This window comes from Glycine soja, chromosome 14 (assembly GCF_004193775.1).
Source record: "Glycine soja cultivar W05 chromosome 14, ASM419377v2, whole genome shotgun sequence".
In the NCBI taxonomy this organism is placed as follows: domain Eukaryota; kingdom Viridiplantae; phylum Streptophyta; class Magnoliopsida; order Fabales; family Fabaceae; genus Glycine; species Glycine soja.
This window is the reverse complement of record NC_041015.1, coordinates 10,579,731-10,651,819: the sequence shown is the minus strand read 5'-3', so window position 1 is coordinate 10,651,819 and position 72,089 is coordinate 10,579,731. Positions and strand designations below refer to the sequence as shown.

General features: G+C 35.9%; 1 protein-coding gene and 2 pseudogenes across 3 annotated transcripts; 1 reads left to right on the top strand and 2 right to left on the bottom strand.

Moving 5' to 3' along the window:
* Window positions 1-30,817: 30,817 nt before the first annotated feature.
* On the top strand, window positions 30,818-33,496 carry LOC114384950 (probable WRKY transcription factor 40). Of its 2 annotated transcripts, XM_028344804.1 has the most exons (5): window positions 30,857-30,910; window positions 31,054-31,123; window positions 31,664-31,936; window positions 32,047-32,163; window positions 32,804-33,496. In XM_028344804.1, the coding sequence occupies exons 2-5, from the start codon at window positions 31,079-31,081 to the stop codon at window positions 33,203-33,205; spliced, it is 837 nt and encodes a 278-aa protein (XP_028200605.1). In that variant the 5' UTR covers window positions 30,857-30,910; window positions 31,054-31,078; the 3' UTR covers window positions 33,206-33,496. The 2 variants fall into 2 exon arrangements, with proteins under 2 accessions (XP_028200604.1, XP_028200605.1); XM_028344803.1 differs by having other exon boundaries at window positions 30,818-31,123.
* A 499-nt stretch (window positions 33,497-33,995) lies between these two features.
* LOC114384949 lies at window positions 33,996-57,595 on the bottom strand (annotated as a pseudogene). Its single transcript, XR_003660816.1, has 18 exons — window positions 57,412-57,595; window positions 56,971-57,304; window positions 55,451-56,150; window positions 54,270-54,491; window positions 51,241-54,173; window positions 51,020-51,143; window positions 50,481-50,552; window positions 49,293-49,391; window positions 49,139-49,180; window positions 43,202-43,282; window positions 43,036-43,086; window positions 42,851-42,932; window positions 42,091-42,185; window positions 37,072-37,143; window positions 36,853-36,969; window positions 36,293-36,361; window positions 36,125-36,191; window positions 33,996-34,823 (listed from the first exon to the last, which is right to left on the bottom strand). The product of XR_003660816.1 is annotated as a formin-like protein 18 (transcript).
* A 5,859-nt stretch (window positions 57,596-63,454) lies between these two features.
* On the bottom strand, window positions 63,455-65,568 carry LOC114383798 (annotated as a pseudogene).
* Window positions 65,569-72,089: the final 6,521 nt, after the last annotated feature.

Below are 72,089 nucleotides of genomic sequence, written 5' to 3'. Positions count from 1 at the left end.
ATGAGGTGTCATTATTTTCTCCTATTTCTTAACCCTTTTTGTCACCATTTTAATTACTGATTAGCCTTAATTGTCAAATTAATTATACAGTTTTATCATTTGGGCCTACTGGACTAATTTTGTGTTTTTAATTTAATTTCAGGAGAATTATAAGCAATTGGGCTTGAATCCAGAATTGGGCTTGGACTTGAAGAGAGCAGAAAAATTTATTTTATCAAATCTTATCTTATCTAGATTTTATCTCTTCTAGATATTATTTCATCCAATCTTATCTTATCTTATCTAGATTTTATTTCATCTAGATTTTATTTTATCAAATCTTATCTTATCTTGTCCAGATTTTATTTTATTTATGGGCTTAGACTTAAAACTGATTTGTAAGCTTTGGGGATGAGAACCTATATAACAGCACCAAAGTTTTAGTTTGAGTTTTTTTTTCCGTTTTGGAGAGGAGAATAATTTTAGGTTTTGCAATTCTAGTTTTTACTGTTCATGCGTACTATTCACGTAGCAATAAAATTTGTCTTCTGATTCAATCTGCAATTTCGTTTTCTACTGATTAATGGAAGGCTAAGTCTCCAGTGTTGTTTTCTCTTGAGGATCAAGCATAACTCTCTTTGAGGTTTTATTATTACTATTGAATTCTGATCAGTTTTTCCTCTTCACCAATTACTCTGTATTTGTTGCTATTAATCCATGCATGCTTAGTGCTTGATTAATTGTCTCTGCGCTTAATTTACGTTCATGGTTAATGATCAGTTTCGTTCATGATTAATTGGTGTATGTGTTGCTTAATCACATAATGACAGCCTTATGCTAAATTTCGCTTAGTAATTTAATTTAGGGTTGGATTAAGTGGTTGAATTGATAAAGGATAAATTCTCGTAACCTAGGATAAGAGACTTGCTTGTGAATCAAGGGGAAACAACACGTTTTAATTCTGTTATTTTCTAATTAAAATTTGCTCGCTGTTTAAATTATAAAAACAAACAACCCCCGCAATTCGTTACTGTTTTATTACTATCTGTTATGAATGTTTGGTTGACCATTGCTCATTGGGAGACGACCTAGGATCACTTCCTAGATATTGGATTTTTAATGTTTATTTGATTCGGGTACAGCCTCGATCAGAGCACCTTTTGTTTTCACCTTTTTTTGGAGGAGCACACATATAATTTACATGAGGGTAAGCAATTTCTCATAGATTACTCTTTAGAGTAACTTTGCCATATACATCAAGCTCTTAAAACTGCTTGGATATGGTTTCCATCTCTTTGGTTATGCTGACTTTGGGCTCAGATAAACCTTGGTCTATAAAATTTAGCCTTTGTCAAAACATATGGATTGTGTCAAGTGGTATGGTACCAACAACATATCTAGCTAGCTCACATGCACATGAAAGATCGCGAGTAGTTCTCATTATACATCCACAATGAGAACTATTTTTGCCAGCATAATGTACACGCTCAAACTCAGCAACAATCTGGTTTAAAGCATACCTTGATACCATGCCAAGTTGTTAAACAAATGGCCTCAATAATTTAAGAGGGGGGTGAATTAAGTTTAAAAAATTTCCCTTAATCAAATTTTTAATTCCCTATCGAAATAGAATATGCAGACTTAATATGAATGAAATAAAGAGCAATTGAATTGATACTTCTTTAAAATAAGAAAAGTAAAAATAAAATGCAATAAATTAAAGAAGTTTAGGGAAGCGAGAAATGCAAACTCAGTTTTTATACTGGTTTGACCACGTCCTGTGCCTACGTCCAGTCCTCAAGTAACCCACTTGAGATTTCCACTAACGTGTAAATTTGTTTTACAATTTCTGAACCTCTCAGGGATACTCTTCCCTTGTGTTCAGAGATCCTTACAAATCAAGAGACCCATTGTCTCTTGAATAACAGTTGTTTGCTTTGAAGTAAGAAGAAGATTTCTCTCTTATAGAGAAGAATGTTACAAGATGAAGATCTTATAAGAATCCTTATTGATTTTGCAAGTGTTTGGCCAAGCTTTCTTTTGAGAGGATAGGACAATTATAGTTCTGAAAAACTCTAAAGAATTTCAAACTCAAGTCACATATTTATAGGCATTTTGTGACCTTTAAAAAACTTGTGAACAGTTGTGACTTTTTAGAGTTATTTTCAAAATTTTCTCACTAGTAATCGATTACACAATTAATTTTGAGGAGTAATGACTCTTTAGATTTTGAATTTCAAATTTTCATGAGTGGTAATTGATTACACAATTTTTGTAATCGATTACCAGAGAGAAAAACATATTTTAAAAAACAGAGTTTTACTTAAAAACTTTTGTAAGATGTTTTGAAGAATTAACCTAAGGCCAAACCTTTGCTATCTCTTTTAAGGAATTCTTTTAACATACAATGGACTAGTTTTTAACTGTTTCTCTTGAATTCTTGATCTTGACTTTGATCAATCTTGAATAGCTTTCATCTTTTTGGCAACATCAAAAGCTTCATACAACACATGCTTCTACAATTTGCCCCTTTTTGATGATGACAAGAATCTGAAAACAAGATAAACGATATACAATTTGTAATGTGTGCACTTGTCCTTACTCCCCCTTAAAATTGGAATTTATGGCCTAGTTTTTAGATAATATCTACCCTTAGTTTCTCTCCCCCTTTGGCAACATCAAAAAGCCAAAAACGACTAGAGAAAAGAACAAATCCAAAAAATATCCAGAGCAAGTAGCTTAACTCATCCACAAACTTAATCAACCACATCATAAGTCAAGCAAATTATAAATATCCAAACCAAAGCAAAAGCCAATCAAAGGCTAAATATCCAAAAAAAAAAAAACAAATCATAAACTAAATATTCAAGGAAAAAGCAATCAAAAGCAGAAATATCCAAAAGTTAACCAAAGTACCAAGTATCTAAAGCCAAAATACAAGGCTAAATAGTAAAAATGTTCAGAAAATGAACGACATAGAACATGAAAAACAACTAAGAATCTGCAGGTGGATCGAAGCAACGCCAGATAAAACTCATATCGTCTTCAAGACGTGTGATATGGGAATCCATCGCATCAAAGTGTTCTCCGAAAAAAGCTCTAAGATCGCAGAGCTCAGTGAGGACTTCAGTTAAGAGAGAAGAAGAGTTATCCCGTTGCGGTGGTGGAGACGGTGTACGCTCATCGGGAGGTGGCAAGTCTTGCTTGAACACCCACTGACCATCCATATCTTTCTGATAACCAAAAGATGTAACAACACTAACACCAATAGCAAAAGAACGTTTAACTTTGACAAAAGGCTCATCATCTAAGGGGACATTGAAATGCTGGAGAAATAAGGTAACAAGATGGGGATATGGAAGAGGTGCATTGGCCCGTAATGCCTTATGCATTCAGTACCGAACAAGATGGGCCCAGTCAATTTGACGACCAGTTTGAAGAGCCCACAACAAGATTAAATCCTCCTCGGAGGCCTGGGCAAGATTAGTGGACCTGGGAAGCAAAATGCGACAAAGAACATGATGCATGATGCGACACTCAAAAGTAAATGACCCAGCAAGCAATCTGCCAGTCATGTCATCATGGTCATTGCAGATCATTTTTCGAGCATCATGACTTGAATAATCATGTTTCCAGTCATCAACAAGAGTGCCCTTAAAAGGAACACCTTGACTGGGCTGCTTAGTTAATGAATAAAATAAGGATTGATCAACAATAATAGGAACTTTATGCACCTCAAAATAAAGGACTCCATCCTGAATTTTCAAATTATTATAAAAAGGCCCTAACTAATTCAGGAAAATAAGGTAATTGCAGAGAGATAAAGTCAACCAGTTCAAAATTTTGAAACACTTGGTAGCAATCAAATGTTTGATCATCAAAGAATTCAATATCTAAGTAATTAGGGTTAAGAATGACGCGATTGTAGAATTATGAATAATACCTCTGGCATTGGTTATCGGAAGATAACAAGGTGGATCACTTGGGAGATGAAAGAGAAGGAGGAATTGGTGCTGGTGGGTCACCGGATGGTTCGTGGTGGCGGTGGCCTGCAGCGGTGGTGGTAGAGGAGGATCCCTTGCGTTTCTTTGACGATTCTGCCATTGGAGCGTGTTTCAGCTAATTCTGATTGGTGGGCTTTGTAGAGAATGGAAAAGAAGAATTTTGGGCTTTGTTTGAAGTAATTTGGCTAAGAAACGAGAAAGTTATGAGGATTTGAAATTTAAAGGAGGTTGGGTGCCGACAAGGAGAAGAGGAGAGTGGGGGTTCTACGAAAGTGCAGCTTTTTATAGGCAGGGATGATCTGTAATCGATTATAGCCTCTTGTAATTGATTACAACCTACTGTTCTATGGTAATCGATTACAGGGAGTGGTAATCGATTACCAGACCCTAAAACATAGCTTTTTCTATTAAAACTAACTATTGTTTACTCCTAAAACACACTCATTGTAACTATTATCAACAACAATCAAAGATCCAAAAATAGACATTGAAAATAAGCATCATAAACTTCTTAACTACATTCATCAAGCACAATCAAAGTACAAAAAAAATCATCAAAACACAAACAAAGACAATCAACGACAATCATTAATCAACAAATATTATGACTATCAAAACACAAACAAAGAAAATCAAAGACAATCACAATCAATAATAAACAATAATCATCAAGCGCAATCTTAATTATCAAGAACAATAAACAAATTAACAATCATAAGGATAGAAAATAATAATCAATCAAATTAACTATTTATCCAAGTCATTGATATCTAAAAGTCTTAATTCTCTTCTAATAGCAAAGAAGGTTTCTTTGGGGAGAGGTTTTGTAAAGATATCAGCTAACTGATTCTTTGTATCAACGAATTCTAAGACATAATCCCCTTTTTAAACATGATCTCTCAAGAAATGATGTCTAATCTCAATATGCTTGGTTCTTGAGTGCTGAACAGGATTTTTAGATAGGTTTATAGCACTCGTGTTATCATATCTAATGAGAATATGATCAAGTATTATTCCATAATCAGAAATTTGTTGTTTCATCCAAAGTATCTGTGCACAACAACTGCCAGCAGAAATGTGTTCTACCTCAGCAAAGGATAAAGCAACATTATTTTGTTTCTTACTATACCATGAAACTAGAGCAGATCCAATAAAATGACATGTTCCACTAGTGCTCTTTCTATCAGTTTTGGAACTGGCAAAATCAAAATTAAAGTATCCTATTAGATTGTAAGTGGAATTTTTAGGATACATAATCCTATATTAATAGTGCCTAATAGATATCTCTTAATTCTTTTAACTGCACTAAGATGTGATTCTTTGGGATTTGCTTGAAATCTAGCACACATACAAATACTAAACATTCTATCAGGTCTGCTAGCAGATAAATAAAGAAGAAATCCGATCATACCTCAACATTTCTTAATGTCTATTGACTGACCGGTTTCATCCTTATCCAAGTAGCAAGCAGTACTCATTGGTGTAGCCATATGTTTAGCATTTTCCATCCCAAATCTGTGAATCAAGTCTTTGCAATACTTTGATTGATTGATAAATATTCCATTCTTGGTTTGCTTGATTTGCAGCCCAAGAAAGAAATTCAACTCACCCATCATTGACATTTCAAATTCACTTTGCATATCTTGAGAGAATTCTTTGCAGAGAGAATCATTAGTGGATCCAAAAATAATATTATCAACATAGATTTGTACTAAAAGTATATCATTTAACTTTCTTTTAATAAAAATAGTAGTATCAAGTTTACCTCTTGAAAAATCCTTTTCTAAAAGGAATTTACTCAGACGTTCATACCAAGCCCTAGGGGCTTGTTTTAAGCCATATAAAGCCTTTTTCAGTTTTAAAACATGATTAGGCTTTTCTGAGTTTTCAAAACCAGGGGGTTGATCTACATATACTTCCTCTTGGATAAAGCCATTCAAAAAGGCACTCTTCACATCCATTTGGTAAAGTCTAAGATCCATTATGGATGCAAAGGCTAATAACATTCTATTGGCTTCTAATCTGACAACTAGAGCATATGTTTCCTCATAATCTATTCATTCTTCCTGATTATACCCTTTGGCTACTAACCTAGCCTTATTTCTAATGATTATCCCATTTTCATCTAATTTTTTTTCTAAATACCCCTTTTATCCCTATAACTGGGTGATTATCAGGCTTCTCAACTAATTCCCAAACTTTATTTCTTTCAAATTGATTCAACTCTTCTTGCATAGCTACGATTCAATGTTCATCAATTATGGTTTCTTTCAAATTTTTAGGTTCAATCAAAGGAAAAAAAAAGCAATATTATTGCAAATATCTTTGAGAGAGTGTCTAGTTGTTACCCCTTTAGATATATCACTGATAATGTTGTCAAGAGGATGGTATCTAGAAGTTCTCCACTCTCTTGGAAGATCAACACTTGTTTTTGTTTCATCAATGTGAAAATCTTCATCATTTCCCTCTCCTTTGCCTTTGTGATCTTCACCATGAATATGCATTTCTTCTAAAGATTCTGAAATATCATCTAGTATATCCTTTCTTGGCAAAATTGTATTAGTTTCATCAAAAGAAACATGGATGGATTCTTCAATAATCATAGTTCTTTTGTTATAAATTCTAAATGCTTTACTGTGTAATGAATACCCAAGGAATATACCTTCATCAAATTTTACATCAAACTTACCTAAGTTATCTTTGTCGTTGTTTAGCACAAAACATTTACATCCAAATACATGAAGATGTGAAGTGTTTGGTTTTCTTTTGTTATATAATTCATATGGAGTTTTCTTCAAGATTGGTCTAATTAAAGCTCTATTCATGATGTAATATGCAGTATTTACAGCTTCAGCCCAGAAATATTTTGGAAGAAATGTATCACTAAGCAAAGTTTTGGCTATTTCTTCTAAAGATCTATTTTTCCTCTCAACAACTCCATTTTGTTGAGGGGTTCTAGGTGCAGAAAAATTATGTTCAATGCCATGTTCATCACAAAATGATTCAAAATCTTTGTTTTTCAAATTCTCCTCTATGATCACTCCTAATAGATGCAATTTTTCAGATTTTTCTTATTTTGAATAATTTTAGCAAGTTTCTTGAAAGCATGAAAAACATGTCTTTTATGAGTGAGAAATAATGTCCATGTAAATCTAGAGTAATCATCAACAATAACAAGAGCATAATAGTTTCCTCCAAAACCCATAGTTCTAGAGGGACCAAAAAGATCCGTATGCAAAAGTTGTAAGGGTTGAGTTGTTGACACAATATTCTTTGATTTGAAAGAAACCCTTACTTGTTTTCCCTTTTGACAGGCATCACACAATCTATCTTTTTCAAATTTAAGTTTTGGTAAACCAATAACTAAATCTTTAGAAATTAGTTTATTCAAATGTTCCATGTTTATATGTGCAATTCTTCTATGCTATAACCAAGGATCTTTATCTTTACTAAGATAACATTGATCATGATTTGATGTTTGATCTAAATTTATCATGTAAACATTACTTGTGTTAGTTTTAATAAAAGATCCTTTTAGGATCCATATCATTTTAATATTATTACTATTTTTCTTAAATAGCATGAGATTTACCATGTCCTTTCTTTCCAAAGTCAAAACAAGTTAAGAAAGAAGAACTATTCTTTTGGGTGGATGCAAAGAAATTTTTATAAAATTTTTGTTGTTTATCAAATTTATATCCTAATCCTGCCTTATCAGGTATCCCACATATCTTTTGCACTTTTGCAATTTGACACCCTAAAGTATTCATCCATTCCTAATGCATATGTAATTATATTTTAGGCTTTTAAATTATATTGTACTAATTTCTTTTCCTCCTTATCCCATTGTTCCTTAGGTTTTTCTATGGTTGTACTTCCTGCTACCATAGTAGGGATGTAAGGTCCAATTTCTATGGCTTCCCAAATATTTAAATCTATAGCCTCTATGAAAATTTGCATGCGGGTTTTCCAATAATGATAACCCACACCATTGAAAATAAGAGGCATATTTATAGAGCTCCCTTCGAGAAATAAAAGGTTTGATGAGACCATATTCTTGAAGTTTCTAAACCTTGTACAAGAATTAAGCTCTGATACCACTTGTTAAACAAGTGGCCTCAATAACTTAAGAGGGGGGGGGGGGGGTGAATTAAGTTTAAAAAATTTCCCTTAATCAAATTTTTAATTCCCTCTTGAAATAGAATATGCAGACTTAATATGAATGAAGTAAAGAATAATTCAATTGATACTTCCTTAAAAATAAGAAAAGTAAAAATAAAATGCAATAAATTGAAGAAGTTTAGGGAAGAGAGAAATGCAAACTCAATTTTTATACTGGTTCGGCCATGCCCTGTGCCTACGTCCAATCCTCAAGTAACCCACTTGAGATTTTTCTAACGTGTAAATTCCTTTTACAATTTCTGAACCACACAGGGATACCCTTCCCTTGTGTCCAAAAATCCTTACAAATCAAGAGACCCACTGTCTCTTGAATAACAATTGTTTGCTTTGAAGTAAGAAGAAGATTTCTCTCTTATAGAGAAGAATGTTCCAAGATGAAGATCTTATAAGAATCCTTATTAATTTTGCAAGTGTTTGGCCAAGGCTTTCTTTTGAGAGGATAAGACAATTATAGTTCTGAAAAACTCTAAAGAATTTTGAACTCAAGTCACATATTTATAGGCCTCTTGTGACCTTTAAAAAACTTGTGAATAGTTGTGACTTTTTAGAGTTATTTTCAAAATTCCTCACTAGTAATCGATTACAGATATGCGGTAATCGATTACACAGTTAATTTTAAGGAGTTATGACTCTTCAGATTTTGAATTTCAAAATTTCGTGACTGGTAATCGATTACACAACTGTTGTAATCGATTACCAGAGAGAAAAACATATTTTCAAAAACAGAGTTTTACTTAAAAACTTTTGTAAGATGTTTTGAAGAATTAACCTAAGGCCAAACCTTTGTTGTCTCTTTTAAGGAATTCTTTTAACATACAATGGACTAATTGTTAATCGTTTCTCTTGAATTCTTGATCTTGACTTTGATCAATCTTAAATAGCTTTCATTTTTTGGGATCATCAAAAGCTTCATACAACATATGCTTCTACACAAGTAATTTCTTGTATAAGGTAACTTTAAAAACATGTCCAACCACATTTGTACTTGTCTCAAAAGATGTTTTAATTTCAGTCTGTTGCAACATGATTAGGTTGTTCATGGCTTCCCAAACACTACATAGGTCTCCAAGGCTATTCTGTAGTAGTCTCTTTAATACCCAATGAACACACTCAACCCTGCATTTGAAATACACAAACAAGTAAACAAAAATAATTATTTTTATCCATTAGACCCTAAACCTTAACACCAAAATATATTTACAATTTTCTTTATAGGGAATCAACCATGTTTGCTTAACATAGTTAACAAACATTGGCCATGGTGAGCAAGCAATTTCAAACTTCATAAGACAGTCATCGAACTATTGCCCAGAAGGACAATCCACCAGACTCCCTAGGCTTCCATGACATAATCCCATGCATTTTTTTTTACCAACAAGGGTTTTACATTTTGCCTTCACATTCTTATTAATGCGAAACCGACACAACAAATTGGTAAACTCGGGGAAAACAATTTTTACTGCATTCATCAATGCTAAATCTTGTTCGATAACAATGACTCCATGGAATGCATCACGTCTCAGAAAAATACCTCGAAACCGTTCTAGAGCCCAAACAACATTGTTTTAACGTTCTTCCTCCAAATAGGAAAAAGCAATTGAAAATGTCATCCTTGTTGGTGTCACGCCAACAATGTCAAGTAACGACAATTTATACCTGTTTGTTTTGTAGGTAATATCTATGAGAAATACCAAATTACAAGCATTAAATAATTTTACTGCATCAGGATGACTCCAAAATATATCACGTACAACATATTCATCCTTCAATCTATGTCAATAAATATACTGATCTTGTTCAAGAAGCTTCATTAGCTGTTACATTTTAGTATTACTGCCTTTATGGAAGAACAATATGCATATCTTACATTGTATACTTGCTTCATTGTTGTATAATTGTTGGCATTGTGCTCTTTCAATGTTAGGAGAAGATTTCTTGGTTTGACCATTGACTTTGTCATATCACCAATAATGATCTTTCATCCTTAGTCAATCGACCAACATATGGATGTCCAACTAATGACTTGGCCAATGCATGATTATGACTCTCACATATTAACTTCGCCATTCATCCTTCACCTCCCACCACTGGTTTTGCTTGCAGCTTAAAGGGACACCCACATTTTCTACTGCCAGTAACTATTTGTACTAAATCTTTCTTCCTAGCCCTATATTTTCCACTCCTTTCACAACCAATTAAAACAAATGAGGTCCTACCTCTAATTCCAGTATTTATGTCTAACCTCATAATCACTGTCACAAAACCAATATCATACACAACAAAGCGAGCCCAATGCAAACATCATCATGGGTAGCAAACACCTACAAAAGGAATAATACATGTCAAAGGACATTCATTTACTTTAAAAAAACAATCATATTAATACCTGATAAGTATTGAAGGCATCAGAACAATCAATATGTTGAAACACACTTGGTTCCTCTCCATTTTCTTCATTCACACCAGATTTCTCTTCATTTTCTTCATTCATATTAACTTCTTCAAACATTATGTTGTCATACTTCCATTGATTTTCGTTCATCTTAACAAAACATTTTAAAAAATCCAATGACAAACATATGACCCCTAACAACACCATACATATACTATCACATAATTTTTTAATTATTTTATTGCATTTAATAATATCATACATTAAAATTGATAAGCATATATATTAAAATTTAGATTTGCAAAAAATAATATATGACACAATTTTATTATTTTTTTTACTTCCATTAAGTAATTAACTTAATAATATTTACACAAAAATTATAAAACTTTAAATACTCATCTGGTACGGGCTACCAAAAAAATATCAACTCTTTTAGGGAGTAACCTTTTAGTCCTTGTAACAAAAAAATATATACATAAATAATTATCTACACGTTAGTTACAAATATTAACTCTTTTTTTTATTACAAATTATGTTACAATAAATTACTTACGAATTACTTGCCAATATTTTTGTTGTTAATTGTAGTTCATAAATTTATAAAGACTAAAAAATCACTTTTAAAATAAAATGACTAAAATAAAATATAACTGTAAATTATTTAAAAATAAATACTACTTTCAAACTATAAAAACTAAAAGTTATAAATTATGAAACTATACGTATTTAAAATATTATAAATAATAAAACTAATTATATTTAAAAAAACAATAAAACAAATTTTAAAAAAATGTTCTCACAGATTGACAGTTTGTAAGAAACATACGGATTGTCAATCCATAAGTTATATACGGATTATGGATTGTTAATCCGTATGTTTTATACAGATTGCAAATCCATATAAAACTAGATCGAAGTTGCCAAAAAAATTAAACGTACCTCCGCCGTTAAAAGCCACACCAACCATAACCACCACTTCTCAATGAACCATTGTAATTAATGCGCGTCGACCAAAGAATGACACAAGAATGAACGAGTTCCTCTCAAAGGAATGAAAGCAAAGAACAAGATGAATGGTGCGTGAAGAATGAAAAGGAAGAAGTAAGCAGGGGGTATGATAACTGATGTGCATAAGTAGATTATGTAATTAAAACATATAAGAATTAGCAATATCTTCCCATTTTTATTGCTTCCTTTTGTGTGAATCATTAGAATTTGGGCGTCCTTTGAGTTTTTATGCAGTAGGTGCCTTAAACTGCTAATTCATACTGTTTTAATGATTTTATTTTGCAAATATACAGGCAAGGGATAGAGAGAGGAGTTGAAGCCTAATGGTTCACACTCAGCACATCAAGCTCACTTAGTGAGTTGTGTCGCATAGCGGGAAAATGGCCGCTCAGCACGAAGAAGCAGCTTAGAGAACCTGCAGTTAGGCAAAAGGGCGCTTAGCTCGCATGGTTCGCTAAGCGCCCATCCACTTACTTGCGCTAAGCATGTTTACTCGCTCAGCGCATAGTCACGGGATTTCAAACTCAAGAAGGTTTTAAGCAGAAAAGGGGGGAAGAGAAGGTTGTTGGTGCAAAGATAAGAAGAAGCCCTAAAGCTTGAGCTGGAGGAAGAAGACAATCATTGGGAGCCCACTCTTTTTCCCCACTTCACCTTCATTCCCTATCCTTTCACCTTTTACACCCTTTTGTATATTTGATCCCTTCATGACTATGGAGGGCTAAACAATCCACTGTTGGGGAGCTTCCCACCAAACTCTCTTGATGTAAAAACTCTTACTATCTATATAATATTACTACTAGTTTCATTGTTCTTCCTGTGTTGATTTCCATGTATAGATGTACTTGGTTTGATCATCCATTTATATTTTATGTCAGGGTTTAAGCATTGGGGAATGTGGTTAATCCTTAGAACTAGGAAGAGCATCTAACATGCGTCATTGCTAGGGATAGTGTGAAGTAGTTTAGTCGAGGTGTACATCTTTATTAGTCATGTAGTTCGCTTAGTTGAGTTCTTGAGGGATTAAGAAATAAACTAGGAGAATTAGGATCTTTCGTGTGAGGAATCACGATTAGAGTAATTTCACATATGTAGGTGATAATTAGAATAGTATGAAATAGAAAAAAAATTACCCTAATTACATCAAGAGAGGTTTCGGTAGGAAGCCCCTGACATAATAAAATCCAACATTCGCTTTTCGTCATCAAGCTCAGTGTTTGTTCCCTTTACTCAGTTCCAGTCTAGAATTGCACCATTGTTTAATTTACAACCAAAATGATTTACTTAGCATTTTCCCAATTCATTCATTAATTTCACACAAATTAATATACACTAGTTGAGTACAAACAAAATCCCTGTGGAAATGATACTTGATCTTACCTTTTTAAAGTACTACTTGGATGAATTGGTGCACTTTCCAATTAGTTAACAAGTTTTTGGCACCGTTGCTGGGGATTTTGTTTTTTTTGTACTTAGTTGCGCATATTTCAGTTTGGAAGCAATTATTCTTTATTCATTCATTTTTCTTTTTGTATATACACATTTCTCCTTCTAAATTTAATACTTTATCCTGGTTAACTACTCTGTAGTAGCTTGCTTCTTGTATGCGAGGTAAAACTCCAAAGGAAGACTTAGGTCCACTGAATTTGGAGATTGAAGGAACCTATAGAAGAAACAACTCAGCTAGAAGAAGAAGAGAGCTACAAGAAGGGTCAGTTGACCAAGGTGACAGAAGGATTCTATCCTCAGAATCATCTTCTTCATTCGCAACCAACTTAGAGGAGCTAGTGTTGTCTACCTTTGAGGAAACTACCATGTCAGAAGACAAACCACTAGGGGTGACCCTTGAGGACTATTCCAGCTCCTCCACACCTCAGTTCTTCACCAGTATTGCTCGGCTAGATGTTCAAGCGGCCAATATTTCATATCCAAACTCTCTGATTCAGCTCATCCAAGGCAACCTCTTCCATGGTTTGCCAAATGAAGACCCCTATGCTCATCTAGCCACTTATATTGAAATATGTAATACGGTGAAGATAGTGGGGGTCCCAGAAGATGCCATAAGACTTAACCTATTCTCTTTCTCGCTAGTCAATGAAGCTAAGAGATGGTTACATTCATTCAAAGGGAATAGTTTGAGGACTTGGGAAGAGGTAGTTGAAAATTTTGTAAATAAATATTTCCCGGAGTCAAAGACAATTGAAGGGAAGATAAAGGTTTCCTCATTTCACCAGTTCCCTAATGAATCTCTGAATGAAGCCTTGGATCGCTTTGGCGAGCTATTCCGAAAGACTCCCACTCATGGGTTTAGTGAGCCCATTCAGCTCAACATTTTCATTGATGGTTTGGACCCCCACTCTAAGCAGTTGCTTGATGCTTTAGTTGGGGGAAAAATTAAATTGAAGACCCCTGCTAAGGCCATGGAACTAATTGAAAATATGGCAGCTAGTGATCATGCCATACTTCGCGATAGAGCCCACACACTTGCAAAGAGGAGTCTCTTGGAGCTTACATCACAAGATGCCTTGTTGGCGCAGAATAAGTTATTGGCCAAGCAAATATAGACCCTCATAGAAACCTTGAATAAACTTCTGCAACAATTGCATGCAGTCCAACCTTCTCCTTCGACAGTCATGCAAGTCACGGGTGTAGTATATGTGGAGGAACTCATGAGTTGGGTGCTTGCATGACTCATGATGACACCTCCAAGGAAGTTAATTATATGGCTAACCCTAACAAGAAAGGTTTCCATCTAGGTGGCTATTCAGGATACCAGCAAGGGGGCAACTTCTCCCATAATCAGAGCCAAGGCTGGAAGGTCCCACCCTAGGAATCAGATCAACAAGGATCAAGGGGGTCCATCTAATTGGCCCCCTAATCAAGGGCCTAACTTGTATGAGAGGACCACCAAGCTGGAGGACACATTGAATCAATTTACAGGTATCCATGTCTAACCATAAAAGCATAGAGTCAGCAATTTAAAATCTAGAGATTCAAGTGGGGCAATTGGCCAAGCAACTAGCTGAAAAATCCACTAGAAATTTTGTGGCAAATATTGAGAAAAACCTAAAAGAGGAGTGTAAAGTAGTAGTCACTAGGAGTCAGGGTAGAGAGAGAGTGGAGAAAAGGGAAGAGTATACTGAGGGAGAGGTAGGAAACAAAGAAGAAAGGGAAGAAGAAAATGAGCAGAGTGAGAAAAAAATGAATAAATAGAAAAATATGATGAGTGAAGAGAAAAATAAAAAGAGAGAAATAGAAAATAAATTAGAGGCAAGAGAGCGAGGAAGTGGTCTGTGAGTCGAAGACCAAAAGCCAATTGGCAAGGGAGAGTAGAAGAGAACCATCCATCATTCCGGTGAAGGAAGCCCCATATCCTCTTGTGCCTTCAAGGAAAGAAAAGGAGCGATACTTTGCTCGATTTCTTGATATTTTCAAGAAATTAGAAATCACAATTCCTTTTGGGGAGGCCCTGCAACAGATGTCTTTGTACACCAAATTCCTGAAGGACCTCCTCACCAAAAAAGGGAAATACATCAATAATGAGCGCATAGTAATGGAAGGAAATTGTAGTGCGGTTATTCAAAGAATTTAGCCCCAAAAATTCAAGGATCTCGGAAGTGTGACCATTCCCTGTTCCATAGGGGCGGTATCAGTGGGAAAGGCTCTTATTGACTTGGGAGCGAGCATCAATCTGATGCCACTCTCGATGTGCAGGCGAATATGAAACTTAAGGATTGCTCCCACAAGGATGACACTTTAACTCGCAGACCGCTCTATCACGAGGCTATATGGTGTAGTTGAACATGTTATAGTCAAAGTCCATCAATTCACATTCCCAGTGGATTTTGTCATTATGGATATTAAGGAGGATTTTGATATTCCGCTGATTCTAGGCCGCCCATTTATGCTGACAGCTAAGTGTGTAGTTGACATGGGCAATGGTAATCTAGAAATAAATGTGGATGATCAAAAGGTGACCTTCAACCTATTCAAAGCAATTAAGCATCCCAGTAACAACAAGGCTTGCTTCAAAGTGGAGACAGTTGAGCAAGAGGCCAATATAGTTGTGCAAAGTCTGACTTTCCACTCTCCATTAGAAAGGGCATTAATAAATGCTATTGATTGTATGACAAAGGAGGAGGAGAAATATCTTAGAGCTTGCTTGGAGGACTTAGATAGACTGAAGGTAATTCCTTCGGGGGAATATGCCTTTAAAGAGCTAAAGAAGGACCCCACAACAGAGAAACTCAAAGTGGACTTGAAGATCCTGCCAACCCACTTGAAATATGTGTTCTTGGAAGAGAATAAAGCAAAGACAGTGGTGATTAGTAATGACTTGTCCTCTGATGAAGAGTTCAGGCTAGTCAAAGTTCTCAAGAAGCACAAGGAAACCATTGGATGGCATATCACAGACCTCAAGGGAATTAGCCCTTCGTATTGCATGCATAAAATTATGATGGAAGCTGATTATAAGACAATGAGACAACCACAAAGAAGGCTTAATCCTTCAATGAAAGAAGACGTGCGCAAAGAAGTCCTTAAACTTTTAGAGGCAAACTTTATCTATTCTATCTCAGACAGTGCCTGGGTTAGCCCAGTGTAGGTAGTCCCAAGAAAGGTGGGATGACTATGGTGGAGAAATGCATCAAAGTGTTCATGGATGATTTTTCAGTGTTTGGTCTATCTTTCGATTGTTGTCTGAACAATTTGTAGCTGGTGTTGCAATGCTGTGAGGAGACAAATTTAGTTCTGAATTGGGAGAAATGTCATTTCATGGTCCATGAGGGAATTGTGTTGGGACATAAGATTTATGTTAGAGGCATTGAAGTGGACAAAGCCGAAATTGAAGTCATTGAAAAGCTGCCCCCACCAGTCAATGTAAAAAGCATCAGGAGTTTCCTTGGAGACACCAGGTTCTACAGGCGTTTCATTAAGGACTTCTCCAAGATTGCAAAACCATTGACTAATTTACTCAATAAGGATGTTTTGTTCAAATTCGATGAAAAGTGTTTGGTAGCATTTCAAACTTTAAAGGACAAATTGGTGTAAGCTCTGGTGATTACAACTCCTGATTGAAGCAAAGAATTTGATCTAATGTGCGACGCAAGTGATTACACAATTGGTGCTATTTTGGGGCAACGAAAAGAGAAATTATTTCACTCCATATATTATGCAAGTAAAGTCCTAAATGGTGCGCAACTGAATTATGCTATCACAGAGAAATAACTGTTTGCTATCATGTATGCACAGGAAAAATTCAGATCCTATTTGGTGGGATCTCGAGTGGTTGTATTCATTGGTCATGCAGCCATAAAATACCTTCTCATAAAGGCAGACTCCAAACCAAGGCTCATTAGATGGATCCTCCTGCTACAAGAGTTCAACCTTGTGATTAAAGATAAGAAAGGGTCAGAGAATTTGGTGGCTGATCACTTATCAAGGTTGATTAATGAAAAAGTGACTCGCGAAGAGCTAGAAATCCGTGATGAATTCCCTGATGAGTCATTACCAGTTGTGAATGAGAGACCATGGTTTAAAGATTTTGCTAATTACAAGGCTGTAGGAATCATCCCTAAGGATTTGAATTGGCAGCAGAGAAAAAAAATTCCTTCATGATGCACACTTTGGGATAATCCTCATTTGTTTAAGATTGGAGCAGACAACCTGTTGAGGAGGTGTGTGACCAGGGAAGAGGCTAGAAGTATATTGTGGCACTGCCATAATTCTCCTTACAGAGGTCATTACAGTGGGGATAAGACAGCTGCAAAGGTCCTATAATCCGGTTTCTTTTGGCCCTCAATTGTTTAAGATGTGCATGATCATGTGTTGCACTGTGACCAATGTCAGCGGATTGGAGGTATATCCCGGAGAAATGAGATGCCCCTTCAGAATATTATCGAAGTGGAAGTTTTTTACTGTTGGGGAATTGACTTCGTCGGTCCCCTTCCATCATCCTATGGAAATGAATATATACTAGTGTTATGGACTATGCCTTTAAATGGGTAGAGGTTGTAGCTACTCCAAAGAATGATGCCAAGACGGTCATCAAGTTTTTGAAAAAGAATATATTTTCCCAGTTTGGGGTTCCACGAGTCTTCATAAGTGACGAAGGTTCCCACTTCTACAATGCCCAATTGCAAAAGGTATTGGGGCATTATAATGTCACTCACAAGGTAGCTTCACCTTATTATCCCCAAACCAATGGTCAGGATAAAGTATCCAACAGGGAATTAAAGAAGATTTTAGAAAAGACCGTGGCATCCTCAAGGAAGGACTGGGCTGCCAAACTAGATAATTCCTTGTGGGCCTTCCGGACCGCTTTCAAGACTCCCATAGGATTGTCTCTTTTCCAGATGGTCTATGGGAAGGCTTGTCATTTGCCAGTAGAGATGGAGCACAAGCCCTACTGGGCACTGAGATTCCTGAATTTTGATGAAGTTCTATCTGGTGAGAATTGGAAACTACAGCTCCTAGAGCTGGAAGAGATGAGGCTTAATGCCTATGAGTCTTCCAAGTTGTATAAACAGAAGATGAAGGCCTACCATGACAAGAAATTGTTGAAGAAGAGTTTTCAACCAGGATAGCAAGTTCTGCTCTTCAATTCCAAACTTAACCTGTTTCCGGGAAAACTCAAGTTCAAATGGTCCAGCCTCTTCACTATCAAAGAGGTAAAGCCTTATGGAGCTGTGGAATTGATGGATTCTTCTTAAAATGATACGGAGAGAAGCTGGGTGGTGAATGGCCAGAGGTTGAAGCTGTACCATGGTGGCAATATCGAGAGATTAACCACCATTCTCAATCTGCAAGACCCTTAATGGGTGTCCTACGTCAGGCTAGTGACGTTAAAGAAGCGCTTATTGGGAGCCAACCCAGCTAAACCTTTTTCTCATTCTCTATTTTTGTTAGTTTTATTCCTTTTAGGTAGTGTGGTGTAAGAATGTAGTAGCCCTTAGAGTAGAGAAGATCAATTTTAGGTAGAATAATAGTTGACATTTGCGAAATATACCAATTAATGTTTGAATGTCAGGGCTAGTGTTGGCTTATGGTACCCAGAGAGCCCTGGAATTGGCTGTATGATGACCGCTGAATTTTGATTGTAGCCATGTTTTGGTCATGTCACGCTAAGTGCACATCTTCGTGTTAAGCACCTCTATTTTGATCTAGAGTGGCACTAAGCGAGACTAGTCTCGCTAAGTGCCCCCTCTCAGCCGCTAAGCGCATCCTATGATGCTAAGTCCAAAACCCATCTGGCTGACCATATTCCATTTTAGGCTTAGCGCCAAACTCAGACCTAAGCATGGATCCCACTCACTAAGCGCAACATTCGCGCTAAGCCTAGAAACTCCTCTGTGTAGAAATTCATTCTAATTGGGCTTAGCGCAACACCTTCGCTAAACCAAAAAACATCTCTGGAAGAAATCAATTGTTAATTAGGCTTAGTGACACCCACACGCTAAGCGCGCAAAGCACGGTCGCTAAGTGCAAGAATGGGCGTTGAGCCACACCATGTCCCTACATCTTCTATCATTCAATTCGCTAAGCACAACTGTATTGGCTAAGCGCGTTGATTAGGGTCCCTAAGCGGGTTGGTGCTTGCTAAGCGAAAGTTACAGACCAATCCCAACTGCAGAACTTGCTGAGCCTAAAACCCTTTGGGGTTGGGTGTTTCACAAATTAGGCTTAATGAAAACATCGCGCTAAGCGCGATAAAAAATATATTTAATTACAATAAATCAGTGGGGGTGGAAACCAAAGGACTTCGTCCTCAGGTCGCTAAGCGAGATGCCTTCACTAAGCGACCCTTTAATGTCATCACTGATGTCAGACTGCGCATTAAGCACATGACCTCGCTAAGCGTGCAATCCATAACTGCAGGCAGTTTCACAAACTGCCCAAAAACCTCCCTTATTCCTCCCACTTCATTTTTTTCCTCACTCATTCTCCTTGCCTTCCTTTTCTCTCTCTCCCACAGCTATTTCCTTCGTGCATCTTCTCTTTCCTTTCCCAACCTTTGTGCATTTTGTGACTGAAAGCATCATTGTAAGCATCATTTCTTTATTTTATTTTTATTTTCTCCTTAGGTTTTGATTCTCTAGGGTCCCACAGTGCATTTAGTCTTTTTGTTGTTTCTAGGCTAATTCATCTTAGGCTCTGGCTTTTGTGCAACCGCCAAGCTTATCTCTATGGCTCAGTCAGTTGGTGCATTTTGAGCCTCACATGGATTTTCTTTTCTAGTTTTTGATGAACTCGATAAGCCTGACTGGTGCGCTTAGCGAGTTCATACCTTTCTTCATATTTTTTGGGTTTTGGATGAACTCGCTAAGCTTGACCCATGCGCTTAGCGAGTTCATGAATTTTCTTCATATTTTTTTGGGTTTTTGGATGAACTCGCTAAGCCTAACTTATGCACTTAGCGAGTTCTTTTATGTGTTCATATTTCCAGAATCTAGGTGTTCTGGGATGGAGCTTAGCGCGCCTGGTCATGCTGAGCTCCGAAGCCTTTTCATGTCCTCAACTTTGGCTTAGCGAACGAGTGGCGCTAAGCCATCAAGGCTTTTTAGCTTCAATACATAGGCTTAGTGCACCTTTCATGCTAAGCCTCTTTGTGTTCGTTTCTACCGGCTGTGTCAGGCTTAGCGCATCTCACGCGCTCATCCAGATTCCCTTTCACTCCCAGGCTTAGCGCTCTTTTGCGCTAAGCCCAAATCTCTCTCTGGTTGCTCCAAGGCTTAGCGCGCCCTCAGCACTAAGCCCAATTTCTTCTATGTTCCTACTTGGGCTTAGCGCACCGTGATCACTCAGCCCAAAAACCCCTTTGTCTTAAATTAGGCTTAGCGCCCCCAAACTTTCAGTGTTTGGCGCTAAGCGCGACCCTTGTGGCTTAGCGCACTCATCCAATTTTTTGCACAGGCGCTAAGTGCGGCCATCACAGCTTAGCGCTTTCTTCTTGTTAGTTGCATCTTTCTCTGATCTTTTTCATGTTCTAATGATATTATCTTGGTTTTGTTTTCTTGTGTGTGTGTTGCAAATGGCATCGAAGAAGAAGCGTGCTTCCTCCTCTCGCCCTCAAGAGTCCTATGACTCTTCCCGGTTTATGTCGGAGGAGGCATAGGACCGGTACCAAACCAACATTCATCTCCGGAACATCCTACTTGAGAGGCACGTCGAGTTAGCATACTCCCACTATGATGAGTTCCTCCACGAGCTGGAGCATCGACAATGGCACCGAAACCTCACCCGCCAGATGGAGAACCGCATAGATATGGCTTTGGTCAAGGAGTTCTACTCCAACCTTTATGACCCTAAGGATCGCTCTCCCAAGAAATGCAAATTGAGGGGGAAGCTGATCAAATTTGATGCCACTACCCTGAACAACTTCTTGGAGACCCTAGTGATTCTGGAGGTAGGGGAGCGCTATCCGGAGTACTCTCATTATTGCCACACCTACCCCGATCACCAAGCCATAGCAGCCAAGTTATGCATTCCAAGGCAAGGATTTATGTTGAATGTTGAGGGAGCCCCATGGAAGCTGCTGAGGAAGGACCTGACTACCTTAGCTCAGACTTGGAGTGTCCTATCTTACTCCAACCTTGCCCCCACCTCTCACACCTCCGACCTTAACGTGAACAGAGCTCAGTTGGTTTATAGACTTGTCATGAAGATGAACATGGATGTCGGTGCCATGATATCTTCTCAGATCTCTCAGATAGCCCAATCCAACTCCTCCAAGTTGGGCTTTTCGGCTCTAATCAGAACTCTGTGTGAGGCTCGCAGGTCTCTCACCTTCGAGTCCCTCAGCCCGACCATTAATATGGCCTACATCCGCAAGAATTGTTGGAACCCCGATGATCCCTCTATCACCTTTCCGGGGTCCCGCAAGGCCAGGGCCAGGGCTCCAACAGAGGCACCCCAGTTGCTCCTCCCCTTCCCAGATCATTGGCATCTTCCAACTCTTCCACTTCCTTAAACCAGCTCGTGCCCATGTTGTAGAGTATTCATCATGGTCTCTGCCTCACAATCTAGAACATGCACCATCTCTCTCAGCAGTAGCCATTCATTTCCCTGCCAAAATTCATGGAGCAGGTAACTTGGCCCGGAGTCCAGCCTTCCATTGTTTGGGGGGGGGGGGGGTAAGGCTCTTGAGGCTTAGGGCCCAGCTGATATAAGTGCTGACATGGCTCAGGACCCAGCAGATGATATTGATGCAGGTGTCGCTGATACTGAGATGGATGCGGATTATGTAACTAATATCACTTTAGCACAGGGAGCTTGGGACCCATGGCCCACCCATGATTGAGTGACGGGACCTAGACTTCATTTATTTCTTTTGCATTACAAAAATTTTATTTCATTATGGTTTTGCAGTAATTTATGGTGCAGAACTTTGTTAGTTTTATAATTTTGATAGCAGTGATGCATGATATATATTTTGATCTAACAGATTCATGGAATTCTTTTTCTAAGGCATATGGTTTGAATCAATTGCATGATATGGGTGAACTGCACTGTGATATCTATTTTTCAGAAATTTTTTTACTTCAAGTGAGTGTGCATTATTTTGATTGATAGAGTGTGAAAATGTTGCGCGTGAGTGAAACGATTAGCTTGCATGACTAGAAATTAGGGAGTGGTAGACTAATTGCTTGTAAACCAGTGAGTTGTGTGAACCTTAACTATGAGAGAACGACTAACTCTAAATTATTGATTTCGCATAAATCTCTTAATGCTGAATAGATGCATGATGTGGAAATGATCAAGGCCATGTTGTGATTTTTTTTCCTTTTTAGCTACTAAGCCAAATATCCTCCCTATATCAGCAAATGAATGAACCCCTTGCATCTCTTTGAGCCTAACATAACTGAATTTATTTCTGAACCCTAACTGAATGAAATGATTGTCTGGCACACCTTGTCTTAGGTTGTAGGAGAGCATTGTGCTAGAAGAGATAGTTGGTTCAAATTTGGGGGAGTGCTTGTAACTATTTATGTACAGGGATTGTAACAACATCACACAGTTAAGGTAAAGTGCAACAAGTGGCACAATGCCATTGTCATTGTAAAAAAAAAAACCACTGAATGAGAAATAGAAACCTGAAGCAATTGTGTCCAATAGAATATTGTGTGATGTTAATAGGGTAATCAAAGAAAAGAGGGACGTAGTAAGGAAATCATGATGGCAGGAAAATAGGGAATACAAGAATGCTTTCCTAAAACCTAAGCTTTGCATCTGCGAAAAACCATGAAGTCTCTCCTAGACCGACCACGTTACAAGCTTAATAAAGCCCTTAGGATCCACATTGTGTATATATGATTGCATGGAATGAGATGGAGTGCAAAATTAGGAATTGATTATTAGTTGTTTAGATGAATTGACACTTGCCTAAAACACTTGTTTGCTTAAGAGAAACACTGGCTTGTGAGGAAAGAAGCGTAGGCAATCTTCCTTGATGCTTGTCATGCTAGCAAACTGATTTCATCTCTTTGGCTCAATTGCACATGCTTTTATCTTGAAATGTGACAAAATTCAAATTTGGGGGAGATATTGATTGATAGATGTGAAATTATCTCAATTACTTTGGTTGATACTTACTAAACAGGTCATTAACCTAACTAAGCATAGTTAGCTTCTTTTTGCTTGAGGATAAGTAAAGCTTTAAATTTGGGGAAGTTTGATAACTGATGTGCATAAGTAGATTATGTAATTAAAACATATAAGAATTAGCAACATCTTCCCATTTTTATTGCATGACTAATAAAGATGTACACCTCCAAGTTTTTATGTAGTAGGTGCCTTAAATTGCTAATTCATACTGTTTTGATGATTTTATTTTGCAGATATACAGGCAAGGGATAGAGAGAGAAGTTGAAGCCTAATGGTTTGTGCTCAGCGCGTCATGCTCGCTTAGCGAGTTGTGTCGCTTAGCAGGAAAATGGCCACTCAGCGCGAAGAAGCAGCTTAGAGAACCTGCAGTCAAGCAAAATGGAGCTTAGCGCGCATGGTTCGCTTACTCACGCTAAGCACATTTACGCGCTCAGTGTGCAGTCGCGTGATTTCAAACTCAAAAAGCTTTTAAGCAAGAAAAAAAGGGGGGAAGAGAAGGTTGTTAGTGCAGAGATAAGAAGAAGCCCTAAAGCTTGAGCTGGAGGAAAAAGACAATCATTAAGAGCTTATTCTTTTTCGCCACTTCACCTTCATTCCCTATCCTTTCACCTTTTACACCCTTTTGTATATTTGAGCCCTTCATGACTATGAAGGGCTAAACAATCCACTGTTGGGGATCTTCCCACCAAACTCTCTTGATGTAAAAACTCTTACTATCTATATAATATTACTACTAGTTTCATTGTTCTTCCTGTGTTGATTTCCATGTATAGATGTACTTGGTTTGATCATCCATTTATATGTTATGTTAAGGTTTAAGCATTGGGAAATGTGGTTAATCCTTAGAACTAGGAAGATCATCTAAAATGCTTCATTGCTAGGGATAGTGTGAAGTAGTTTAGCCAAGGTGTACATCTTTATTAGTCATGCAGTTCGCTTAGTTGAGTTCTTGAGGGATTAAGAAAGAAACTAGGAGAATTAGGCTCTCTCGTGTGAGGAATCACAATTAGAGTAATTTCACAAATGTAGGTGATAATTAGAATAGTATGAAATAGAGAAAAATTACCCTAATTACATCAAGAGAGGTTTCGGTAGGGAGCCCCCGACATAATAAAATCCTGCATTCGCTTTTCATCATCAAGCTCAGTGTTTGTTCCCTTTACTCAGTTCCAGTCTAGAATTGCACCATCATTTAATTTACAACCAAAATGATTTACTTAGCATTTTCCCAATTCATTCATTAATTGCACACAAATTGAATATGCACTAGTTGAGTACAAACAAAATCCCTATGGAAAGGATACTCGGTCTTACCGTTTTAAAGTACTACTTGAACGAATTGGTGCACTTACCAATTAGTTACCAGGGTAGTTGCAGAATTTAAAAAAAAAATTGTTGAGTGCACAAAACAATTCCCATGATTGACCTATGGAAAATCCAGTAAGTAATGTTGTTTTAAACTTTGTAACAAGTGGTTTAAGTGTGATTTTGATGTTTAATAGTCATTGGATATATGATAAATAATTTGGACGGTTGAAGATGTGTTTTTAAACATAATTTATAGATTGAATTGAAAGTTGTAATTTACCACAATGATCTTGAACTTGTACTTAAAAGTTGAAGTTTTATTTTCAAAAATGCAAAAGTTGTTATTGACCATAAAACTGCGATGCATATATTTTATAGCCAATTGCTAATTGCACCTCCAAATTTATTTCTTCACCTCTTACTCAATTATTTTACTTTTACAGCTATATTCTAAAAAAATTATTAAATTTATAACATTATTATTTATAAGCAATATTTTGAATAATTTAATAATTAGTAAGTTCTCTAATATATATATATATATATATATATATATACACACACACACTAAAGTTCAAAATACAATTCATTTATAGATTTTAAATTTTTTTTATAAAATATTAAAATTATTACTAATGAGAAATATAATTAAAATATTGGTTAAAACAATCACTAACAATAAATGAATTTCATATCAATACATGACATGATTTACATATGAATTTTTAATTTTATTATTATTATTATTATTTTAAACTTCTAGAACATCTAATTCAAAGTGTAAAAAAAATTACATTCCTAAAAGGTCTCTTTTGAAATATGTTATTTTATATTCTGGAGAGATCTTTTCGATAAATTACATTTTTAGAAAGATCTTTTCATAATATAAAATTACATTCCGATTCCGAAAAGACCTGTAGGAAGCCAATGGGAGATGCAGAAAACAATTTCCTATTTTGTAATGTAATGTAAGTTGTGTTGCTTATTTATAATTTATTTTTTGGGTAAAATATGATTTTTTACTTTCTTTAAAATTTGGTTTTAGTCCCTGTAATCCATCGATGTAGTATCTATACTTTTAGTAAAGTTTGGTTTAGATAAACAAGTATATTTAGTTCCTAAACTTTAAAAATCATGTGATTTTAATCCCTAAAATCAACCATTTGTATCATAGGAGGGGACTACATCAACATACTTTTTTAAAATGAGTTTAAAATGATCAATTTTTAAGTATAGAGACTAAAAATATATTATTATAATGGATAACATAATATTATAAAAATATAATAAATTACAAATATATTATTACACGTGATATATATATATATATATATATATATATATATATATATATATATATATATATTCTGCAAAATTATATAATGCTGTCCAGCAAATAAAATGGGAGGAATCTTTTCTGCAAAAGTCGTGTAATACTTTTGGTTGTATAAGAAAGAATACATTTATTGGTATAAAAAAAATTTTAAAATAACATATAATAAAAACTATTGCATATAATTTTTTTATGAATAATAAAATGTATTTAATAAATCATTTATAAATATAATTTTGGAAATAAAAATCAATATAATTATTACATAAAAATGAATTCTTTCTGTATGCAGCCTTACCCTTGCATATGCAAAGAGGCTGTTTCCGGATTCGAACCCATGACCAACAAGTCACCAAGGCACAACTTTACCATTGCACCAGGGCTCGCCCTCATTACATAGAAATGAATATTGATGTTAAATTTATAATTATTTTTTATATTATTTATTATCATAAGATGAAATGTAAATACAAAAAAAAAACAGAAGAAACATAAAAAAGAAAAAAAAAACTTTAAAATAATAAAAGAAAGAAAAAACTAAAAAAAAAGTACAGAAGTAGGACAAAAAAGGTAAAATATACTTGGGTCCGGTAAAATTTGAAAAAATTAATTAATTTGGTTCTCATAAAAATTTTCATATTAATATGGTCCTATCAAAATAAAACTTATTTTTTTATGGTCTTCAATGATAACTTCATTAGACAGTTTCCTTACATAGACTTAATTATTTTCTTTTTTTATCTTTTGCACAACACTTAGAACACACCAAAACACATCTTGCTTTATATATATTCCCTCCTAATTGCATCAGAAGGTGCAAAAAAATCATTCAAGAAGTGAGGGAAAATTACAATATTAATTTTTTAAGTTTTCAGCTGCAAAAAATTGTTTAATTCATTTGAAAATTTTAACCATCACAAATTTTTTAATTCATTTATTACATATGTAAGTTTGTTAATCAAATCAAATTAAAAGTTTGATGAAATTACTACTGAGGATCATAAAAAAAATATGTTTTATGTTTATAGGGACCAAATTAATAAAAAAATTATGAGAAACAAATTAATACCTTTTAAATTTTACAGAGACTCCATATATATTTTACCAAAAAAATAGTAAAGGTGTTAAAGAATAGAAGAATTTTTCAGGAAAAAAAAAAACAGAAAGGAAGTAAAAATAAAAATAAATTGTGGGAACATTGTTGACGAAGTTAACCAGTTTTTATAATAATATGGATAATAAGATAACATTTTTTTAAAGCGGGACATAATTGTCATTTACTTTTTTGCAAAGAGGGGTCAAAGTAATCATTTTTTTTTTACATTTAAAATATAAATAAACGGTTAGAAGTATTTTAACTTGCAATACCAAATTATTTTACATTTTTAAACTCCCTTATAGACCATTTGACAACTTTTTCACCGTAGAAGCCATCATTCTCTTTAAAATTATTATGGGTAATAAAGTTTTTTTATATATATATATTTAATGTAAATATATAATTATCTAAGACTCAAATTTGAAATCACTTCGTTAACTTAAAAAAATTTCACATCAAATGATTTTTGCGTTCGTTGATAAATTTAAAAGATTTCTAAATTATAATGGGGATTATGTTATTCAATAATTTATATAAGAAAAAGTCAAGTATAATCATATTTTCCACATTAAAATCATATTTTCACGTAACCCATAAGAAAATGAACAATGATGTTTAGAGTGACTCACATTCACGCCAGATGATGGCGTACGTATTCTAATTGAGATCAATAAATTAGTCACAAAATTCACATCATGAACTTCAAGATTGATCTTGAGTTTAGGGTCAGGGGCCGGGTGTGTACTTAGAAGAGTCAAAATTAAGTTTGTGCTCACATTGTAATATTATATATCCATGAAAAATTATATCGTGTGAGTATACAAACAGTGTAGAATTTTGAATGTGTGAAATCTTATAAACTATACAATTATTATCTCGTAATAATTTTGACACTAATAATAAGTAGATGAAATAGAATAATATTTTTATAAAATTAATTTTATGTTATTACTAGTTAATTATTGATTTTATTATCTATATTAATAATATAAGAGATATTATCATTAATAATATAAGAAATATAAGGAAAAAAAACTAATTAATGTTACATTAAAAAAATTAAAATAACAATTAATTTAAAATATTTTTTTCTTATACAATAATTATAATGGAACGGATAAAATAATATAAAGTGACATTATATTATATATGTCCAATAAATTCATTCTTGGTTGAACGGATAAAATAATATAAAGTGACATTATATTATATATGTCCAATAAATTCATTCTTGGTTGACAATGAAACAAAGAATCAAGTTATTCTCATCTTATTTTCTAAATTTTAAATAAGTCCTGTTCAATTATAAATACAGTGGATGGTGGTGATGATAACAAGGTTGAAGTCAAGATGAGATACGTGCATTGATTGTATTCCACTTTAGTGTAATTACGTTTTATCGTTTATAGCCCGACGCCTCCGTTCGCTTGAAAAAATGGCTTTCAAATTCCAAACTAATGAAATTTTCAGTGTAAACAAAAGACTTTTTCCTTACTCTTATGCGCCGCCATGGAAATATTGAGCCCCACTATAGTAGTGGGGACTCGGAAGTTCTCATCTATATGGATATTATTATTACTGCGCATATAGCAATATCAAAGTGTAAACTCTTCTAGATAATGAAAAATAAACAGAATTTTTGCAGTCCAGCACCAATCAAGAATAACCATTATGATGTGACACAAGTTGTAGTAATTTGGATCATTTAAAAATACCATAGAGATTCAATTTTTAGTTATTGAATAGAGTGACACATGTAAATAGAGGAATCTTTTAATTAGTATTTTATTTTTGAGAGAGATTAGTCTCATGGTTTTGGTTGTAAATACCAATTTCAGATATAAAAAGAAATGGAATTTTTGCTTTAATAGTAATTTGTGCGCCACGCTAAATAATAAAAGTAATATATATTAGATATATAATTTATTAATTAAGAAAATAATTAATTGTATATAATTCAACTCTTTAACCCCATCCATTTAAACATATAATAAAATTGAAGTAAAACAAATAACAAAAATGGAGGAATAGAAGAAGAAAAAAAATACCCTCCCATAGGAAGGGGTTTTACATTAGAAAGGGATTTAGTTTAAACTTTGATGAATGGAAATAGTTTACGGATCGATTTGAGTTGAGTTTGACTAAATTTATTATCTAATTTGATAAAAAATTTGCATGTTGGGTTAAGTTTATGTGTTTATTTTTATAAACCAACCCGATTATGAACAAGTTGGGTTAATCAATTCTAAATATTTAAAAAATAATTTTTATTTTGTAAAAAATGAATTTTTTAGAACAATAATTTATTTTTGTCTAGAGCTCTGTAAGTATGTAATGATTAATACACTCAAAAGAGACTAATTGTGATAATATTTAACTAATAAAATTAACGATTTCAATGTTAATATGCTATTTTTATTTTAGATAGAAATAAAGTATTGTATTAGCATGAGTAAATATAAATAAAATCAAGATAGAGATAAAAATAATTTAAAAAAGAGAAAATATGGGTGATTTAATTTAATAAACTCTGTGAGCTAAAAATTAATGTGTTTTGCATTTAATTATTAATTTATATATGATAAAAAATTTAATTATATAATATGAGTAGGGATAAAAACAGATCAAGTCAAAAGTCTAGACCTAAACCTGACGTAGATCATAATTATTAAGCTTGAATCTGACCTATTTATTTATTATAAGTCTTTTTTAAGTCTTAACCTGACTTTATTTAAAAGCATGTTTATGTGACTTATTCTATATAAGAGCCTATAAACAAACCAATAGGTTCTAACTAGACAAACGAAACTAAATAATAAACTCTTTTTATATATATATATATATATATATATATAATATTTATATAAATATAAATATATAATATATTATATATTTATTATATAAATAGGTTAATCTCTCAAGTTAAATAAGCTTTTTTTAAAAGTCAAGTCTGATCTTTTTAATTAGAAAGATTTTTTAAAAAGTTTAAACATAAGATCTTTATAACAAGAAAGTCAACGCAGGTTATCGACTAAATAAATTAGGCTAGGTTGAAAAAATAGAACTTATTATCCAATATTTATGATCGAATTTTAATTAAATTGAATTAAATTTAATCTACCCGCTTAACAAAATCAATCTAATATAATTGTGACGAGTAATCATGGATAGACTTGCTACCCATGAAGACCCTGGTTCTTCAATAAATTATTAAATTATGTTGCGCAACAAACCATATATGCAATCATTTATTCTTTGCTGAGTTGTCTATCTATCTTCAAGACATTTTTTATCAGGATCTATCTTCTTGACATAAAAAACTATAAAAAAGAAAAAGTTCATAGAAAGGGTATCATGCTTTTGAGGGGAAATGTGCGCGCGTACGTCATGTTCATATTCAGTAGTGGTTGCTTTTGGATTAATTTTGTTCACATTCTAAGCCAATTCTATATAATGACTATGTCACTAGTCTTGAGTCGTCAAATTCATAGACCATGCCACGTACATACTGGAATCTAGATACTATTTTTATACCTTTACATATTAATGTTTATTAAATTGTCGCAAAATTATGAAATTTGCATTGTCATGAAATAATTGAATAAAACAAGGTAAATTGTTGTTATTCATACATATTTGCGTGTATAGTGTGTACTGAATCGCGCTATGAAATATACCTAATAATCAAAGAGTTGTTGGACTTATCTTTGTACCTAGAAACACGTTGGAGACATGATGAAATTAGGGAAACGGAACTTTCTTTCATAACGGAAAGGGTTATGCTTATGTCATGGTGCATGACATCACACTACATTACGTTATAGAAACAAGAAAATATGGCGCAACGTGAAATTGTTCAAAGCAATTATTCTTGTGTTATTATATATTCCATCACTAGATTTTTTTCTAACACATGGGGTTGAATTGAACAATTTACTCAGAACTAAGACTCAGAACTTATCTTTGGCTACCTTTCTTTTCATATATAGGAATTATTAAAGAAAGTAAGGGACCAAAGACTAATAGCCCATATAAATGAATAGATTTTCTTTCATTTAACCCACCATTCTTCTCAACTACCCCTCTTCAATATTCTATTCTAATTTACTTGTTATTGTTTGCATATCATCACCTTTCAATTTTGCAGTAAGATAAATTCTCAGTTGTGATTGATGGTCGTTCAACTCTTCAACACGGCAATCATAATGGATGAAAAGGTAAACTAATTAATCTGGTTAATTAGTTCCTCCTTTTTCTTTGCTTCTAACTCATGTTTTTTATATCACAAACTTGTGTATCAAGGGATCTAAATCAATTAGTTGAACAGAATACATGAGTTGTTATAAATTTTTTATACTTATTTTTAATTCTTACCAATAAAAAAAAAATCTTAAACATGTGTGTTGTATTCTCAGCAAAGAAGAAAGAAGTGGACACACAAACATTATATTAGATTTTTTTTCTTCACTTTTTTGTATTATTTTTAGTTCTTCTAGTTGCTTTTTTTTTTTTGTCTTGAATAAAAAATTACGAATGCTTTTCAATTTACTGAACAGAGAGTAATTTCATTTGCGGCCTATGCCTGTCTCTGACCCAAATGAAATTTTGCACATGGAAGGAATTTTTTGGTGCCCTTAACCTTTCCTTTCAGAAACATATAATGAACATGAACCTCCTCTTGTGAACATTTTTACCTAAGGATGAAAGCATATGTAGCAAATCCTTAAAGCTTACAACACTCTTGATTTGATGATTAGGTGGAAACTCTTAAAGCTGAGTTACAACGAGTGAGAGAGGAGAACAACACTCTAAGACTGATGCTTGAAGTTCTAAACAGCAAGTGCACAAAGCTTGAGATCCATCTTCAAGAGATAAACAAGGCACAACACAAGGGCATGAGTTCAAATCAAATAGGGTCAGTAACAGTACCACCTATGTTTGATACAAACAAGAGACCGAGACTAGAGCTTCCCACAGCAAAAAAGCCATTACAAATCTTTGTCAGAACACACCCCAAGGATGATAGTTTGGTATGTGATGCCCTAATTTAGTTGTATATCAATGAAATGACTTTAATTAATGTTCAAATTTTATCATGAAGTTTCTATATGTTTATACAATTTTTCCTTTGGGAATGTAGATAGTAAAAGATGGCTATCAGTGGAGGAAGTATGGGCAGAAGGTTACCAAAGACAATGCTTCACCAAGAGCTTATTTCAGGTGCTCCATGGCTCCCATGTGCCCAGTCAAAAAGAAGGTATATGGTATAAACATATCCTAAATTCATTTAGTATGTTTTCCGTTAAGCAATAGATATGTAATTTAATAGATGATTAATTTTTGTTGAAGAATCTGACTGATAATCTTTAACCATATTTTTTTTATTCACAAGATTTTAACTCGATATTTTACTTAAGTGAACAGAAGTCAATGTTACTCGAACCAATGACTTGCTTAAGGCATCGGTTTTTTGTGTATATATACAATAGCTGCAATGAAGTTTGAGCACCTTGTGCAGAATACTCAAACCCCTTCACTAGCTAGGATTGCTAATGGGTTAATGGAGGCACAAGTTAACCACACTTGTATGTACAACTTGGACATTTAGAATATTAATTGGGTCATTTGATGTTTGTTAAACATAGTTCCTAGTCAGCAAAGATTGACATACGGTTACTCAATTAGGGAAAAAAAGAATCGGTCAATGAATAGCGTAAGTGTTGTAATTAATTAGTTTAGTTGGGCGTAAAATCCATTTCATTTCTTCATGGTGGTTAACTAATTATATTATATTTCATGTGCATATATGACTTCAAGAAATCTTATCATTGTTTTGCCTTATCATATGGTTAATTTTTTTTATTTGTTCTTTTTGTGTCTTGCCTTAATCATTTCAGGTGCAAAGATGCTTACATGATAAGTCAATCGTTGTTGCAACTTATGATGGAGAGCACAACCATGCGGCCATTCATGAGTCATCTTCATCCACATCTAAAGGCTCATCACCAGTGGTTAATAACTTACCTCTGATGACAAGCATATTAAATGACAAAGAACCCATGAACATTGGCTTGGCTCTTTCAGGGTGGTCTCAAACAGATCATAGGAGACATTGTGAAGATGCCATGCAACAGAATAATAATAATGGTGGTAGCAACATCAGAATTGAAGAATATGTAAGTTCTCTAATAAAAAATCCTGACTTCTCCATGTCATTAGCTGAAGCAGTTGTCCGCACCATCACTGGCCAGCAAAAGCAACAAGATATAAACCTTAATTTGGATCTTCCTGAAGAGTGAAATCAATCATTTTTTCCCCAAAAGCAATAATGCAAGTGTAAAGATGAGTTTTAGTTCAGTGAATTGTAGGCCTATAGCACTAAAAAAGTGAGGAAAGCACGGTTAAGAAACATTTAGTTGTTTTCATTTTCTGTTTCCACTTTAATTACAAAAATATTAGTTTGTTTTTACTTTATTTTCTGTTTCCAATTTAATTACAGAAGTAGTACTTTGTTTTTACTTTATTTTCTGTTTTCCAAAGAGATTGTATAGGAACTAGATAGTAAAAACATCTTTATTGTTCTGTTTTCATTTTCTATTTTCACTATTTCTTACACAATTTTTTAAAACCAAATAGAAAAATGAAAACAAAAAGTGTTTTCCCAAATTAAACAGCCTCTTAATTTTCCATACGTAATGTGAGATTGGAATATAAGTGTAAGTTTTCAAATTTTTCTTAGTATCCTTACCTTTAATTTCATTTGATCATTTTATAAGATAAAATAATATAGCTCAAACGAGATAGGCGTAATTAGTCATTACTCATTAACCTCAATGGTCTGCTTGATATATATGGTGGAAAGAAAGTAGGAGAGAGTAAACTTTTGAAATTTGAATTGAAAGAAAAGTGAAAAGGATAAAATTAAATTTGTTCCTAGAAGTAAACATTTCTTTTTCTTTTCCACTTTCTCTCTAACCATACCAAAAAAACATACATCATTATTCATATTTTCTTTTCTTCTATCCGAACGTACCATAAGTATTCTTCCAAGGGCTATTTGACCGAGGGGGTGGTGGGATTAGATGCACCTTAAAATAAAGGATGACTCAGTAAAATGAATAACATGGATTCTAACCAATAGTTCAATATTTACAAATCATTTGCCTTTATCAGTGCATGTAGAGCATAATGGCCTAAAATGAAAAATCTCAGTATAGGTGCCTCTAAGAACTCTTAAGTTAAAGTAAAACTTAAAAACTACTCTATCTTATGAGTGTGGGGGATATACCACTGGATCAACATTTACACTGCTAACATTAGTGCACAATTTTGGACTGGCAGAGAAAAACTAAATCGAATACTTTGTACACTGAAAGAGTTCACTTCTTACTGAAGTGAACACCATAAAAAACTGCTTTTCCGCTGGACATGGAACCAATTGACAATGAAATGAAGGTTAATTAAAAACTCGTGACTATGTCTTGTATAGATCTCAACATAAAACGAGCTTTGAGAAGGATTACTACTTAACATGAATATAATCCTCGGCCATATGCCATGACCATCAAATTTCTTGCATTAGAGAACTTCAGTTATTGGGCCATCATCGATGCCAATGCAGTCAGGAACAAGATTACTTTGCACTTGTGCAAAGGGTTCTCTTAATCCAACCAGATGGCAACTTTATCACTGTGGAACAACACTTGTTTTGAGGTCTTAAAAGATCTTATCATTTAATATTCCCACTCTTTATGGTGGTCCTTATCATCTGTTCAGACTCCTTTTTAGCAGCAGCTAGCTTCAACTTCTCACTTTCTGCTTCCTTATCTGCTTTCTTTTTTTCTAATTCAATCTGCTTGCAATTTTCTTCAAGCGCTTTTATGAACATTCTCACAAAGTTGAGGAGAGTAGATACAATTAGAGAAAAGAAAAGAATCAAATCCCCAAAAATGTCACTATGGAGTTTAAGGTGAAACAATGATTTTCTTTTTATCATAATCAAATTGTTTCAAATATTTCTGTATTGACAGAAATAGCTTCTGGAAATCTTAGGAAAGCTTTTCACTTGAGTGTTTCTCCTAAAGAAAGAATTCCATTTTGATTCATCAGTGGTTATTTTGGGATATGGGGATCTAGTACTGCAGTATTATGATTTAAACACAACTAAGATTTTGAGAATAAGATTAAAGGCCTGTTTGATTTCCTTCTCACTGTTAAATATCTAATCATATCTTATGTAAATAAGGAAACCTGTATAGCTAATATTTAGGGATCCAGCACATTATTGTATCCTTGATTGTAGCATCATTATGATTATAAATAAATCAGAAGTGTGTGGATCAAACACATAGTTTCTGTAAATCCTTTATGGTATCAGAGCTCCAATGACCAACTGGCAGATCTATTCACTAAATCTCTCAACTCAAGGGAACTCGTGTTGATCATATATTTATCAAGCTTGGTTCATATGACATATATGCTCCAGCTTGAGGGGGAGTCTTAAATATCTAATCATATCTTATGTAAATAAGGAAACCTGTAAAGATAATATTTAGGGATCCTGTGCATTATGTATCCTTGATTGTAGCATTAATATGATTATAAATAAATCAGCAGTGTGTGGATCAAACACAGTTTCTGTAAATCCTTTACTCACTTTTGGTTTTAAAAATTGTTATCTGAAATAATTCATGATACTCAGCTATCAATTTCTCATCCAAAATCAATATTAAGTGAAAATTGTTTTCAAGAAAAGTACTTTAAAACCTAAAACACAAACAACTGAGATGTTTTCTCATCCTCTTTTTTTTATGGTCCTATCTCAATGGTATGGGTCATCTGGAGACATTCTGCATGTGATGAGGCACGAACTTGGTGTGAGTGTCTGTTTTCTTTGTTTTTTGAGAAAACTATAAACCATGAGTGTCTGTTTTCTCTGTTTTTTGAGAAAACTATAAACTGTGAGTGTCTGTTTTCTTTGTTTTTTGAGAAAACTATAAACAGTTGTTCAAAATAGAAATCAAATATAGTGTTTGCATTTTTTTTCCTTTTGTTCTTCCCTTACTCCTCTTTACACCTAAACACAACATAAAGGGAGTCCATAAATATAACAATCACAATGATGTCCATTGAGATCCACAACCAATTCTTAAACATATAGTTCTTGAAAGAGAACATGGGAAAATGATAATGTAGACTAATTAAAAATAGCTAGGTACCTTGTTCAAATGGGACACGTGCTGGATCTTCGCCAAAGTACAAAGCCAATGCATCTGCATTTCTACCCTGGTACATCCAAATTCAGAATATCAGATACATCCCTTGTATCTGCAATTCATCGTTTAAGCAAAAAGCTATCATCAAAAGGAAAGAATTAAAATCCATACCACATTGGCATAAAGTTGAGCCAAAGACCTCACTTCAGCCTCAGCATAAGAAAGAAATTCCATCAGAATCTGAACGGTACCAAGTGGGGAACAAAAAAAATCATTTAAGGTAATGCTAAACATTTGATCACTGTTAAAATTGTATGGAAAAATCTATAAATCAGATGAATTGCACATAACCCTAACAGAACGGTAACTATGTCTACGTGCCTGAGATACTTCACATCACCGTTAATCACTTCATCCTATGTATGATGCTGCATAACTGACCCAGATTTGCATTAATCTGTTGCAATTGTAGCTATGGAGTTCTGTTGTCATAATATTAAGGCCAACATAAATTTAAATATATTTATTGTCATATTCTCATTAAGGAAAGGAGGTGCATTCAGATGCACCCTAGGCTTACAGCATGTTAGTATTCAGAATGCCATGATTTACATCGATGTTTGTAGCATGCATAACCTAGGCCAAGCTTCTAAAATGTATATTGATCCAAATTCATTAGAATTCATAATCAGTTTATTCTGATGGAAGCATTGGCCTGCTATATATCATACCTGGCAGAAGTTCTCCGACACAGGTCCATCATTCTTTGATGCAGTCAATTCCTGAACTACTTTCTCCAGTCCTTTACTAACAGCTTGCATTTCCTCTGCCAAATATTTTAATTGTATCTGTATGAAATCAAGCTTATAACTCAGCTTACACCAAAATTCAAACAGAAAGAACTGAAATCACCTGAGGCTGATATAACAGTAGAATAAAAAAGAAAAAACCTTGGTTGCAGCCTCCAAGCTCCCTAGGTCTTTGTGGAAATCTAGAAGTTCTGGAAGCTTTTCGGCAAGCACCTACAACTCAACAATCATCAAAACAATTACTATCTGGCTTATTTCACAGGACAGTGCAAAGCCAAAAATATACATTCAACAACACAGCTGGACAATTCTCTGGCAGACTTATGGTGTAATAACCAATAAGCACAATGCAGGAAATTCTGTACTCTGTATAAGAACATACATTTGCAGTTGAATCTCTAAGAAAATCATGACAAAATAAGGAAATATGGTGATCATTTCCAAGAGGTAATGAGGAAATAGGAAAACTGACCCTAAGAGAGAATCTAAGATATCCTAAAAGATGAAATATTCTAACTGTCAATATGCATTGCAATTATGTTACAATGTTACAATATATTTGTAGAGTGAACCTATTTTTTCTGTCTCCTTAACTTCATGTTTCTATTTCTTCTTTACTGAAAAGAGTAGAGGAAAAAAGATTCTAGTACACTAGCTTCATAGTTTCTCTTGAAAATATTTACTTAACAATTTCACATGTAGATACCTGTCTTCAAAATGGCCCAAATAGAGCATCATTACAACAGTCAAGCACCACGAGGGAAGGCTTCCAACAATGCAAATTTTAGTCCTTTTCCATATTTTTTCCCAATGTATAAAATCCTTGATGGAAAACAATAGTTTTTGTTTTTTCTTTATCGGCAAATGTTAATTGTTAGTTTGTAACAATAGTTAGTACTTAGTAGTAAGTCAATCTTTATATAGAGAAAGTAAGCCATCTATTTCTCTCACTATCTCAAACCACTGAGTCAAATTCCCAAAGGAAGAAACATAAATACTTCTCAACAAGCCGAGAGGGATGGATATTTCAATATTGGAGAAGGAAATGATATCTTTCTCAATATGAATCAGGACTTTCCGGTGTATTGTATTGTTTTCTTTCTATTTGTTTTCATCCATCCTTGAATACTCTTGATCCTGTTATAATCTGAGTCAACTTATATTTCTTCTTTGAAGAGAAAAGCTCAAGGCATATATAAATCACATTAGGTTATTGCAATTCGGGAATTGTTAAGATCCCTTTTGGTTGGGTATACCACCAAAGTATTCCTTATGGTGAATTGCACAGTCCTCTTACCTCGAACTAGTTAGGTATGGTCTGTTACTCTAGTCCTTGGACCACCTATAGATGTTCATTCTTGCAAACTTCACATTCCAATGTCTAGTTTGGGGCATGAAGGTGACGTTAAGATCCCACATTGGCTGTATTTTATATAAGGCCAAAGTAATCCTAGTAATGACTTAGGGAATCCTTCCCCTTGAGTTAGCATTTGAGGTTCAATTATGTCCATTTAGTTCTCAATTTTAATAAGAAAGGCTAAATGTCACTTTTGGTTCATTATGTTTAGTGTTTTTCATTTTTGTACATTAAGTTTTAAAAGTTTTATTTTGATCCTTTATGTTTTCGAAAGTTTCATTTTAGTATATTAAGTTTTAAAAGTTTCATTTTGATCGTTTATGTTTTTGAAATATTCATTTTGATCATTTCTTTCTTTTTAGGTTAAAAACATTAGTATTCCGTCAATGTTTTAAATTTCGACAGAGCACTAAATATATATAAAATAATTAATTTAAAATAGTGGCGTCTAAAATAATTAATTATTTCAAAATTTAAAGCATTGACTGAGCACTAACGTTTTTAATGAAAAACAAAAGAAATTATCAAAATGAAACTTCCGAAAACATAAAAGAATAAAACTTTTAAAACTTAATATACCAAAGTAGAACTTTTGAAAACATAAAGTATCAAAATGAAACTTTATAAAACTTAATGTACCAAAGTGAAAAAACACTAAAACATAATGGACCAAAAGTGACATTTAGCCAATAAGAAACATCAGTTCACTACCTAAATATACTGGCTACAGACCCTCAATTATTCCATATATACAAATCATGCCTTTCTTTCATGCTTCTTGGGACTTCCTTCTTATAAGCTCTGCTGGAAATGTATTATGCTCCCTCAAGTTTATAGTAATTTTAAGACAGTTAACTTTTATGTCATGAGGAAGATCTTATATTTATATTGATTGCCAACTTGCTAACATCTACAGCCCTATTTTCTCATTCGTATTTTCAAGGACCAAAGGGAAGGTGACATATGGTCCCTATGGTTACTTGTTCCACACATTGCATGGGTACTTGTTCCGATAAAGAATAGTTATTAATGTACCTAGTTAGTCACATATTCATGTATCTAGGAATTCACATGCATGTACATAGGTACTAGAACTTAATTAATATTCTTGTAAATTTCACATTGTATTTACTCCCTAAGTCTATCCGAAGAGAATCTTGACTTATCCATTGCTCTTACGAAAGGTACTCGGTCTACACGTAATCTTTATCCTATTTATAACTTCTTAAGTTATCATCGTCTTTCTTCTTCGTACCATTCTTTTGTTTCCTCTTTATCTTCTATTTCTCTTCCTAAAAATCTTTGTGAAGCACTTGATCATCCGGGATGGTGATAAGCCATGATTGACGAAATGCAGGCTTTGGAGCATAATGGTACTTGGGAGCTGGTTCCTCTTCCCCCAGGCAAGAAACCTGTTGGTTGTCAGTGGGTATATGCTATAAAAGTTAGGACCAATGGACAGATTGATCGCCTCAAAGCTCGATTGGTAGCCAAAGGTTATACCCAGATTTATGGCCTAGATTATGGAGATACTTTCTCCCCTATGGCTAAAATTACTTCTGTTCGGCTCTTTCTTGCCATAGCTGTCATCCGTCATTGGCCATTGTATCAGTTGGATATTAAAAATGCATTCCTACAAGGAGAATTAGAAGAGGAGATTTATATGGAGCAACTACCGGGATTTGTTGCTCAAGGGGAGTCTAGCTTGGTTTGCAAACTTCGAAGGTCTCTTCATGGACTCAAACAATCCCCACGAAATGAAGCAGATGTGTTTACTTGGTGGTCTATGTAGATGTGTTTACTTGGTGGTCTATGTAGATGATATAGTCATCACAGGAAATGACCAAGAAAAAATTTCTCAACTGAAGGAACATTTATTTAGTCATTTTCAGACTAAGGATTTGGGAAAACTTAAATATTTTCTTGGAATTGAAGTTGCTCAGTTAAAAGATGGAATTATCATCTCACAAAGGAACCATGGAAACAAAATAGTGTTCCAAAACCACACGTTTAATGGTAGTAAACTGCTGGATGATGTGGTTCTCTTACTCTGGACGTGGGTCAAATCCATGGAGAAGGATTTTGGTACACACTTCAACCAATGGTCCTCTAACCTAAAGGAAGCATTCACTACTTAGGTGGGGATAGGAGTTTTTGTAATCATGTAACAGCTGCAACTCCAATAGCTTGGTTCTGTGAATACACAAGAATCAGCTATTCACTTACTTTAACATGTATCTTTCTAGTACCTCTGGTACTATTCTATTTTAATAATATCCTATTTTTGCTGAGCAAAAAAAAAATTATCTCACAAAGGAAGTATGTGTTAGACATACTTAAAGAAACTGGTATGTCAGATTGTAGACCAATTGAAGTCCCATGAATCCAAATCAAAAATTGCTACCCAATCAGGGGGAGCCTTATTCTGATCCTAAAAGATATCGGAGATTGGTTGGGAAGCTTATCTACCTCACTATTACAAGGCCAGATATTTCCTTTGCCGTTGGAGTGGTGAGTCAATTCATGCAGTCTCCTCATAATGATCATTGGGATGCAGTAATTCGAATTTTGAGATACATTAAAAGGACCCCAGGACAAGGACTACTCTATGAAGACAAAGGAAGCACTCAAATAGTTGGATTTTGCGATGCAGATTGGGCAGGATCACCCATTGATAGGCATTCCACTTCAGGATATTGTGTGTCTATTGGAGGAAATCTTGTCTCATGGAAGAGTAAGATGCAAAATGCTGTTGCAAGGTCTAGTGCAGAGGCTGAATATAGAGCTATGGCTGTAGCCACTTGTGAGCTCATTTGGATTAAACAACTTGTTCAAGAATTGAAGTTTGGAAATACTCAACAAATGAAGCTATGTTGTGATAATCAGGCAGCCCTACATATAGCTTCTAATCCAGTATTCCATGAGAGAACTAAACATCTTGAGATTGATTGTCATTTTGTCCAGGAGAAAGTCCTTTCTAAGGAAGTTATTACTGAATTCGTTAGTTCTAATGATCAACTAGCAGACATCTTTACAAAATCTCTAAGGGGACCAAGAAATACTCTTGGTTTTAATTTATATGTATTCCCTCCATATTTTGGTTCCTTATCAGACTGTGTTGTCTGCTTTCAGGAACCAATTATATGGACTTTAATTTTGTAATAGTACCTCTGGTACTTTTTATTCAATATATATATATTTATCTTTGCAGACCAAAAAAAAAAAATATGCTCCAGCTTGAGGGGGAGTGTTGGAATTACACACATTGTATGGTTACTTGTTCCACACATTGCATGGGTACTTGTTCCGATAAATAATAGTTACTAATGTACCTAGTTAGTCACATATTCATGTATCTAGGAATTCATATGCATGTACATAGGTACTAGAACTTCATTAATATTCTTGTAAATTTCACATTGTATTTACTCCCTAAGTCTATATAAATATAGATCAGCTGAGTGGGTTAAGCACTCAAGCATTTCACAACCTCTAGTCTCTTCAATACCTTCCATCACTTAAAAATTTAATCAGCAGAAAACAGACAAATTCAATATATTTGTTTGTCAAAATATAGCACATATAAACAGACAAACAATATGCCAAGGAAGTCTTAGAGTAAACTATAAATTACTCTCTCAACCTTATTACATGCTGCATTTCATTGCATCAATATATACTAAGAAATGAAGATGTTTTCATAAAACAGTATCATTTTACTTACAATTTGTACACAAAGGAGGAACTAAACACCCTGTACAGAAACAATTAATATTGAAATTTAAGGACACCAGGTGATTTACCTTACAAAGATAATGCATAAGAGTCATCTTGTTATTTTTGGCTCGTGTATCAGTGAGTTTAAGGAGACTATCCAATCGAAACCCAACAGCTGAACCTACAAAAATCATATAAATTAACAATAAAGCAATCAAGACTACAGTGGTGCTATTTCCAATAAAATTTAATTTATGAAGACCAAGAATAAATGTTACACATAAACTATAGAATGCACAACTGCACATAAATTATATGACTTAGGGTCTGTTGGAATAAGCTTATCCAGAAGCACTTCTAGAAGAAGAAAATGAAATGAATTTCTCCATAAGCTAAAATTAGCATATGCATAAGCTAAAACAAGCATATGCATAAGCTAAAACAAGCATATGCATAAGCTAAAACTAGTAGAAGCTCTCTCATTTTTATTTTTTTTATCGGCAAATGTTAGTTATTAATTGTTAGTTTTTTGTTAGCGGGGGGAATCGAACCCACGACCTTTCCCTACCTCCCTCCCTTCTCCTTTTACCACCAAGCCAACTTAGCTTCTTTAAAAGATTATTTGTAACTTATGCATAAGCTAATTTTAGCTTATGGAAATACTCATTCCATTTTTTCTTCTTATTTTCTTCTCTTAGAACTTAGAAGTGCTCTTGAATAAGCTTACTCAAACAAGCCCTTAAGAGTATCTGAAAAGTCCAAGCTTGATTATAAAATTTTCTACATTATTTTTCCACAAATATGATTTGTGATGGTGAAATGGTGAATACTAAAGCTTTAACTCACCTCTTGCAGTTCCATGGTTCAAAGCATTACCCAGAGAAAGAATGGTCTGCATGATTCTTTTCAATTTGACTGAATTCCTTATCTGATACACATAACTATGGAAGCTGAAGGAAAATGACAGTGACTAAGGAAATAGAGTATTCAAAAGAAAAAAAAAAAGAAAAAAAAAGAAATGCATGGCTTACCTGTTCAGATGCATTATTTACAATATTCAAGTCCCTTTTAAGCTCTGAAACCTACTTGAATATTATTACATGGCAAGGTGCATCAGAACAGCTAAAATTTTAATGGCAGGAAAAACTGAATTATTTAATAACTAAAAACATTGTGTGGTTGTCTTCGTCTTCTGACCTGGGATAAGAATTGCATCTTGAAAGCAAAAACTCTTAGCTTGTTTTCCACTCTTGGCACTTTCATTAATTCTAAGAAGAACTATCACAAAATGCAAAAGCAAATAAGAATGAAATGTAAAAAAAATAAAATAAATAAAAGCAATCTTGAAGATGATTTGCATTGCGAAAACTATATATAGCGAGTTAGATATATTAGAGAGATTGACCTTAAATTTTATTTTTTTTATCAGTAAAGTTATAGTAGAATTGTATATAATATGAAGATCAGTACAGGTGGTACTGTTATATATACAACCTAGCACCATACTCTGCAGAGCTATGGTGACCTAATACTAGTAATACATGAAGAATTAGGTAACCATAGGTCTGATGGCAGGTTAGGCACCCCAACACCAGAAAGCTATATGCTAATCCCCCCCTAAACACAGAACCCTTCCCTAATATTGCTGGACCAGAAGTGGAATGGAGTATGAAATCCTTTTTCCAAATTCTTAAGCCATGTCCAGCAGAGGAAAAAAGCATCCTCCATCAATTTGTAGGCATTAAAGCTGTCATTTGAGAAAATGACTCTGTTTCTATGGTGCCAAATACACCATGTCAAGGATATCCACCAAGTCTGCCAGCGCTGTATCTTAATGTCCTCCAAATTACAGTATGAGTGTTGGAGGAAATGGGCCCTCAGAGTGTATGGGCCCTCAAAGTGTCTGGGAATACACCCACACTGTTTAACCAGGACATGGATTCCCACCATAATGGAAGAATATTGTCATAGTTAAAAAATAGGTGAGATGCATCCTTGCCATGATTCCTGCAAAAAGGGCAGCTGACGTCGTAGATTTCGATATTTCTCCTTCTCAGATAGCACTTTGTTGGTAGTCTGTCTCAGATTAATCTCCAAGCAAAGATTGAGGCCTTACTAGGGATTTTAAGCTTCCATATTATATTAAACACTCCATCCTGATTCTCATTAGGCGACCCCCTATCAAACAACCTATATGCATTCCGCACTGTATATCTTCCGCTTGTCTCTCCCTCCCATCTCCATGTGTCCCGTTGCTGCACTTATGGTACTAGACCCTCTATATCCTCCATAAATTTTGCAGCAGGTCTATTTCGCCTTCCATCAGCAACCTCCTCCACTAAAGACACCACTCTTACCCTGCATCTGATATTGCCCCTATCTGCTGAATGTATTTTTGTTGCTGTTGAGAAATGTGATATAATCTTGGGTATTTCACCATCAGCGGTACCCCATCAACCTTCCACCCATCCTCCCAGAAAAGTACCATTCATCCACACCCAACATTCCATTTGCACCCACTCTTGAACCAGCTTCCTTCCTCTGTCGAATAGCAGATGAAGCTAAGGTCCTGCCACCAAAGGGATTCTCTGTTAGTCCTTCTTGTTCTATCCAAGTTCTTCCATCTACCATATTTTGACTCCAGCACTTGTGCCCACAACTCTCCATGTTGGTGAAACAAATTCCAAGGCCATTTGCTAAGTAGAGCATAGTTAAATTTCACCAAATCCCTTACACCCAAGCCCTCTTTCTCCTTTGGTGAGCAAACTATTCTCCAATTCATCTATGCAATCTTTTTCTAATCCGATTGTCCCCCCCTCCCCCCCCCCCCCCCCAAAAAAAAAAAATAATAATAACCACCACAGCAGCCTTGCCAACCTATTCACCACCTTCTTCGGGCCCTAAAAAAAGAAAAGAAATAAATAGGTATCGAGTTCAGGACTAACTTCATCAAAGTCACCCTTCCCCCAAAAGAAAGATATTTCTATTTCCATTTTGTCAGCTTTCTCTCACACTTCCTGACTATAGGTTCCCATAACTCACTACACCTTGGATTTGCCCTAATGGGGATACCCAAATAGGAAAAGGGCAATTTAAATAAGTGGAAGCACTATGCATCCCTTGCTCAGACATCCCGATCGCCCCAAAACTGCTTTTATCAAAATTTATCTTTAGCCCCAAGACCAACTCAAAACTCCTTAGCATCACCTTGATTGCTCTGACATTTGCCATCGATGTTGACCCAAAGAACACCGTATCATCTGCATATTGTAGTGTACTGATGTCTACGTTGTTTGTGCCTACTTTAAATCCCTCAAACAGGTTTTTCTCTTGCGCTTCTCTCATCAGGCCAGTTAGGCCCTTTGCTACAATGTTGAATAGGAATGGGGCTAGTGGATCCCCTTGTCTAAGTCCTCTTTGAGGGATGAACTCTGCTAATGGACTCCCATTAACCAGTATGGAAATGAAAGCTGATTTCAGGCAACCATCAACCCATGATATCCATTTATTGCAGAAACCCATCCCCCTCATCAGATATAGCAAAAAATCCCAAGATACTAAATCATATGCCTTTTCATAGTTAACTTTGAACACAAGGCAGGTTGTGTTGCATCTTTTTTCTTCTTCAACCACTTTATTTGCAATTACCATGCTGTGTAGCAAATGTCTACTCTCTATGAAAGCGATTTGGTGTTCATCTATAATAGCTAGTCGCACCTTCTTCAACCTGCCAGATAATAACTTAGCCACAATTTTATACATACAGCCTATTAATGAAATAGGTCTATATTCATTGAGATTCTGGGGGTCAGGGACCTTAGGGATCAAAGCCATGAATGATGCATTGCTCCCTTTCAGAAAGATGCCATTGACATAGAATTCATCAAGAAAACAGAGCAAATCTGGTTTGATGACATCCCGGAATTCCTTGATAAACTTGAAATTGAGTCCATCTAGCCCAAGACACTTTGCACTGCCATATTCCCACACAGCAGCTCTCACTTCTTCCTCTTCAAACCGAGCCACTAGGAGAGCTTTTTGATGCTGACCAATGGATCGAAACCTGACCCCATCTAGTATAGGTTTTCCTTCTCAGGCTCCTCAAATCTCCTCTAAAACTGTCTAATTTCCTCTTTAACCCTGTAAGGCTCTTCAGTCCAGCATCCATCAACAAACACTCCTCTAATCATATTGAATCTTTGCTAACAATTTACAATCAAGTGTCAGAACCTAGAGTTACAATCCCCTTTCTTAATCCATCTAGTCCTTGCCTTTTGCCTCAAAATGAATTCATTTGAGTGTGCTGCTACCCACAGTTCCTCCTGCCAAAGCTTTCTTGTTTTTATTTCTTGTGGATGTCAACAGAATTGGGCAGTGGTCTGAGAAATTACGATCCAGGATAAACTGAGTACTACCTTGCCATTTGACAGTCCATTCTACAGATACAAGAAATTTGTCCAATCTGCTTTTGGTTGTCCCATTTGGTCTATACCAGGTGAATTTTCGCCCCACACAAGGCACATCCTCAACCTCCAAATCTGCAATCCATTCATTGAACTCCTTCATAGTTTTCTCATCCTGTACCCTCTGACATACACCTAGTCTTTCTGATGGTCGTCTACTAGTATTAAAATCTCCTACCACACACCATAGACCTCCCAAGTTTGCATTCCTAATCTGTCTAATTTGTTCCCATAGGCTTCTCTTTAAAGCTAGGTCACATGGTGAGTATATATTCACTATCGTCACTTTGGCACCTTCAGCAACCCATATTCCTTCCAAGTAAATGAAGCCACAGCCAATAATCTTCTTCTCTAGTTTGAATATTTGCTCACTCCACATGCACAGAATACCTCCAGCACCATTGCATTCCGGCTGTAGTTCCCATTTAACATCAGAATCACCCCACAAAGCTTGGCATAGAGCCTTGTCCATCACATCTTTTTTAGTCTCTTGTAAGCAAAGCATCTCTACACACTCTCTTTTGACCAATTTCCTGATTGAGGCCCACTTTAACCCCCTCCCCAGCCCCCTTATATTGTATGACATGATCTTCATCAATCACCTTCACTATTTCCCAGCTTCTGAGCCTCTCCCTTATCTCTTTCTTCCATACTGACCAATTTGATTATCATTTTGTTTTCCTGGTTGCTGTATTTTACTCCCATGCTTTTTGCCATGTCCCAATCATTAGAAGCTTCCTTTAACAGTTCACATGCTTTAGGACTGGAAGCTAATTTTAGTGGTGACAAGGCATAGCTTTTGTTTTGTTGATCCTCCCATAACAGCAATTTCTGACCGTTACCTTCTTTGTTCTTGTCAACCATAGCTTCTTCCTACCGCGCCTGGTGAGCACTCTATCTTCCGTCAAACTTAGTTCCATTAGCTTCCCCTTGTTCAGGGCTTGTGTTACAGAGCCTACTATGATTAGGTCCATGTGTCAGTAAGTCCTGGTTATACCCAGGAGTACTGGCATGACACAGTGACCAGTGGATAATTGTGATCCCCAACGCTCCTATTTTGCTCAACTCCAGTTTTGACCTGTAGGCTAGCTATCGCTAGAACTTCACCGTCGGACGACGCCATCTTCGACGATAGAGCCAACCCTAGTTTGCTTTCGTCGGAAAAGATTTCTTCTAAAGACCCGAACATACTCCCCCCACAGTTTTTACACCTACACGGGAAGTAGAACGTCTCCTCTACTATGTTGATCACATAATCACACCCATTAATAGTCGTTGTTACAGTGTGGTTGATTATGGGTTGCCATGGTGTTTTGACGAGCACTCGTGCTCTGTCCAAGCATTGCATGTCTTCAGCATCGTCATCAATGTCTACCACTTCCCCCACCCCTATCGCAATCTTCTTGATGCTTTCCACATCCAATGCATGTAATGGGATTCCCCAACAAAGAACCCAAACAAGCCTGAAGCCAGGTTTCAAGTTTGGGTTCCATTTCTCCAGCGAATGGAACATTGACAACCCATTTTCAGCCTCTTCTTTATACATTTCTTCTGCTCTCGTATCAGTGAGGCCCCTAAGTAACACCATGTCACCGCCAAGGTACCTTGGCTTGATATCTTCATCTCCATCCCACATAATTTCGTCTTCTAGCCTATCGAATGCTGCCAGATTCCTCGGTACCTACCCAGGCAGTGCTGAACCATGTCCTCTGCTCCATGGGTATCGCTACCTGGACTAACGAGTGGGAGATCGTTCTCAGCATCTGCGCATGTGTCGGTATCCACCTCTTGGTCGTAGTATTGTTGTCTGTTGCTACAATTTTAGCGTATGAGCTAGGGGCAGTCTATTGTTGGTGGTGTTGTTCCTGATGTCCACCATACAGTGCCATTAGTTCTTTCCCTTCCCTGCCCTTGTCGTTGACTCAGTTAGCTAGGTTCTCCTTGAGTAGTCCCTTCCTGTGCTGATGATCGTTGTTGGTATACTCTGTCGACTTCCACTCCCTTACATGTTTCGGGAGATTCGCATGTAGTTTCAGTCCTCCGATGATCAAAGAATCCAGTTGTCTCTCTAGTTTTTTGACGTCATCAACCCTTTGAAACGAACAACACCGTATCTCCTACATTTTTGTTCTTGTTGTTTGCAATGAACACCTCCCTAACATCGCCCCACTTCTTGAACCCAATCCATAAGTCCTTTTCCTTCATGTCTTTCGAGAAACATGTGAAGTAGAACGAACAAACATCTGAGGCGTTCCTCTAGTTTCTACTCCTCCCTGCCTCTCTTTGTGCCACCACTGTATCAGCATCGTGATGGCAGTACCCGTTTCTGGCGTAGCCGAGCTGGAACCTCTCTCTCACCCACTCTCTGTTTCACTCACTCACCCACCCTCTGTTTCTCTCTCTACCTTTCTCTCTCATCATGACATTTTTGAGCTTGACCTTAAATGATATCTCTATTTGCAAAATTAACACTGGTCATAAATGTATGCACAGGTTTACATAAAAAATAAAATAAAATACAAAAAAGAGAGAGAGATTGGTGGGTCTAGTTATATTGTTCACTACTGATTAAACTTTTATTGTTCCATTAATGCTAGACAAGTCATCCTAACACAAGTTGCTTAAGTGGGAAAAATGAGTTAAAAGCAACAAATGGTAAAACTCCACTTACCTGTTCACACTTTCCCAAGTTGTCCTTATCCCCATTATAGTTCTGCACACAAAGTACGGCTGTAGCTTAAATAAACATAGATTGTAGCAAAGTTGCTGATGTTCCCCTTATGACATAAAGTTCTGGTAAAAGAAACAAGAAAAGGGCATGATACCTTCAGCGTTTCCATCTCTTCTTTGGTTGGAGAGAATTTTATGAGGTTCTCAACTTGATCAACATCCAATACTGAATCATCCAATGCAAGCACAGCACACTGAAAGACAACGATTGGCACGAGAGAATACATGTATAAATTGGCATGTTTCTCTGTGATTGGAGGCATTCCTATCCGACTAATTGAATGGTTTAAAATTTGGGATTTTCAATTAAAACTTCAAACAAAATAAGGGCATTCAGTAGTCAAGAAAAAAATTATGTGACAAATAACATTACAAGGAGGATTAAATGACAACTACTAAATTAACTTTTTTAAGGCAAAGGGAGTGTAAGATGACCATGATAGGTATTTTTTTCAAGGAAGAAATGACACATCTTAAACCTTTTGCAGGTTTAAAGTGTTAAAATATGACCAATTATTGAATTCAAAGTTGAATATAATAATAAAATAATAACAATATAAGCAAGTTCTTAATTAAAGCTAGATTATATAGCTTACGCTACCTTCAAAATGTCATAAATTCATTATTGGTTGTTAATATAATCACCAGCTATTCAGGTATAACCCAACCACGTGATATCTGCTCAGGCGAACAATATCGAATACCTAATGGCCAGAATACTTTAGAAATACATTTTGTTTTCTCAATTAGGTGAACTGAAAGTGTAAATTGAGTTTGGTTTAGAAGGTTCTACAACACTAAATTGAATAAATCAGGTTTGTTTAAATTGCCTATGAAGATTTGGAGGAAGAAAGAACAAAACATTTTAGAGTGTCATAATATACTATTTTACAGTGGAACCAAAGGCCTAACATTCCTCATACCACCTAAGGAAGTCAGTGAAAATGGCTGGTGGTGGTTGCGGAGGATCATGGCATGTGCAATGTGATTAGAAAAGGCTAGAGAAAAAGGAGGCGGTGCAATTTGTGCGGCATTAGCCAAGTGAGAAGGTTGACTATGAAAAGCTGTAACTAGTAGAATTAACTTAGAGTATACACTCACATGATAAGTCAAAAAGTACCCATTTGAAACAATAAATTCTTCCAGATCACTTATTCCTTAAGCAGTTATGATTTACAAAGGTTTAAAATAATGATTGAGAATGAATGTTCTCTTGGACATAAATTCAAATCAAAAGTTCATAGCAATTGTGTTAATAAATATCATAATGAATAGTATCTCACCATCAGATCAGGCAAAGGGATTTTGACTTTTGTGAGCATGATCTCACAGTTATACGCCCGCCTGAGCTCAATCTGCAATGTAACACGAATCTTTTCTCAAGAACTCAAATTCTATAAAAAGTCTTGACTCTTGAGTCTTGACAAGAATTATATGAAGAACTTAAGCCTTCATGAATGGCATAAGACACAGCCAGGAGACTAAACAAAACCTACACAGATAGATCACAACCAATTCACACAGATAAATGTTCCTATAATGAAAAACATTACACATACATGTGCACGGTCAAGAGAAAATGGTGGAATTGAAGCACTTATATAAAAATTTCAATTTCTAATAATTTTGTTTTTAAATTTTAGACCTAATAATTTAATGATTTCAAAAGTATGAGAATAGATAAAGGGCTTTTTTGGGACCTTTCGGGATGATAAATGAAGATGAAAAGCTACTTCTCTGTTGTCTTTACTAACAGCGGACACTAGTTAATATCTGACCTAATTAGGCTGGACAGGTATTAACTATTAATGAAAAGGCATACCAATTGAACTTTGTCAACTTTTTGCGAGGAGCGGCGATTCAATTTTCCTCCTTTTCCATCATTAGAATTTGGTGCAGCTGCAGAGAACAAACTCTCAAGTTCTGACATGTCAAACTCTGGAGCCCTAAGACCAAAAAGGTTTTAAAATAAGAAAAAACAGTAAACACAATTCATATAAGTTCAGATTTTTATAACTAAAGTTAGAAAGACTTAATACATACCTACAAAATTCATCTAGTTTCTGTGTCTCAGCCCATAAGCTTCCTTGCATGGCCCTCGTTAATTTTAACCAATGGTAAGGTTTCAGATTGCTCCTTTTAGTCTGAGATTGACCTTTTGGATTAGCTCGCAACAGGCTGCCACGTCCCTTTGCACTAAACGGAGCAGAAGGTGGTCCAGGAACTGCAGATTTTGACAACCCATTGGCAGAAAGGGGAGGTGGGGGAGGTGGAACATTTGCAGAGTTCTTAGACAAAGAATTTTGGGATGCGGAAGCTGGAGGAGGGGGGGGGGGTGGTGCTAATGGTGATGGAGTAGAACCAGAATGACTAGGAGGTGGAGGTGGGGGAGGAGGGCCAGGTGTAGCAACAGACTTGCTCATACTCGATGAAGAAGAAAGAGGGTGAGAGGCTGAATAAGGAAACCCAGGCAGTGGAGGAGGAGGAGGAGGTATCAAGGATGACGAAGCCTGATTGGTTGAAGGTGGAGGGGTAGGTGGAGGCGGTGGTGGAGGAGGACCTTTAAATGCATCTTTGGCAGTGGAAAGTGATGTTCCAGGAAGGGAAGGGGGTGGAGGATGAGATAAGGATGAGCTCTTTGTGGCAGATGATGGAGAAGAAAGAGATGTGGTTGGAGGAGCAGGCATTGAAAGGGATGGAGGAGGACTAACCAATGATTTCTTACCTTCATCTAGCATTGTATTTTCAGGGTACTGTGTAACATTAGATTGCATCAATTTTGAAGTATGCTCGCTCTGAGGAGGAGGAGGTGGTGGTGGTGGTGGTGGAAGAGCAGTGACAGCTGCAGGAGCAAAGGATCCAAAAGTCTTTTCCATGGCAGTAAGAGCATCAACTGAAGTTTTTAATGGTAAAGATGGAAGCAATGGTGGTGATGATGTTGGAGGAACAATGGTAGAACTAGGCTCTAAAGAATTTTGCACCTTGGAGTCAGAAGGAGGCAAAGTAGAAGGCAGAGGAGATACTGTCACTGCATGAGTGACTTCTTTGATATCCATTGGTGCATGATCCTGCAACACAGATGTTATTCCAAGAGCTGATGGTGCACTATGATACCTTGAGATAGCTACAGGTGAACCTTGCAAGGAGTTAAAATAAGAAGCTGAAGCAGATCGAACAGCTGGACGCACCCATGGTGAAATTATTTTAGATTGAGTGGGAAGCTGAAGTGCAACCTGCAATTCTTGAGGTTCAATCTTTTTTCTAATTAGGTTTGCATCAATGGGCGGCTCAAGTAAGGGATCATATTGTTTCCTCTGAACTGTGGATTTGACACTCTTGACATCATTTTCAGGCAATACCATTTGTTCTAATTGTCCCATCTTTTTCGTTGAATTTTCATCAGTCGATGGTTGAATTAAGGGAAAAGATTGCTTACCCTGAGCAATAGATGGAGGACAGTTGGTATCATCTTCCAACAATGACTTTGATTCTAATGATTCAGTATCCTTTTCCTTTGACTCTAATGATCCCATCTTCTGTTTCATTGAATTTTCATCTTTTGATGGTTCAATTAAGGGCATAGACTGCTCCCCATGAGCCATAGATGTAGGAACCTTGGCATTGTTTTCCACCAATGCCTTTGATTCTAATGATACAATTGGTATTTCAGTAAAACTACAATCTGTTGAGAGTCCAAATGAGGGAATAAGTTGTTTCCCCTGACTCATGGATGCAAGAGTCTTGATGTTATCTTCTGGCGATGCCTTTAATTCTAGAGGATCTTTGTACTTTTCCATAGGAGCATTACTAGAAGATTCAGATGAGGACATAGAACGTTTCCCTTCAACTTCAGAAGTAGGACTTCTTGTATCAATTTCTGGAAGTGGCTTTGGCTCAAATTTTAATCTGCTACCATTTTCCAACAATGCCTCTGAGTTTAGTGATTCAATTGCTTTCTCCTTTGACCCTAACAAACCAGTCTTCTTTTCCAATGAATCTGAATCAGTGGATGGTTCAATTAAGGGAACAGATTGTTTCCCCTGGGCTACAGATGTAGGACACATGGTGTCATTTTCCAAAAGATTCTTTGATGCTAATGACTCAATATCCTTCTCCTTGGATTCTAATGATCCACTCTCCTTTTTTATTAAATTTGCATCCATTGATGTCTCAATTAAGGGGATAGATTGATTCTCGTGAGCCATACATGCAGTAAACTTGGTATCATTTTCCAATGATTGTTTTGTTTCTAATGATTCAACCTCCTTTTTAAAAGAATCTGAATCTGTTGAGGGCCCAAATGAGGGAATAGGTTGGTTCCCCTGACCCAAACACTCAAAACTCTCAAAGTTATTTCCTGACAATGCCTTTGATTGTAATGGTTCTGTCTTATTTTCCGTAGGAACATCCACTGATGATCCCAAGGGGGAGGTGGAAACTTTCTCCTGAACTGTTGAAGTCAGATTCTTTGAATCATTGTGTGCCTTTTCGGTAGAATCTGAATCTGTTGAGAGCCCAAATGAGGCAATAGGTTGGTTCCCCTGACCTAAACATTCAAGACTCTCAATGTTATTTCCTGGCAATGCCTTTGATTGTAATGGTTCTGTCTTATTATCCATAGGAACATCCACTGATGATCCCATGGAGGACATAGAAAGTTTCTCCTGAACTGTTGAAGTCAGATTCTTTGAATCACTGTGTTTCTCCGAATCAAGTTTAAATTTTCCAGATGACTCCTTTCGCAAGCCACTTGTTGAAGCAGAAACCCCACTGTCCAATCTTTCAAGAAGGATATTTGATGCTGTGATCTGTTGGAGCACACTTGCTACCTCTGCCTTTGAATCTAGCCAGTCCACATTGCTGAAAATTTCCTTGACCTTAGCAAATGCTTCAACAGGTAGGCCTTCTTTTTCCTCAACATGAGGCAGATCAATTGAAATAACAGAAGACGAAGCTTCCATATCTGAGAAAAGAACCTTCAACCAGAAATACAATATATACCTGATAAACATCAAGTTGGTTTTATAGCTAATCATTTATTAAAAACAGGAGAGAAAAAGAGAGATTAGTACCTCCACTCTAAAGTTTTTAGGAAAGTAGTCTTTAGCATTCCATAATATGTCAAGCTCATCACGGTTAAGCATCAAAATATTTGATCTTATGAATGCTGTATTAAACATCACCCGAAACATCATTTCTTCATGCTCTAAATCACTGTTCAGATGAATACACTCAAAAACGACATCACCTTGAACATGACAATGGATGTCAATCTTAACTAGTTCACAATCAGCCTGTAACCAAAATAAATAAAGGGACATGGGGAAAACAATAAATCCTTATTTAAGAACCCTGTGTAAGTAGAATTTAAATAGAGGTAAATGAAGAAATAATGATACTTCATTTTGATTTTAACTCAGTTCATCAGTGTCAACTGATCAAATCCTTTGTAGTATAAAGTTAAAACAAAATATCCAAATTGTAATTACATTTAACATAAATTTATGTTGAGTTTTACAAACTGTATTTATACAAATCATAACACCCCTAGATCAATTAATGCAAATTTTGCTTACTTTGAGAGCAAAATTTATTTTAACCCATACAATGAAATGATATGATAAATCATCATTGCAAAATAATTGGCATACTCTCAGTTCTAGTTTAGATTGGCAACCCATGGACAATAATATCTCCATACAGGTATTCTCCTTTAAAGCTCTACAGGTTTTCTTCCATTCTGTTCATGAGCAAAGATGGTCCATTTCCTGCTCAAACCATCCCTTCTCAGATCGCATCAAAGCCACCAGCCCCACCACCATTTTGCAACACAAACCCCTCCCCAATTTGCATAGACATAAAACATTTAGAAAGATCCTGCTTAAAATGAATTAACATAGTTCCAATTTTATTTAAATAATTTTGGTAATCACTGACTTCATCTAGCATGGTAACTTTGAATAAAAATTGCCATATTTTAAGAAGAAAAAGAAAAGAAGTGATGTTCAGTTGGATTACCATTGTCTTTATATATGTTGTCTTCCTGTCTGTATGTATACAGTAATTCAATAAAGGAATTCCACAGCATTGCTTATGATTGAAAATGATATAATTTAACATAATCATATAATGGAAGGAACGTGTCAACATAAATAGTAAGAACAAAACAAAGAACAGTAGGTTCATTATCTTGAATCATGGCCTAGCTTGAATTGTAAAAAAGCATATTGAAGTAAAAGGACTTAGGTACCACCTGCTTGTAATAGCGGACAAGTTTGCTCCTTTTTGGAGTTGAAAAGAGAACTTTGGGAGTTCGATCTGCAGGAATAAAAGGGTCCTGTCCATACATCCTAAATATAGGACGGCAGCCACCCTCTCCACCCATATTAGGAATGAGTCTTATAATTACACAGTCCAAAGTAAGTGCCCTATCAAGAGGAGGCCATTCTGAACCAACATTTCTTCTTGATATGTACTGAAGATACCTCAATTGTGAAGGTAAAGGATTCAACGGTGACATCAACTGCAAAAGTTCCCAAGGAGCTTGCTTGTATATCATGTCTAGTGTTTTCTGCTCCCCTGTAAACAACTTTCTATAAATCAAGAGCGCAGCCAGCATAAATGCTAATAATGGCCAACCACCTCGTTCACAGTGCATCAAGACAACATTTTGTTGCCAAGTTGAAGCCAGTTTTCACCTGATCTCAAGAAATGGTGGATCATCTCCATGGTAAGTAATGGGCAACCTTCATACTGTTGAGGATAGTCTATCACAGTCATATCATAGTCACACAAAATGTTTGAAATCTGGCTTTGGCTATCTCCCTCCCGCATGTTGAACACCATAAATGAAGCATCGGGGAAGTGACCACGAAGTTGCCCAATTATTCCTCCTATATACACTCTATATTCATCTTCTTCCATAACATCCGTGGTAAAGCAGTAATCAAAGACTAAACATGAAACAACAAAATAATCACAATCAGACATATGTAGGACATAAAAATTCTTTATGGTGAAGAAATGTACCAAATACCAAGTAATATGACATGCCAATACATATAAGCATAGTAGCAAGTATCTAAAATCAAAAGGCCAAAATTCTGAGAGATTATAAAATCATCAAGCAAGTATAGTGCAAGCTTTCAGTCACCAGTCCCCAACAATCATCAATGGACAATATGTCACCATTTATAAATACTGACTGCACAAAGAAAACAAAAATAGCAGAGTATTTCATGTCAACTCTATCCAGGTTCTTACCATTACCCCCATTCCTCCCACAAATAATATGTATGCCTAGGCGATAAAACATCAATTCAGCCAAGTCACAAACAAGATGTCAACAGCCTATTGAGCATACTGCGAAATGAAATTGTAGAATAGTTATTGTTCACTCTAAATCTGCAATATAAGCCCCATACATACCACAACCCACTAACACAAAATGCATAAAAATGAAATATTTGCACTCAACAGAAGCCAATGTTTTCACATTATACTATTCCCATTGTTAACTTTAAATATTCAAAGCAAGCCTTACAGCACAACCCCCCGCTAACACAAAAATGCATAAATATGAAATATTTGCATTCAACAGAAGCCAACATTGTTCACACTTTGAATCTGCAAAGCAAGCCTTACATACCACAACCCCCCACCAAGACAATATGCATAAGGATGATGAAATATTTGCACTGAGAAGAAAGCCAACACTCTTCAGTTCCACCAGAACCAATGTGTTTACAGAAAATGAGCCAGCAGAAAGCGTACCATAAACCCTTTCAGTGATTTCAAGAAGCCCATCTGGGGGCTTCTTATAGAAGAACTTGCGGAACAATGCCATTGTGTAGAAGATCCAAGAGGATCACTCTGACATGTAGGACTCCTATAACTGCCCTAATTCAACCCACATTGCATCCAAGCTCAAATTTTTAAGATCCCCCCACCAAACAGAAACAAATTGCAATCGTAATCATGAAGATGGTATTGGTGTTGGCATTGAAGGGAGTGTGTGTATTCAGGAATCAAAGGCATGAATTTTTGCTGGGTCTTTAAGAAACACTTTTTTCTGGGAAATGTCATTGTCTTCACATGCACACTATATCTATCAAATGGAAAGAGAAAGAAAGAAAAAAGGGAAACTTAGCTTTCAATCAAAAAAGACAAAGTAATCATGGGAGGGGAATAGAAAGTGGGTGGTAAGAATCTAACCTCACAATTCAAAGTTGCATATTATATATATCATATTCAAAGGGAAGAAAGAGTTCGACAATAGATACGGTTAGTTGTTGTTAGAATAAGAACTTTAGAAGAACAATTTGGATCCGAGGTTTCTCTCTCTAACGCAATCTGTGTCCCTGTGTCCGTATCTTAAACATTTTGTTTTGTGAGAATGAACACATGGGTATGTTGGTGAAGAGTGCTGTTAGGTGCACCTAACAAAATTTATAAATGGCAAAAATGTCTTTAGCTTTTTTTTTTTTTTCTTGTGCTTCACATAGTTGCCATTTTTGTTTGTTGTTTTTGTGGTTTATGTGCGACATTGTCTCGGGTTCGTTGGTTCGTTGTGAACGGTTAGGTGCGGTGAAAGTGAAGGTGCGTTGCGGTAGTCGGTGGCGGCAAACGAGATACGCAAAAAGTGGTGACTGTGTCGCGAACGTACAGATTACTTACGGATCAACTTGATCCGTAACAGTGACACACCAACTTACGGATCAAGTTGATTCGTAAGAAGAGTAACTATTTTTAAAATGTGATGTTTTCTGAATTTAGTTTCCATTTTTTTAAAATTATTAATTTGTTTGTATGGTCATTTTTTGTTTGAGTTGGTTAGATGTACGAAGATGAGTGGATGTATGAAATAATGTCTGAACAAGCGGATATGAATTATGAAAATGAAGAAGCATGTGGTGCGAATGAACCACATGTTGATTGTTCCGATGCGTTCAATACTTCTCAGGTTATAATGTTAATGTTTGTCACAGATTTAATAAAATGAATACTGGTAGAAAACTTAAATTATGTGGATTGTTTTGTAGGTGTTTGAGTGCCGAGATGATGTTTTGCGGTGGGCTCGATCCGTTGCTCATGAAAACGGATTTGTGGCGGTGATTTTAAGGTCGGATACAAACCCAGGTAGTAGAGGAAGGACTACGTTTGTGTTGATTGGCTGTGAAAGGAGTGACAAGTATAGGTGTGGGAAAAAAGAATATATCAGAAGAGACACTAGGACTAGGAAATGTAGGTGTCCCTTCAAGCTTCGTTGCAAGCCAGTGGTTGAAGGAGAAGGTTGGATGGTGAAGTTGATTTGGGGAGTGCATAATCATGAATTGGCCAAGTCATTAGTTGGACATCCATGTGTGGGGCGATTGACTAAAGCTGAAAAAACACTTATTGTTGATATGACGAAGTCCATGGTGAAGCCAAGAAACATTCTGCTAACTCTGAAGGAACACAATGTCAATAGTTGTATGACCATTAAATAGATATACAATGCAAGAAGTGATTTCCGTTCTTCCATAAGAGGAAGCGATCTTGAAATGCAACATCTGATGAAGCTTCTTGAACGTGATCAGTATATTCATTGGCACGGAATAAAGGATGAAGACGTGGTTCGTGATATCTTTTGGTGTCACCATGATGCAGTAAAGTTAGTCCATGCATGTCATTTGGTGTTTTTGATAAACAGGACCTACAAAACAAACTGGTGCAGACTCCCACTGCTCGATTTTGTTGGGGTGACACCGACTGGGATGACATTCTCTGCCGGTTTTGCATATGTGGAGGGTGAACACGTTAATAATTTGGTCTGGGCTTTACAACACTTCTGAGGCCTTTTTTTAAAGTGTGATGCCCTTCCTGGAGTTATTGTCATTGACAGAGACCAAGCATTGATGAATGCAGTGAAGGATGTATTCCCTGAATGTACAAATTTGTTGTGTAGATTTCACATAAACAAGAATGTGAAGGCCAAATGTAAATCACTAATTGCGCAAAAAAATGCTTGGGATTATGTCATGGATTGTTGGGGATGTCTGACTGATAGTCCTTCAGAACAGCAGTTTGATGAATGCCTGAAAAAGTTCGAAATGGCTTGCGCACCTTGGCCAATGTTTGTTGACTATGTCAAGGAAACATGGATAATACCACACAAGGAAACATTTGTTTCCGCCTAGACTAATAAGGTGATGCACTTAGGAAACACAACAACAAACAGGTATAAAACTGTTCAACTATTTCTATTAACGTTGATGAATTGATGGAATTGTATTATTGTATATGTTTATTTTTATTTGTGTATTTGAAATGTAGGGTTGAATCTGCTCACTCGTCTTTAAAAAGATTGTAACAAAACAGTCTTAGAGACTTATGCAGTGTGTGGGATGCCATGAACAACATGATTACATTGTAGCACACGGATATTAAAGCATCATTTGAAACAAGTACACATGTCGTTGGACATGTGTTCAAAAAAACCTTATACAGAAGGCTTCTTGGAATGGTTTCAAGGTATGCTTTAAATCATATTGCTGCTGAATTAGAGCGTGCTGACTATGCTGGCAAGAATCCATCAAGTTGTGGTTGCATGGTGAGAACCACGCTTGATCTTCCTTGTGCTTGTGAGGTATCCAAATATGTTGGTGGTTGCATCCCACTGGATTCATTCCATATGTTTTGGAGGAGACTATGTTTTTTAGACCAAGGATTATTTGAGCCCGAAGTGAGCATCAAGGCAGAAATAGAAACAATATCCAAAAGATTCAAAGAACTTGATGTTTGTGGCAAGTTTACTCTGAAAACTAAACTTTGGGAAATTGCATACCCTGATCAGAATTCGATGTGTCCTCCTCCAGTAAAGGTTAACACAAAGGGGGCACCGAAGAAACCTATGAGCAAGAATCCAAGGTCAACAAAGTGTGATCCATCTTACTGGGAGTATGTAGATGCCTTTGAATCTATGCAAAATAGCAATTTGTCAGTGAGGCAATCTGCATCATCCTCTGAGCAACCGAATCGAAGAACGACGATGCCCATGTTGGATCAATTTTAGCCATTTATGCACGATTTCATTGATAAGATTGTTGATGTCAAAGCTTATGGTAACTGTGGATATCGGTCGGTTGCCGGTTTATTAGGTATGGGTGAAGACTTTTGGTCGGTGGTTCGTTACCATCTTCTTAAAGAACTTGGGAATTTCTCAGAAGACTATACCCGACTCTTTGGTGGCATGGAGAGATTTGAGGAATTAAGAATGTCACTACATGTTGATGGGTTAACCAAGGTATGTAAGTTATGTTTTTGCTTTTTAAGACTTAACTTTGAAATTAAGTTTGACGTGTATATTTGTTTCATTCAGGTGACTATGGATAAGTGGATGGATATAACAGACATGGGACATGTCATTGCTTCAAGGTATAACGTAATCGTTGTATCATTGTCTAAACAACAAAGCACGACATTCTTTCCTCTTAGAAGTCAACCGCGGGCAAATTCTTCATTGCATCGTATAATTTGTATCGGTCATGTGTATGGCAATCATTTTGTTGAGGTACATTGTAGATATGAAGTGTTTTTTTTTATATTTATGCAATGAGTTTTGTAGGATTGAGTTAACACTTTTTTCGTATGTACAACAGGTTTATTTAAAAGAACGTTGTCTCTTACCGCCTGTAGCATTGTTATGGTCTAGCAATTGTCATCCTCAGGCGAAGCCGTGGCCAAATTCATATATTAGTAGAATGCAGCATTACAAGAGCTTCGTGATGTTCAAGAGAGACTATGTTGACATAAATGATGATTGAACATGTAATTTATAATGACTGATCATTTTGAATTGGATATTCACATTTATTTGTTACGTCCTCAACAAAATTATTACTTAATTCTAAAAAAGCATGTATGGTATATCATTGTCTGAGTTGACACACATTGTGAAAAAACGTGTATGATAAATTGTTGTCTGCATTAACATAAAGCACGTGAAAGGACCTTGCACAACATGACTACACATGCAGATCGGATGCAAGCTAAAGCATGTCACGTCATTGGTGTAGTTGACAACACATACAAAAAGCATGTGCATGCGTACTTTTAATCTTTAAAAAATATAACACTGATATTAAAACTCATCTATATATATGACACAGCCTAACACTGTAAAAAACCACAAGTTTCAGTCGTAACCCAACTCTTACAAAAAAAAAACTATGGCATTCTTGGGAGAGACAAGCAGTCAGACAGTTGTGAACTCCACATTAGATGTTATTTTTCCAAATGGATCCATTGTTCACAACGACAGTGGTGTTTCCTTTCAAGCTTCCACTCCAGTCCCCATTCGAGTACCCATCGAGTGTGATGTTCAAATGTTAAAAACCAGAATGCACAATACCCTTAAGCTAACCAACAAGCAATTTTTGGATGAAATTTACTACCGGAAACCTTTCACATATGCAGGTAATCAATTTCGGTTTCAATGTATGCAACTGAAAGATGATGTTGATGTTAACACAATGTTAATGTGTAATCATGAATTTTCGTTTGTTGGTCCGATTGAGTTATTATGTAGCATTGCTAGAACCCCAGATGGTATTTTAAACTTACTTCAAGCTACTATGACCCCTACTCATGATGCCCTGCTATATTAAAATGGGAGGTGGAACATGTCACGCCAAAATGAGTTTGCTGGTTACTCGTTCACAGGAAAAAATCCCAAAAAGTTTGACATTCCCACCGGATGTACCATGGATGAACTGAATGATTTGATCAAGCAAGTTGCACCTACTGGGATTCCCCCTTATGGTAATGATGAAACACAAATGGTAAGGCGATTGTTTTTTCGGAAACAAAGTCACCATGAGTATTCAGAAAAAGTTATAAAATTCGAAATAATTGAACTCAAAACCAACGATGACGTGATGAAGGTGTTGATTGTATTTAACTACTGGAAAAAGATTAGGCCAATAGAAATTTTAGCTATTTTCAGTAAACCTGTACCTGAAATGGAAGACGAGTTGTCCTTGTCGCAAAATTAGCATGAGTTAGTTGTAGTATTTGATGCAAATTAAATTTTGTTCGACTATGTTGAAGTTAATGTAATTTAAACTCAAAACTATTAATTTAACTAAAGCAATTTTACAGTTTCCACTAATTAATCTACACATTTGATTCGGTATTTGTTTTTTTTTCGACAAAATATAAGATTCATCGATTCGGTATTTGTGATCACTAATTTTTACCATACAAACGTAATTTGTGTAAATCATAAATATATTTGACACCCAATAAGAAAAAAAGAGAAAAGGAGGCAATTCGTTAAAATCATTTTTGTTTTTCTCTCTCTATTTTATCTAACAAATTAACAAGATTTATGACAAACTTTAAAACGGATTTGGTAGAAGGTGCCTACTGATTCGATTAAATTTTATTTTTTGACTTTGCCCACAGAATCAAGGATTGAATCCAATGTTCTTTTTTGACACGGGTTAAAACAAGTACAACTAGTAAAATACATTTTTTCTTCTTGTAAAAGACTTACTAGTGTATGACTTAATTATATATTATTACCTTTAATTTTTTTGTTGAAAATATATATATTATTACCTATAAAAGTTAGTAGTTTTTTGTATTATATATGTCTATAAGATTCCGTACACTACAACTAAAGACAAATTATGAGCAAAAGTAATTTCTAAATTTTAATTTAAAAGTTTTTTCCCCATCAATTTTCTTTAAGTACGTACAGGGACATGGGGGCTCAAGACTATTATATTATGCAATTTCAATTTATGTGGAGAGAATCCATTGACTTATTTGAGTCTCGACAAAGTAGTGAATAAAATAACAAAACAATTGTGTAATTTTGAATGAAGAGTATGAATAAGATGTAGACTTGTTGTGATTTGATGTATAATGCTTCAAATGAGAAAGTTTTATTTTTTAGTCTCTCAAATTAGAAGGTTTTATTTTTTAGTCTCTTAAAATAAAATATAAATGTTACGCCTAATTATAAAATTATAAAATATAAATATGGATTTTTATCTGAGGAGAGAAATTAAAAATAAACATTTTCTTAATTTGATAGAATAAAATTATAAAATTTTATAAGCTAGATTAGGCAAAGGGAATACACAATCAATGTAAATAAATAAAACTAACATTATTAATGGAAATAAATAAAATCAACATTACTAATGAAATGTGTTTAAGTACAATATATGTATATACATCGAATATCAATATAAAATATGTAAATAAACTACGCCTGATCCGTGTGCTGCCTACGTCGAGACCTAACATATACTAGCTGGTCTTGTGTGACACTCCTGGCCATCCTGTGGCATTCTTCGATCACCTTATGTGTCGATGAGCCAGGCGTGACCAACCCTAGGCTCAGATGGCGCTCCAACCTCTCAGCAATCCCATGGCAAACTTCCTGTTAAATACAAAACAAACAAATTACACAAATTACTATGAAAATATTGACGTAAATTATTAGTATTACTTACCACTGCATGTCTAGGCTCCTCATAGATGTTGACGATGCTCCTGGCTCCGGCACATGAGGGATATCTGTCTCTGGGGCCTGAGGGACGACTCGGGGCTACGGAGCATGACCATCTGGCAGAGGATCTGATGCCTGGCCTGGTGTCATGAAAGGATGCGAAATGCGGAAGAATCAGTCCATGTAGTCGCTGGCACACTGACCTGGCACAGCGCACACCTCACCTCCTGGAACCATATGATCCGAATAGTGCATCCACCTATAAGGAATAGTGCATCCACCTTATCATACGACATCCATGAATCGACAGGCAGAGCATAAATGGTATGGGTGTATCCAAACTGCCACATGACCCTCTCTGGTCGGTAATACAAAACAATGGGCCCCCAGCGCAAGAGACCGGAATAGCATGAAATCATATAGAAGTCCCGGACCGGTCGGTGCTCCCCATATAGGATCCAACAGACATCCAAAATCCGGAGTCGGTCCAGGCGCTCCCTATACGCCAGTGTATGTATGCTCTTCATGGTCTTCCTCGTAGCAATCCACCTACAGGCACGCGGTGAATCCTCGTCATAGTCCTGATCAACAGTGGACTCCGTGACTGAGGGAAAGTGCTCATATATCTAGCACTACAAAGGTAACATCAAAATGATAAATATTAATAATGAAAGTCTAACAAAATTTAAAGTTAAACATTGATGAACCTCAACGAATGAAAAACATGTTTCTTACCTGCAGCAGTGTGATGTAATCGCCAAGCTGTCGGCTGCTGCTGATAGAGGCATCGTTCAGCTGGTCGTACATATGCACCAGCGCAGCTACTCCCCAGGCGTACCTCCCGGTCTAACTGAGGTCACGAAAGGCCTCCAAATACACAACATGAACATTGGTTGCACTCTTGTTAGCAAACAGAGTGCAACCCAGAAGATGAAGAAGATACGCACGAGCTGTAGCTGTCCAATGACCTACCTGGCATCGGCGCTCGTAAATATCATGTACCCATTGCAGGCGTACATGCAGTCCACGACACTGCCCTATCTCAGCCCTGGCAGCCGCTGTAGAGACCATCAATATGTCCACCAACATCTAAACCGCATCATCCACGTGCAAGGGCTGAAAGGCGTGCAAGTCACCAACCACGGGCAGATGGAGAAGCGACGAGACATCGTCCAACGTGATCGTCACCTCTCCCACAAGGAGATAGAAACTAGACGTCTCCTGGTGCCACCGCTCGACAAATGAGGACAAAACTCCTCGATCGCCAATGTCTACCAAACACGCGATCAGAGGACTTAGTCCTGTCCCAGCAACTAGTCCCTCAATGGCAAGGACAGGCCTACCTAAACTATGGACCTTCCTCCCGTGAGAGGATAACTTCAACTCAGGACGCTCCTGAATTGAAGTATAAAGGAACACAAAATTCGTTAAAATCATAATTTAAAGGAAAACTAATTTCAATCATAAAGTATAACTAAAAAGTAACTAAAAATAAATATTATAAATACTTCTCCCGTCCATACGCTACAAGCAACGTGATCCGCATATTGGGTCAGCACGGATGGGTCGCTCGGACCCCCGAGAAATCCCTCATGCTCATCCTCAACAGCCTGGGTGCCTCTGTCTGCAAGAATGTCTGCCCTACTGTCCTCTACATCAGCTGGTGCCATCGGGTCATCCGGAAATACGTCAACCTCTACATCTGGCGCAGGGAGCACTGGCTCATCGTGTGCCGCAGTCACAGGTACTCGCTGCCTCCGTGCGGATGCGGTAGGCCATCGATGCTGCGGAGCATCATCGGAATCATCACGATCTCCTCTGCCAATAACGTGACCTAAGGCACGACCTAATCCTCTGGTCCTAACCATGATCTGCAAATCAGTACCGCAAATTCCATCACTGATTTCATTCACTCAAATTTCATTGTTCTAACGCAAATTTCATCGACTCAAAGTCACGTAAGTTGTCAAGATTTCATTGACTATAGGGATGTCATTCAGTCTATTATTTATTTGCAAAGTTGTCAGGATTACATTAATGTATTTGAAAAGTTCAGTTTAAATGTGTATTTTTTTTAGAAATTTTAGACAATTAAAAATCTATCAAACCCAATGTTAATATTAGTTGAAGTTAATATTAGAGGTATGCACCATATTCACCAAGCAAACTATATGCCATTCCTTGTACAATTCCTAGTGGCTCAGTTCCTAGGGTTTCTTTTGAGAGGAAGAGTTCTTGGAGGATCATCAGCTATAAATGGAGGGTTTTATAGTAGAGCAACTGAGGAATTTGTATGCAAAGATGCTTGGGACAAGGTCAAAACTTCCATAGACACTCTCGTAACTTCCATAGACACTCTGGAATGTATTTTCTTTTTGGCTTTCAGAATTATTAATTTGAAAGGTCAAAACAATTCTAGAAAGATTACAGAAAACAATTGGGAAGTGCAAGAAGCAACAACCCTTGACATGGGAGGAGTGAAGACATTTCTACCTAGGCCATTCTTAGTTAACCTAAATACCTAGCAAAATTGATTAGTCCAACCCAATCTTAACTTTCAGCCTACGGTTGTCAATATTGCCCAAAACAAAAAACCATCATGCCATGTATCATTGTATTGAACAAACGTGTTTCTATTGGATTATGATTGTTTTAAAGAATTAAGCGACTAGTATTTTTACTCTTTTTCATCAATAATTAGCTTAAACTTATACCTATAATATGTGGTTAAAATTTTGATCGAGTCATTATCCACTGCTCACAAATCTCTAGTCATGTGGAAACCAACGATTATCTTGGTGCGTAGATTGATTTTCCATATCTTAAACCCTTCTCTGCCATACCATTTCCATTATTAGAGAATCAATGTTGATATATATCATTTTAAAATATATATTTTTTGTTGCACAAATCTTGTGAGAATGATTGCTAGAATGAACATTTGGTCATACATAGCGTAGAAGAATTATTATTATTGGGAAGCAACTACAATAGCAGTAGCGAACATGGAGATGTCTTTGCAACTGAACTGCAAAATGACATTCGGCAATAGAAGAACTTTTTTTGGGGTTGGAGCTGGATTGTTCTTCCCTACCACTAGCCAATGCCACCGACTAGTTACTCTCCCAATTCATCCTACAATTGTTTTCTTTTTCATTTATTCTTAAACTTGATGTTGTATTTCACCTTCATCAAGTAACGATCATAATTTCTTTCAGGCAACTGTTAATCAATATCCTAGATTCTTATTAAAAAAATGTTATTAACATACTCTCAACTGTAATTTTTAATATATTTTCCACATGATGCTTACACCATAATTATGGGTTATGTTAATGTGCTTATGCTTTTAGACATCTTAATTAATCTAACAAAATTAATCTTTCTTTTTTTTACCATGGCGATGTCAATTCAAGGCTGGTTGGCGCTCTATTTGCATCAATGCCAGTACAGGTTTATTAGCTACCCTTGTTCTACTTTTTCATACTTGTTATGCCATATGATTGATCCTTTCCACCTCGATCTATTCAAGTTTGTATAATTGAGCTATATCTTTTGGTTTTAAAAAATAGAACACATTAAATTTCTTTTATCAGTATGTACTTTAACTTCTATAGACACTCTCGTAGCTTTTCCAATAGCTGATACATAAATCCATTCTGGATTCAAGAAACAAATTCATTTCATTTTACATTCCTATTTTCTTCTATGAGTATTTATAAAATACATTATCTGAATAGTGCTTATGGATCAACTTGATCCGTAAACTTCAAAACATCCCTACTCCGACAACAATGGCGGAAACATGGTTACGGCGCTTACCTCCACGGTTGACGGTGACGACGCTCCCTCGACGGTGGACGGTGGCGTTGCTCTTCACGGAAACCTCCTCACTGCACCTCACAACCTCTTCACGGCAAGCTCCTCTTCACGACAACAATGGTTGGTGGCTGAAGAAGAAGAAGAACCTTTCCCGACAATGGTGACAAATAGAGACGCCGGTGAGGTAAGCAAGAACAATACAAAAATGGCTAAGGTGAGGAAAAAGAAGAAGGAAACGGTCTGAGGAAGAAGAGAGGAAAACACTATGAGGAAGAAGAAACTGAAACGCAGCAAGAGAGACAAAGTAGCGGGAGAGAGAGAGTCTCGTGTTTTTAAAAAAAATTAAGTCAAGGGTATTACGGGCTTTTCACCTCAAGTGCTAGGTGCACCAACAAAAATACTGGGTACACCTAGCAACATTCGTTTGTCAATTGTGATGATGATGATGTGCCCCTATATGTTTTTATTTTTTTCATTTTTTCTTACTTATTCCCTTTTATGGTTAAGGACAAGAAAAAACACGAGTGTTGCTAGGTGCACCCAGCATTTTTGTTGGTGCACCCATCACTTGAAGTGAAAAGCCCGTAATACCCCTGGCTTATTTTTTTTTATAAAAAAAATGCGAGACTCTCCCTCTCTCCTGCCCGCGTTTCGGCTTCTTCTTCCTTAGCCTGTTTTGTTCTTCTTCATTCTCACCTCAGCCGTTTTCGTCTTCTTCATGCTCACCTCACCAGCGTTTCCATTTGTCACCATTGTTGCCATTAAGAGGAGGTTGTCGGGAAGGTTCTTCTTCTTCTTCATCCACTGTTGTTGTCGTGAAGAGGAGCTTGCTGTGAAAAGCTTGTCGTGAGGTGCATTGAGGAGGTTTCAGTGAAGAGCAACGCCATTGTCCACCGTCGAGGGAGCTTCGTCACCGTCCACCATCGAGGTAAGCGTCGTAACCATGTCGTTTAGTTCATTGTTGCCGGAGTTAGGTTGATCCGATAGGGTAGTATGTTGATCCATAAGTAGGGACGAGTGTGTGTATGGATCAACTTGATCCTTAAGCTTCTTACGGATCAACTCAATCCGTAAGAAGTTATGGACCAACTTGATCCGTAAGATGTTGAAGAAACTTACGGATCAAGTTGATCCGTAAGCTCCTTACGGATTAAGGTGATGCGGAAGATGCTTACGGATTAAGTTGATCCGTAAGTTTCTTCAGCACCTTACAGATCAAGTTGATCCATAGCTTCTTATGGATTAAGTTGATCCATAAGAAGCTTACGGATCAAGTTGATCTGTAAGTTTATTCAACGCCTTACGAATCAACTTGATCCGTAGTATTCAATATATTGTTGAAAAATACATATATTTTTATAATTTGATTTGCTTTCCCAGTTGAATATATTGCCTGTCAAGGATCAAGTCTCCTGAAAGCCATCATTGGAGTGCATATCAAAATTTAAATGAGGACAATTCACAGGCTTATTGTGCCTCATTTTAAAATTCAAATTTAATTAGTAGAATGTAGTTGACAACAATAAAGCTCTTGAGTCTTGACTGCTTAGTGATGTAGATGTTTTAATATTATGTCTAAGACCTACACTTAAAAGTTAAGCTGAAGGTTCAAGATTAGTCTTATATCTTCTATTATTACCAATGTCTTTTGTAGTTGTTGCTGTCATTTAGAGTAAGTAGTGAAGCAACCTAATTGAGTAGCAAGTTAGGAAAATTGTTTTTTATCCAAAGATTAAAGTTTGCTCACATGCAAGAATTTTTAAAATTGACAAATATTTGATAAATAGTGACTTTTTTTGAAATTAGGATTTAGGGTTAGTTGATTAAGTTTATAATAGTTTGAAATTTGGGGGATTATGTGTAGAATACAATAACATTTGAATTTGGAGTCTTTTTGTTCCGAAATTTGCAGCTTACTCATCAAGATTCTTTCTTTCTCACGAGGTGTTAGTTACACGAATTCTTAGGTAAGTCTGTTTTCTTTGTTTCATGATATCTTCCCTTTCTTTGCACTTCTACGCTATCAATGTTGAATATTAAATGAAGGAGCTAAGGTGTTTGTTTGAACTTTGAATTGTAAGTACTTTATATATTATAGACTTTCTTTTTCCAACATTGAGTATTACTTTGGTAGAAGATTAAATAATACCTCTAATTTGGATAATTTTTATTAGATTGCTGTCACAATTTGCTTTGTCAATTTAGCAAGAGCATTGGTAACTATGATGTTGTATATTATAATGTTGGAAGCTTTCTTGGTTTGAATTAAAGTTTACTATGCATACTAGATTTTATTTGTTTCTGTTTTAATTGTTATCATTCAATTTTGAGGGTTAATGGTTGAAAAACCACCTTATAAGTGGAGTTAATGGTTGCATATGTGTTCCATTTTGTTCCCTTTCCTAACTATTCCCTTCATCAAAGCATGCTCTAAAGTATCAACTGTGAATCATTGATGATCATGAATGACAACAAAACGTGACATAACCTATAAATCTAATGCAAAAATGTGGCAACATTCCCATAACCACAATGCACACTACAATTTTAACCTATACATCCAATGTCACTTCAGGAACTAAGGAGTGTCACCAGAGTCAAAGAATTAGGACAAAGTCCTCACAAACTAAGGAAACCGAAGCAGGATTACAACTCACACAAACCTTGTTGACTCTCAAACTTTTGTTTCAGCCTTCAAATCTCCCCCTATTGTCTATTGGGAACTTAAAAGCAGGTGGAACAACAATTTTGCTTTGATTAGTAATTAATAACATGCAATTTACTATTTCTCATATTTTCTAGAAGAAAAATCTGGTACATATAGCTTAGCTACACATGACTTTGTACAAAGTTCTGCTGGTTGGTCTGACTCAAACCCAAAGGATGGGTCTACAAGCTCACTAAGCTTTCCTTCATGAATCTTTTTCATCGCAATATTTGCCAAGTTAACTTCATCTCTTTCCCTGGCTGCTAAAACTGCTGGCATCGATGATATCAGCTCAATAAGCACAACCCAAAAGTTATACACATCACACTTGTCCGTGACAGTGTTATAAGTTCCAACTGTAGAGATAATTTGAAGGCGAAATAGATAATTCCAATTGCAAAGATGATAATCATATTTTGAAACAGAATAACCACTTAGTGAGAGGCATAAGACAACAACTGGTTACTCTGACAAATTTGACAAAACAGATCTCAACTCTAAATAACAATCACCCCATTTTGAAATTACCCTAAATACTCGTCTACTAAGCAATAGTAACTGTTCACTATCTCTGGTTTAATTAATTAGAGTTGTTAGATTGTGTTGTGGTGTTGAAGAGTAATATTATCTCTGGTTTGAAGAATGAATAGCTGCAGCAAAACTACCCAATCCAGCATTCATATCCATAATGTTGTGATACCCAATCCAATATTTACGTGTTTTTTCCACTTTTTGTTATCATCCTAGTATGTCTTAGAGGAAACTCCAGGAACTGAGGCACTAGCAATTCTAGGAGGAATGGCATATAGCCTGCTTGGTGAATATGGTGCATACCTCTAATACATCCAATATTATAAATGCACCTTCAATTTTTATTCAATATGGTCAGAAAAGCTTGCATACCTCTAATATATCCTTCAATTTGTTTCCAACCACCTTCAGATCCGAAGATGTATCATGATACTCGAAGGCTTGAGCTAACTTCAACTAATGCCAGATATACACAAGGTCTAGTTCAAGAGAAATCATAAGATCTAGTCTTTATCTTCCTCTTTTGCCCTCTCCATCAAATGCGACCGAAATAGGCCTACGCTGCTATGCTGGAAGCCTACTTCTATCACCGTTACAAAACAAATTTTAAATAATTTCCATTGTAAATTACCATTTTAGGAGCTTTCACTTGAAACATATATATTACGTACTATCAACATAAGTAGCTTTTCGTTCTAAAAAATACACATTTAAACTAAACTTTTCAAATACATAAATGAAATCCTGACAACCTTTCAAATAAATAATTGACTGAATGACAACCCTACAGTCAATGAAATCCTGACAACTTGCATGACTTTGAGTCAATGAAATTTGCGTTAGACCAATGAAATTTGAGTGAATGAAATCAGTGATGGAATTTGCGGTAGAAATTTGCAGATCATTGTTAGGACCCGAGGATTAGCTCGTGCCTTAGGGCACGATACTGGCAGAGGTGTGGGCAAAGGAGATCGTGATGATTCCAATGATGCTCCGCAGCATCGACAGCCTACGGCATCTGCACGCAGGCAACGAGTACATGTCACTGTTGTGAACGATGAGCCAGTGGTCCCTGCGACAGAGGCTGACAGAGCTTCAATTGAGGCTGACGTATATACGGATGAGCTGATGGCAGGAGGTGATGTACAAGACACTATAGCATACACTACTGCAGACATAGGCGCACAGGCTGCTAAGGATGAGCCTGAGGGATTTCTAGGTGGTCTGAGGGACTCATCCGTGTTAACCGAGTATGCGGATTACGTTGCAGGCAGCGTATGGACGGGAGAGGTATTTATAATATTGAATTTTAGTTAGTTGTTAATTATA

Coding starts and splice junctions, on each gene's coding strand:
- LOC114384950 (XM_028344803.1), top strand. CDS start 31,079: ATGGTCGTTCAACTCTTCAACACGGCAATCATAATGGATGAAAAG. Junction 31,124..31,663: donor CAATCATAATGGATGAAAAG/GTAAACTAATTA, acceptor TTTGATGATTAG/GTGGAAACTCTTAAAGCTGA. Junction 32,164..32,803: donor TGTGCCCAGTCAAAAAGAAG/GTATATGGTATA, acceptor TAATCATTTCAG/GTGCAAAGATGCTTACATGA.